At 39.2% G+C, this 72089-nt stretch overlaps 2 long non-coding RNA genes across 2 annotated transcripts; both read left to right on the forward strand.

The window, feature by feature from the left end:
• The first annotated feature begins 3270 nt into the window (after positions 1–3270).
• On the forward strand, positions 3271–41219 carry LOC140621215 (uncharacterized). The gene is made up of 3 exons (XR_012020959.1): positions 3271–3496; positions 19548–19654; positions 40020–41219. It is a non-coding gene; the product is annotated as an uncharacterized lncRNA (long non-coding RNA).
• A 29293-nt stretch (positions 41220–70512) lies between these two features.
• Positions 70513–71771, forward strand: LOC140621237 (uncharacterized). The gene is made up of 2 exons (XR_012020981.1): positions 70513–70787; positions 71597–71771. It is a non-coding gene; the product is annotated as an uncharacterized lncRNA (long non-coding RNA).
• Positions 71772–72089: the final 318 nt, after the last annotated feature.

Below are 72089 nucleotides of genomic sequence, written 5' to 3' on the forward strand. Positions count from 1 at the left end.
TTATGGTAATATGAGAGAAACATACAAAGGAATAATTCCAATATAATATTAAAAAGATAAAAACGTTGACCATTGGCATTCTTATGGGAGGTATCAGTGGCCTTCCAAATTTGCCATATAATTCCTTCCTCAAAATATGTCTGTAATTAAGAATGAAGAGTGAGAATTTTAGTGATATGTACAGTCTGAGCTATTATAATTTTTTTTTCATTAAATGACCTTCAATTTTGTTCTAATTTTGTTCTGTAAAATGATTGGCTCCATGTCATGAACCTTCTGGTCTGTCAAGAGTATTAAATTTATATCTACCAAAGGTTATTTGAAATTAAATTATTGTAGAACAGTGTTTTTTAAATTCAAGCAAGCTTGTTAAAACCCAGATTCCCAGGCCCTACCCTCAGATATAAGGACTCATTAGGTCAGAAGTGGAACCTGTGAATGCCCAGTGTCAATAATCTCCCGAGTGATGCTACTGCTTCTGGTCTAAAGACTACATTTTGAATAGCACCATTTTAGGAGACCTCTTGGTAGCATGCAGGACCTGGTAATTTGTATCTTAGATTGGAGAGTGAGAAAACATGATGTGGGGGAAGCTCTTCACAAAGGACCTGGGTGTTGGAGATTCAGTAGGGGTTCATAATGTGGGAGAGGGTGGATCATAGGTAAAGAGAAGATTTCCAGGCAGATGGCAGAGTAGGTGCAAAGACACAAAACAGCACAAAGTGTTCAGGGACCTGTCTACAGACAGATCTTCCTACAGTCTAAGAGCCCACATTGATGCTGGAGACAGTGGGAAAAACTAAGCTCCTACTTGAGCAGCAGAGGAAATGAAGACAATGGTATGTGAGCTTCAAGGAAGCAAATTGTGCCAAGAGATAGCAGGATGCACCGATGTGTGATGTTCCTTTGAGATATTTCTGAGAAAAGGGTGGGTGGTTTGCTTCCAGGAATGAGTTAAGTAGAATTTTGTCCGTGTGGCAGAGCTTGCTGGTGTTTAGAGCTTCCATCCAAATTTTTGATTCTGTGATATTAAACATGCATTTCAAATTTGGGGGCATGAAGAGGAAAAAATTCACATTTCTATTTGATCAGATTTGCAACATGCAAACAAGTAGAAAGTCAGCTTCTGCCAGAGAAGGAGAAAAACTCTCCAAAGGCCCCCCTCTCTCTCTTTTATAAAAATATTTATTTATCTGGGGGTGGGGGTAGGGGTGGGGGGAGAAAGTGCGGGGGGCAAGAGAGAATCTCAAGCAGATTCCCACTGAGCTGGGAGGCAGATGTGGGGCTCCATCTCACTACCCATGAGATCATGACCTTGAGCCGACATCACTAGTCTGATGCTTACCAGACTGAGCCACCCAAGCCCCCTCCAAAAATCTCTGTCTTTTTTTTTTTAAAGATTTATTTATTTATTCATGAGAGAACCAGAGAGAAAGGCAGAGACATAGGCAGAGGGAGAAGCAGGGTCCCTGTGGGGAGCCCAAGTGGAACTCAATCCCAGGACCCCAGAATCACGACCTGAGCCAAAGGCAGATGCTCAACTGCTGAGCCACCCAGGTGCCCCTCTCCAAAGATCTCTTAACTGTACCTCCGAATATATGCATTTGTGGTTGCAAATTCAATTTAGACTTTGACTTCTTGACTGTATTCAGGGGCAAATAATCCAGTTTCTCATTAGAATGAGCTGCCAGACAATGTTGTATTTACCGGGCAGCAAAGAGTACTGCCCCTGGTCAACAGATGTAATAATTGGGCACTCTCATTAGTGGTATCTGGAGTTTACAGGAAAGAAAACACCACACGAGAAAGAACATTTCTAATTGTGGCCCCAAAGGCTTTCACATCGCTGGGTCTTCATTTCTTCACCCAGGAGGACTGGCAAGCTTTTTGCAAGAGGAAATAATAAGACCAACCAGGCCAAACAGTTTCTGCATGTGTTTTTAAAGAGAAAAAGAATATCCGTTTTCACCACATTTTTTTCTGATGAAAGGCAAATTTTCTTCCCTACCCCTTCCCCTCACAGCTGCTGTGTAATTCTGCAGCCTGAAGTACTTCCACTCTAATACAAATTTTCATCTTATCTCTCAGCAGCAACTAACAGCAGACCCTAGGCATGTGTGAATAGCCTGGCACACGCTCTTCCTTCAATTTTAACTGTCCAGACCTACAGGCTAGCTAGAGGACAAAAAAGCCAGGGGCTCTTTATTTGTGGCTGATTGGCTTGGGAAATGGATTTGTCACAGAAATCCTCTCTGAAAGGAAGTGACCCAAGTTTTTTGGCTTTTATGTATTTATTTTATGCTGCTAAGGATTGGGTTTGACTCTAAGTTTTTAAAGAAAGGGCCTTTCTAGTTCATGGATTCAGTCATTTATTCCTTTGTTACCATGTATGGAACATCTGCTATGTGCCAACCACTGTACCACTACAGAGATACTGAGAACAGTTAAGACTTGGCTTTAGAACTTTCTAGTAGGAGAATGAGATAAGCAAGCAACTTTCCCCATTATTTTGAGGTACAAGGGGTATTTATGTCTACCTGGGTAAGCTCCAGAGACCAGGAAAAATGTAGTCTGACTCTTTGAAGATCTGGGAAGCTGAGGGAGGCATACAGGACAGCAGCAACAATAAATGCAACATCATAGGAACTCTGCGGTCTTTGGAAAACTGTAGGGAATTTGGATTGGGTTTGGGTTGAGACAGGTGGTGTTGGCAGTTGAACATGGAGATCCAGGAGAGGCCACACAGTGACAGACTTAATACAGAAACATGAAGAGAATCTGTGGGATTTCTTAAGGGTCTGGCTCTGGGTGTGTGTTATCTCTATACCACACACTTTATCTTTATAGTGGGATAATGGTTGTGCTTACTTCACAGGATTGTTGTAACTGTAAAGTGAGGTGACATGTGTCAAGCTCTTATCTTAGCCTGATTACTGGCAATTTTTTGTTTTTCATAAATCGTAGTAATTACAGTGACAGCAGTGAGAGTAGTTGTTCTTATTGGCTATGCCCATTATAATATTTCTGCAGTCCTTGCCATTTGGGTCTTTGAACAACTATGGGGAATCTGAAAAAGAACCCCAGTGAGTCTATTATCATCCGCCTGGGGATGGAATGGTAAGATGCCGATTGGAGGAAGCGAGAGAATTCTTGGTTCCCGGAGCTGAGAATGAACAAAATCTGGATCAAGCCAGTGAAGATGAAGATGCAGATCTGATAACAAATAGGTCTCCAACTGTCTGCCCTCAACTTTACTGAACTTGACACTGCTCCAATGGTGCTCTCTAGTGGCCCAGAGGAAAAGAACATTTCCTATCAATAGGAGCAGGACTGAATACAGTGGTCCCTGCTTACCCGAGGTTTTGCTTTCTTCCCTTTCAGTTACCGAAGGGTAACTGTGCCCAGAAGTGGACCATCCTCCTGACAAAATACATCATTCACCTCATCTGATCTTATCACGTACGCATTTTTATCGTCTCACATCATCACAGGAAGGGTGAGTACAGGATAGTAAGATATTTTGAGGGAGACCACATTCACATAACTTTCATTACAGCATATTGTTATAATCGTCCTAGTTGTTATTGTCAATCTCTTACCATGCTTACTTTATAAATTAAGTTTTATCGCAAGTATGTGTGTATAGGACAAAATGGTATATATGGGGTTGAGTACTTTGCACGGTTTCAGGCATCTCCTAGGAGTCTTGGAACATGTCTTGTATAGATAAGGGAGAGGGACTACTATAAATTACATATAGACCATGGAATATTATGCAGCCATTTAAGAAGAATTAGCTAGAGCAATCCTAGTCAACTTGGAAGAATTTTCATGAGGGTTTGAGGGAGAAAAGCTGGATGCAGAAAAGCATAGTTGATGTGAACTCCCTCTTGTAAAACAATGACCAAAAAGCTTGTCTCTGTAATATTAGATGTGTATGGATAAATATATATATAGGATTAAATAGAATTATGTGAGCATAAATAATACAGGAAAGGGTAAAGACTAGATTGTAAAAGTGAATTCTCATGGGGTGGGAGTAAGAGCTCATGGGAATAGAGGGAAGATTGAGAGATTGCAAAAGTCAAACAAACAAAGATCCACATTTATACATTCATTTAACATTATGTTTAAATACATATATTCATAAATAAGAGTTAATTTGCAAGTGAAATAGCCCAGATGATGGAATTTGTGAAAAAAAATTTTCCAGAAAAGTGAAATAATATGGAAGATAATTTACTCATCTATTTATAACTTCTTATTTGGTTACTTTTTTTCTTTTTTGCAAAAGCCTAAAATGGCTAGTGTTTTAAATCATGGTGTTATAGAAGTTCAGTGTGTATGGTAAGATCTGTTGAGCTATTTCTAAACCCCTCCTGCGAGTTTGTTTTCTGAAATCCTCCGTTTTGCTTTCTTACCACAAAAGTGTGAAAAAGTCTTAAGCCTGACTCTGATACTGCGTTTTCTTCCATTTAACAGCCTTTACATGTGATAAAACTGTTTGTGGTTGTTTGCTTGTCTTATAGTGACTTATTTTTTACTTTTATGTGATTGGCAATAAAAGTCTATTTGAAGATGCCATCGAAATATATACAGCGATGTAGTATAGTGGAGAGATACCAGACTTAGATCTCAACTCCAACACTCACTATGTATATGAGCCTAGGCAAGCTATTATATTTCTGCTCTTTAGCTGTTTTATTTGCAAAACAGGGACAAAAATAGGACATAGCCCATACGTTTGTTTTGAGGATTGAATGAAATAATTAAGGTAAAGTGTTTAGCAATCACCTCGGGACATGGTGTTCATTTATTCATTCATTTATTTGTTTGTTCATTCAGAACTACTTCCTGAGTGCCTCTATGTGCCAGGTTCTGTGCTGGGCGCTGGGAATAGGAAGCAACAGATCTATGTAGCATAAACATTAGCCAACCAGACAGACAAATCTAATGGCCACACAGTGAGTCGTTGAAAACTGTGATACAGGCTGAGAAAAAACAGCACAGGGAACAGTGAGACTACCTGAGCTGGCCAGGGAGTCAGGGATGGCTTTTCTGAGTAAGCAATGTTTAGGTTGAGAAATTAAGGATGAATAAATAATCATTAGTTGCATGAGTTGAAATTGTGCATGCAGAACATTCTAGGCAAAAGGAAGAGCCTGTACTATGCCTGTGGCTATGGGGAGAAGGAGCCACTTTAAGAATGGCGTTTCAATAAATGTCTGTTACCAGTTACTTAACCAAGCCCACTCCTCATTTTCTCATGATACCTATGTTAGTCAAGATGAAATAATACTCACTTTGTAGTGTTGTATGGATTAAGTAAGAAAATGGATTTGAAGCGTGCTACTTAATACATGGTAGATATACCATTAACACCCTCCCTTCCAAAATCTAGCCTTTGGCACTGAGATGTTCAGTGTAAATTAATTATTATTAGCTATCAATGTAAATTAATGATTTTACACACACGTGTGCACCTCCTCCCCCCACACACTAGCTGTCTTGCAGACATCTTGCGCTATCGGCCGGAGACCTGGTTTTGCTTGTAAAAGGTAAAGCTTTAACCCAATGAAATCTGTGTCTTCCATTTTTGAGCCTTTGTTTTAGAGTTCTTGTGTTATTAGTTTCCCTAGCCAAAGCCCCAGAGGTTGGCTGATATAGGAAAAAAGAAAAAAAAAAAAAAAAAAAAAAGGAAAAGAGAAAAGTGATATGACCACTACCAAATTCTCCAGACCTCAGGCAATGATCCTTTCTATTCTGAGTATTGACGAGGCTCTCATTTCAATTCACTACAATTTCATGTGTGCCAACTATGTATTAGGCATTATATTAGTTTCTGGGTAATAAAACATTATTAAAACGGAATCCTTATTCAGAAGAGGAGAGATTCATATAATAACAATTAGTTATTTTTAGTATTCAACTTTTTTGGAGGGCAGTAAACCAGCCTTGGATGCTCAGTTGGAAGCGGTGCAGCCTAAAGAAATCTCCTATCCTGCCAAAAACTCTTTTAGTGCATTTTCCCTCTGATGCTGCTTTCTGCTCTGCTCCAGTGGTTTTAGGGCTCGCACTGTAAAATCTCCACCATTTTAGCCCTAAGAGAACCAAACACTCTGAACATCTAATCTTCCTGAGTGCTTCTGTATTTCCTTTATTCATTTCTACTCTCAGGTCTTGAATGAATGCTTCTTTTTTGGTCACATGCATAGCCCCAGCTAAAATGGATTCTCAAAAGTGAAGTGTTAAGCTTCTCATTCTCTATTGTATAGGAAAACATGGTGAAAAGGGGTTGGGATTAGGAATCGAGTAAGCAAATTTGTAATACCTTCCCAGTCTAGCCTGGTCCACGAAGACTAATAATTAAATTTCAAAACAACAATGACAACAAAAACATTTTTCTGTAAAACAAAATGCAATGACTCCTTTCCCTCTTCCCAAAGAGGAGAATCAGTCTCACCAGTTACTGCAAATATCTTGATGCACACTTATCCTTTAATTGAGGATTTGGCAAACCAGTTTCCAGGTTAAATCCAGTCCATCGCTCATTTTGTTGTAAATACTTTTTGTTGTTGTTGTTGTTGTTGTTTTAGAAAATTTTATTTCTGAGTAATCCCTATACCTAATGTGAGGCTCAAAACTTAGAACCCTAAGATCAAGAGTCATGTACCCCACGGACTGAGCCAGCTAAGTGCCCCTGTTGTAAATAAAGTTTTATTGGAACATAGCCATACTCATTTGTTTATGGATTGTCTGTGGCTGCTTTTTTGCCCCAAAGGCAGAATTGAGCGATTGCTAGAGATTAGAGTATGACTAATGAAGTCTTAAATATTCACTGAAAATACTCACTAAAACTGGACCCTTTATCAGTAAAAGTTTGCTGATCCCTATCCTAGCTAGCTGTAACCCTGTCTTGGTATCCCATAACCAAATTTATGTTAATCACCATGAATGCACCATATGTAGAATAATAGGGGAAAGGGATTTTTCTTAAAAAGAAAAGAATAGTTAGTATATTTGAGCAAAGAAGAAACTATGAGTATATGTATGCCATGATCATCATGTCTACAACACATGTTAACCGTTTTCTTTTCTCACTCCCCAATCTACATTCCTTTAACCTTCGGTGAGCATGTAACCTGTACTTCTATTTCCCATGGGTCTGAGCCTTAGTGGTCCTGTCTTTATGAGGTTGCTATAGTTGCTCACTATTACTACTGAATATGGCAGTACTAGGAGAGGATCCAGAGGAATCATTTCAGACATGATTCTGAGAAGCTTCTCTGCTCACATTGTGGAGTAGCAATCGCTTTTCCTTTTGACTATTAGAATCTGTCACCTCAACTGACAAAATTTTCCCCCAGCCCTTTCACTCACACATTCAGTGGACTGAGGAGCTCAGAATAATCAGGTAGGATTCTTACTTTCTAGGTCAATTATTTTGTCAGCTAAAGTTGTTCTTTCACCCTTAGGTACTAAGATCTCTAAATAAGCTGAGCCCAAAGACAACCAGAATGGAAAACAAAAATTGTGTCAGGAGTTATTAGGGGTAACAATGAGAAGTGCCATTCCAAATCTTACTCCCTGGTCCCTGTTATGGGATGAACTGTGACCTCCTCAAAAGTTTGTATGTTGAGTCACAATCCCCCATATCTGAGATTGTGACCATATTTAGAAATGGGATCTTTACAGAGGAAATCAAGTTAAAATGAGGTCATTAAGTTGGGTCCAAATTGACTGGTATCCTTATATAAAAGAGGAAATTTGGACACAGATACATGTAGAAAAATGAAATGAGGACACAGGGAAAAGAAGGGCATCTACAAGTCAATGAGAGAAATCTGGAACAGATCTTTTCCTCATGGGTCTTTTTTTTTTTTTTTTAAGACTTTATATTTTATTCATTTATTCATGAGAGACAGAGAGAGAGAGAGAGGGAGAGAGAGAGGGTCAGAGACACAGGCAGAGGGAAAAGCAGGCTCCATGCAAGGAGCCCGATGTGGGACTCAATCCTGGGACTCCAGGATCACACCCTGGGCCAAAGGCAGGCACCAAACCGCTGAGCTACCCAGGGATCCCCCCGCCTCATGGGTCTTAATAGGAACCTGAACCTTGATCTCAGACTTCCAGCCTCCAGGATGTGAGAAAATAAATTTTGGTCATTTAAGCCACCTGGTCTGTGGTACTTTATGACGTCAGTGTAAGAAGATGAATATGATCCTGGGCCTGTATATTTTGGCTATGGGAGAAACAACACAATATATTATTTACTTATTTAGAGCAAACTATAGAAGAACAACCCAAACTCCCACCTAATGTTATGACTCTTCAACTGGCAGTTCCATGTTCAGTCGAGTCAACTGCTTTTGAGTGATGGGGAACACCATAAGGTCAGTGACTCCTGTAAGTGGTACTTATTGTTTTATTGGGCTGATCTCCCAGAGGTGTGGTGCAAGCAGTTGGTTTTTGTGGCTGGAAGTTTTAACAATCAGCAATGCTATTAGACCAGATAAAGCTTGATGCCATTATACCAACTTTATTCCTGCCACTATTGTTACTTGATAGATGAGACCATTGAGAAGAGTCTGGATAAAGATGTCAGTTGACATAGAATAAGTCATGTTGTCTACATGATTACTGTTAAATGGTGCTAAGGAGGCCACTTTGGATAGGTATTATTATTATTTTTAGAGGTTTTATTTATTTATTCATGAGAGACACAGAGAGAGGCAGAGACATAGGCAGAGGGAGAAGCAGGCTCCATACAAGAGCCTGATGCAGGACTTGATCCTAGAACTCCAGGATCATGACTTGAGCCAAAGGCAGATGCTCAACTGCTTGAGCCACCTAGGCATCCCTGGATAGGTATTAAATACAAATGTATTAATACTTGGTTTATTCTGAAAAGATCACACATATACTTCTTTCCAGATATCTTGTCATAAATCCAAGTCCATGACTATTTAGACAACCAATTGCCTCTACCTTCTGTGAATATCTGTGTCTTCAGTCATTTCTCCTCTATACATTTTCTTCCCATCTTTCTTTAAGGCCACTCCTAACTAAGGCTGTATTTATGCAGTAATCCATTTATAGCTGATGCCAGGATGCTGAACAAGACCATCTGTAAGTCCAGTTGATATTGTTTTCCCACTTTAATCAACTTCTAAAAGGTGACTTCCCACCAGTTCATAAATGTGGCAGTACAACAGGAATATATATATTAGACATATTAGGAATAGGTATATAAAATTAGGGATTTATATTAGGAATGTGTTTATATTAGGAATATGTATATAAAAATACACGCTCATGCAACTTATTTGTGCTTTCAGGACCTACTGGAGCCTGATAATAAATATAAAACCTCACTGAGGTCCTGCTGGGCACACTCAAGTTTATGGCTTGGTGGGTCAGTAGCCTCAGTTTATCATATGTATCTCAGATCTCATTACTTTGTGTCCCATTGTCCACCTTCTCAGGGCCAAGGACCAAGTCAGAAACTATTTATTAGAAGGAAAATAGTGATCTGCTAAATAGTTTGTGGTTATTTTCTAAATTCCAGATTGCTTACATTGTGATCATCCTTTTTAGACTTGCCACCGTTGTCACATTACACCCTGATGTGTGACAGATATTTTAAACACCTTTGAGTTTGTTGGTTCATAAGGGCCAGTTGGCAGGATTATTTGCCCTGCAACTAGTTGGCTGAGAGCCTCTCTTGCTATGTGCCCCTTTATTCAAAGCTGGCAACTTTGCTAATTACTCAATGAGGGAGTAGGAGCAACAAACCAAAACGGAGTATGTGTTACCACTAATTGTCTCAAAACATTAGTCCCTCCAGAACTTCCCTGAGAAGGCAGATATCTGAGTATTCATGAAATTTATCTCTGACCATCTACATGCATGTGTCTCAAAATGGCATCTAGTATACCTGCTCCCCTCTGTCTACAAGTTTCTGTCATCATCCTGTCATTCAAGTAGTGGGCCAGCATGATATCCTATGGAATGGTGAGACAAAGTCCCTGCAGAATAAATAATGGCACAGAACCAGAGGTTAGATAGAGCCCTGTGGGAAAAGAATGTAGGCAATCTGTGACCCCACTAGGTGAAAACAAACTGCTTTGGGGGTTTCATAATGGAATAGAAAGAAAGCATTTTTCAGATAAATAGTTGCAGATTTCATGCCAAATGCTGGGTTGACTTGCTCCAGTAAATTGTCTCAAATGGGAACAGCAGCAGCCATTGGAATTAACATCTGATTAAGTTTATGATAAGACACCTGTTATTCACCAAGAAACAGCTGTGCTCCACAGAAGTTAAACAGCTAAGTTAAACGGAGATAAAATGGTATTACCATCTTGTTTGCAGAATCTCTCGTATATGTGGTATTTTTAAAGCTATTATTTTGGAAGTTGTCTTAGCTCAGGCTGCTGTAATATAATACCATAGACTAGATGGCTTAAACAACGGACAATTTTTTCTTATAGTTCTGAGGGCTGGGATGTCTAGGATCAAGATGTTGACAGATTTTGTTCATAGGGAAGACCCTCTTCCTGGCTTGCAGATAGATGGTGGCCATCTTGCTGTGTACTCATATGACCTCTTTGTTGTTCATGTTCACGGGAGGAAAGAGATCAAGTGCTTTGTGTCTTTTCATCTCCTTCTAATGGCACTAAATTTTGTGATGAGGACACCATCCTTATGGGCCCCACCTCCAACTACCTCATATTGGAGGTTTGGGCTTCAACATATGAATTTTGGGGGTACACAAACATTCAGTTTGTAACAGAAGTCTTTACTCAATGGTCATGAAGCCATTGGGGGGATGGTTTATGTTAATTTCCAGAAGAAATGAAGATCCAATCAGAAACTCAGGGTTCGTGGAAATGACCAGAGAGGATTTAAAGATCCTCTGAACCCACTGTATTTGGTACAAAAGTAGTTTATTAGCTGATTCACATAGGCTCCTACTGTGGCAGGTAGATGGCAGTGGTGTTCAGGGCCCCAGAGATCAGTATTAGCTCCACTGAATCTTCAAGGGTTAATATGTCCCTTTCCCCTGATAAATAGCCACAGTGAAGGTTCCTTTGTTGGACATTCTTTAAGAGGACCTCTTGATTCAAGGGGTTCTGGGGCTGCAAACTGACTCAAGTCTGAAACTGATTCACAGAACATAACTATCCATTACCAGATGAAGAGTTTTTTGTTATACAGATCATGAAAGTGAGTATGCTACCAGTCTTCATCTAAGGGACTTCAAGATTTATAAGTCACTATAGAGATTTTTATAGGTCAAATCATTCTCATTACCACTTATGTCTTCTGTCATCACAGTAATTACTCTCACTTTGCCTTCTTTATTTTTAATTTTTTTTATTGGAGTTCAACTTACCAACATATAGCATAACACCCAGTTGCTCATCCTGCCAAGTGCCCCCCTCAGTGCCCGTCACCCAGTCACCCCAACCCCCCGCCCACCTCCCTTTCCACTACCCCTTGTTCGTTTCCCAGAGTTAGGAGTCTCTCATGTTCTGTCTCCCTCACTGATATTTTCACTCATTTTCTCTCCTTTTCCCTTTATTCCCTTTCACTATTTTTTATATTCCTCAAATGAATGAGACCATATAATGTTTGTCCTTCTCCAATTGACTTACTTCACTCAGCATAATACCCTCCAGTTCCATCCATGTCGAAGCAAATGGTGGGTATTTGTCGTTTCTAATGGCTGAGTAATATTCCATTGTATGCATAGACCATAGCTTCTATATCCATTCATCTTTCGATGGACACCGAGACTCCTTCCACAGTTTGGCTATTGTGGACATTGCTGCTAGAAACATCGGGGTGCAGGTGTCCCAGCGTTTCACTGCATCTGTATCTTTGGGGTAAATCCCCAGCAGTGTAATTGCTGAGTCGTAGGGCAGGTCTATTTTTAACTCTTTGAGGAACCTCTACACAGTTTTCCAGAGTGGCTGCACCAGTTCACATTCCCACCAACAGGGCAAGAGGGTTCCCCTTTCTCCACATCCTCTCCAACATTTGCTGTTTCCTTCTTGTTAATTTTCCCCATTCTCACTGGTGTGAGGTGGTATCTCACTGTGGTTTTGATTTGTATTTCCCTGATGACAAGTGATGCGGAGCATTTTCTCATGTGCTTTTTGGCCATGTCTAGGTCTTCCTCTGTGAAATTTCTGTTCATGTCTTTTGCCCATTTCATGATTGGATTGTTTGTTTCTTTGCTCTTGCGTTTAATAAGGTCTTTATAGATCTTGGATACTAGCCCTTCATCTGATGTCATTTGCAAATATCGTCTCCCGTTCTGTAGGTTGTCTTTTAGTTTTGTTGACTGTTTCTTTTGCTGTGCAGAAGATTTTTATCTTGATGAAGTCCCAATAATTCAGTTTTGCTTTTATTTCCCTTGTCTTCATAGATGTATCTTGCAAGAAGTTGGGGTGGCCAAGTTCAAAAAGGGTGTTGCCTGTGGTCTCCTCTAGGATTTTGATGGATTCTTGTCTCACATTTAGATCTTTCATCCATTTTGAGTTTATCTTTGTGTATGGTGCAAGAGAGTGGTCTAGTTTCATTCTTCTGCACGTGACTGTCCAATTTTCCCAGCACCATTTATTGAAGAGACTGTCCTTTTTCCGGTGGATAGTCTTTCCTGCTTTGTTGAATGTTAGCTGCCCATAGAGTTGAGGGCCCATTTTTGGATTCTCTATTCTGTTCCATTGATCTATGTGTCTATTTTTGTGCCAGTACCAAACTGTCTTGATGATCACAGCTTTGTAGTACAACCTGAAATCTGGCATTGTGATGCCCCCAGCTATGGTTTTCTTTGGTAATATTCCCCTGGCTATTCGGGGTCTTTTCTGATTCCACACAAATCTTAAGATGATTTGTTCCAACTCTCTGAAGAAAGTCCATGGGATTTTGATAGGGATTGCACTGAATGTGTAAATTGCCCTGGGTAGCATTGACATTTTCACAATATTAATTCTTCCAATCCATGAGCATGGAATATTTTTCCATCTCTTCGTGTCTTCTGCAATTTCTTTCAGAAGTGTTCTGTAGTTTTTAGAGTCTAGATCCTTTATCTCTTTAGTTAGGTTTATTCCTTGGTATCTTATGCTTTTGGGTAGAATTGTAAATGGGATTGACTCCTTAATTTCTCTTTCTTCAGTCTCATTGTGAGTGTGTAGAAATGCCACTGATTTCTGGGCATTGATTTTGTATCCTGCCATACTGCCGAATTGCTGTATGAGTTCTAAAAATCTTGGGGTGGAGTCTTTTGGATTTTCTTTTTTCTTTTTTTTTTTTTTAAGATTTAATTTATTTATTCATGAGAATACACAGAGAGGAGAGAGAGGAGAGAGACAGAGACACAGGCAGAGGGAGAAGCAGGCTCCATGCAGGGAGCCCGACATGGGACTCGATCCTGGGTCTCCAGGCCCTGGGCTCGGATCAGGCCCTGGGCTGCAGGCGGTGCTAAACTGCTGAGCCACCAGGGCTGCCCTCTTTTGGGTTTTCTATGTACAGTATCACATCATCTGCAAAGAGGGAGAGTCTGACTTCTTCTTTGCTAATTTGAATGCCTTTTATTTCTTTTTGTTGCCTGATTGCTGAGGCCAGGACTTGTAGTACTATGTTGAATAGCAATGGTGAGAGTGGACATCCCTGTCGTGTTCCTGATCTTAGGGGAAAGGCTCCCAGCATTTCCCCTAAGGAAATGCTGAGGATGATACTTGCTGTGGGCTTTTTGTAGATGCCTTTTAAAATACTGAGGAGTGTTCCCTCTATTCCTACACTCTGAAGAGTTTTGATCAGGAATGGATACTGTATTTTGTCAAATGCTTTCTCTGCATCTATTGAGAGGACCATATGGTTCTTGTTTTTTCTCTTGTTGATATGATTTCTTTATGAATGTTGAACCAGCCTTGCATCCCAGGGATAAATCCCACTTGGTCATGGTGAATAATCTTCTTAATGTGTTGTTGGATCCTATCGGCTAGTGTCTTGTTGAGAATTTTTGCATCTGTGTTCATCAGGGAGATTGGTCTGTAATTCTCCTTTTTGGTGGGGTCTTTGTCTGATTTTGGAATTAAGGTGATGCTGGCCTCATAGAATGAGTTTGGAAGTATTCCATCCCTTTCTATCTTTCAGAACAGCTTTAGTAGAATAAGTATTGTATCTTCCTTAAACGTTTGATAGAATTCCCCTGGGAAGCCATCTGGCCTTGGACTTTTGTGTCTTGGGAGGTTTTTGATGACTGCTTCAATTTCCTCCCTGGTTATTGGCCTGTTCAGGTTTTCTATTTATTCCTGTTCCAGTTTTGGTAGTTTGTGGTTTTCCAGAAATGTATCCATTTCTTCTAGATTGCCTAATTTATTGGTATACAGCTGCTCATAATATGTTTTTATATAAAGCTCTAGAACAAGGTTGGAATTGAACCTATGTTGTATTTTAACAACCCATAGGATCAGACCCTACAGGTTCGCTTTGGCTGTATCTGCATAGCGGCAGCAAGAGATAATGTCCGCATTAGTGAAGTCATGGTTCTCTCTCTGTGATTTTAGCCAAGAATTTAAAATCTCAAATTTAATATTTTCTTTATTAAAGCTCTCCAGCACAGTTGAAATAGCTAGCTCATATCCCACATAACCATTGCATGCCCCATACTGGTCAGAATAGCTTTTCACAGCCATGACTTGGGTCACCAAAGCCCACTAGTAGCCCCTTGCCTTCAAGACAACCATAGTGACAAGTTGACACTGTATTTCATGGAAATCCATTAGACATTAAGTGCCTCTACCTTTAATGCTAACCAGCATTAACCGACTTTATGCCTAACCAGAATAGATAATTGTTACAGATTAAGCCCCTACCCCCATTCATATGTTGAAGCCCTAATCCTAGTGCGGATGGTGTTTGGAGGTGGAATCTTTGGTATGAATTAGGTTTAGATGGGTCATGAAGGTGGAGTCCCCATGATGTGATTAGTGTTTTTATAAGAAGAGGAAGAGAGACCAGAGCTCTCACTCTTTGCCATGTGAGGACACAGTGAGAAGGAAACCGTCTGCAAACCAGGAAGAGGGCCTTTACCTAGGAACCAAATCAAGGTGGCACCTTTATCTTGGACTTTCCAGCTTCTAAAATGGGAGAAAATAAATTTCTGTTGTTTAAACACCCAGTCTTTGATATTTTGTTATGGTAGCCTGAGCAGACTTAAACAATAACTAACGTTAAGTTTCCATTTTCTTAACGGGTCCACTTATGGCAAACATTTCTGGTGCAAATTTCCATATGGGCCAATATTATTAGTCGCAGATAACAGAATCTACTCTAAGTAGTTTGAACAGAAAGTGATTAATTTTAGAGCATTAAGTAGCATATTAGATTTCCAAGAGGGCCAGGGAGCTAAGTTTAGATAATATACAATCTAACATGGTTTAGAGAAACTCTAAACCACTTTGACATTGTTTTAATGAAATTTTTTCTGTTGCTGTTACTTGCCTTGTGACATCTACGATGTTAGTGGCATGAAAGTAGAACTTTAGCTGTGGTTGGTCCAGGAGATCTAAGTGCTTCTTCTTGTGGGAAGATCTGATCTCCTACCTCTTATTGTGTGGTTATGCGTTACAAGCTCTCAAAGGAACTTTTCAAGAGAATCTGGGTCATGTAGATATATTAGCTTTCTAATACATGAAGGCATATACTAAAAAGATCCTGACATGGGTGTTGACAGAATTGATCCGTAGTATCTACTGCAACCTCCATGGAGTCTAATGAGAAATGCTTGTGAAACATAAACAAAGATTCTTGGTCTGGTCTTTTGTTATCTAGTTCGAATCTTCAAAGAGACCTCTATTTAGGGAATGTAATTTGTGATTATTTGCCGAGTCTCTATTGGGAAACAATCCATTATTCTAACCCCAGTTTAGGGGAGACAAAAAAGTATCATCCTTTTATTTTGATGAGCTGCCCATTAGTACTCTGTTATTGGACCTGGATGGCTCATTTCATGACTAGAAGGATAAGCCATCTTTTGTGAGGATGCTTTCAGGAAAACTGGCCATAAGGGAAAAAAAACTAGGTTGAAACTTTAGCTCTTTTTTCCTTTTTTTAAATGTTACTTACGATTCAAAGTCCAGCCTGTGTACCTTTCTCAGTTCTCTAAGATCTAGCTGGATAGTTCAGGGCTTTGTTACTGCTTTCACAGCAAGGAGGAAGTCATGGCACAAGTTGACAGCCTGTGTAGCCCACTGTTTCCCTCTGTGGTCCTCCTAGATTTTGTCCTTCCAATGGCATGTCAGTTCCTTTTTAACCATCCTAACAATGAAGTATGTTTAGCAGCGGATGCTGTTTTCTCATAATCTTTCATCTCCTGTGAAAAACCAATTTGTCTTCTCAAATAATAAACTGCAGGGACTCTTGTCCTCCCACATGCCATTTTCTCACATTCTTAGGTCTGAGTGTTGAAAAAGATCTACAATATTTCTACAAAAATATTATTAAGATGCATCTCTCAGAGCTTCGGTGTCTCTACTAGGAGCAGTGTAGTCTTTGGCTAAGGGCAAGAGCTAAGTGGAGCCTGGATGTTTCAATGCCTGAAAGACTTTTCTTTCTTTCTTTTTGGTAGGGAAAAGAAACATATAAAAAAGATACCCACTCAGGATCCTTGTTCAGTCAGTGAGAAAAACTATGGACCATATTTTAATGAGAAATGTATTCTGCTTAGAAGAGAAATGTTTGGACAAAAAACTATGAAGGGAGTGAGAATGGCCAGGCTATTGCTTTGTAAGAAATAGTAATATATTCTTTTCTGAAAGGTAAAGAAATGATCTTTAGAAAGAGGAATCTTAGAGCAGGGGTTTTTGAAGTACATCAAATTTGAATCCAAATCCTAACTATTCTACTTACTGTCTAAGTAAGTTTGGGCAAGTTATTGTCTCTTTGAAACACTTAAGTTTCCACATCAATTTAATGGGTATAAATATTAATAGCTATTAATAGTATGGTGAAGATTAAATGTAATATTGTATGAGGGTACCTGGCTGGCTTAGGCAGTAGAGCGTGTGATTCTTGATCTCAGAGTTATGAGTTTGAGCCCCACACTGGGGGCAGAGTTTACTTAAAATTTTTTTTACAAAATGTAATAATGTATAAAATATTTTAGTGCCTGGATATAGCCAGTAGCTATTATTAATATTGGTGATTTTATAAGCATCTTGAACAATGTAGGGTTGCATAGGAACTTTCAACTGGAAAGCTTCTAGACCACGTGTGTGTGTGAGTGTGTGTATGTGTGTGTGTGTACACACATATATACACAGACTTGTTAAAGGTATACATGATGGGTCTTTTTTTTTTTAAAGATTTTATTTATTTATTCATAGAGACAGAGAGAGAGGCAGAGACACAGGCAGAGGGAGAACAGGGATCATACAGAGAGCCTGATATGGGACTCGATCCAGGGTCGCCAGGATCACACCCTGGGCTGCAGGCGGTGCTAAACTGCTGCTCCACCGGGGCTGCCCTATGATGGGTCTTTTAGTTTTCTTTGTAAATAAAAATAATGAACTCAAGATATTGAGTCTTTAGATGGCAGCTAAAGCTTGTCAACTACACAATATTTTTTCCCCCATTTTCCTAAGAAAGTCATAATGTGCTCTGCTAAAAAACTAGCGTTCTTGCAGTTAGAAGTGGTTATGTGACACAGTTCTGATTAGAAAAAGAAAGCAGAAGTTTGCAGGTGATTTCTGGAAAAATCTTCCTTTCCTAATATTGCTACCCCCTCTTTCTTGTCACTGTCAGTGCTGCTTTTGGAAGGTTGAGATGAGGATAGAGGTAGAGTTTCCATCTCGAGGCAACAAGGAGACCATAGGATAAGGGCCACTCACTGAGGCTGGCAGAGCAGAGAGAAAGAGGGAAGTAACTCGAGACAACTGATGACGCTGAGGAGTTGCTTTCTTGCACCACCTCGATGTGAAATTCTTTGAGGAGACAATAAATTCCTATTTGGTAATCCCTGAAGTGGATCTTCTAATTCTGTGCAGCTGGAATTAATCCCTGACTGGTGATTCTTTCTGTTTTCTGGCAGTGTGCTAATTTGCTTTTCATGAATTATCCAATTTAACCCTAACACTATTCTGTGCTATTCTGTGAAGTACAAATATTTCCTTCATTTAAAAGATTAGGAAAGCTCAGAACTGACTTGTCTATGGTCACAGAGCCAATACGTGGAATAGCCAGGAGTTAACAAACCAAGGCAGTCAGACTTCAGAACCATTATTTATCTACTTATACCTTCATATGGTTCTACTATGGATTTCAGGCTCTCTCAAGAACTACCTAAAATAAAAGAGGGGCACCTGGGTGGCTCAGTGGTTGAGTGTCTGCCTTCAGCTCAGAACATGATCCCGGGGTCCTGGGATGGAGTCCCACGTCGGCTTCCCTGCAAAGAGCCTGCTTCTCCCTCTGCGTATGTTTATGCCTCTATGTCTGTGTCTCTGATGAATAAATAAATATAATTTTTAAAAATATAACATAAAATAAACAAATATAAGTAAAATACTAATGTAAAAAACCCCAAAGTGTTGCTGTATAGGAAAAAATACATTTCAATAGGAGGTAAAAACCAAGGGGTAGTGACCAGTGGGAACAGAACACAGGTGGATGGAACAGATAGTCACTCTAGGAAAGATCCACAAACTTAATGTCTGAGCTTTCTAGTAGCTAGGGAAAGATAGGATATGTTTTTGTGTGATGAGAAGACAAACCCATTGTTAATGGGAAAAAAGCTTTTCCATAGTAAGTTCTACAAGCAATTGCTAGCATAGGTTTTCATGTGGAACATAAATGTGATTAGAGGCCCTGCTAAGACACAGATTCCTGGAAGCTACCCTCAGAGATTCTGATTCAGTGGGTCTGTAGTAGGGCCTGGGAATCTGCATTTATTCCGCACTTCTAGGTATTACTGATTCTGTGGACTACATTTTGAATGGCATAGATACAGGACACAGGTCACAAGCTGATATGCCCAGAGGTACCAACTAAGTAATATAAATGATTGAAGTGAGCCTCATGGAAGACAACAGGGAGGGGTTGCTGCTACAGCCATTTAGGGGTTGAAAGCTTCATTTTAAAGGGGGAGCTGCTTCTTGACACCAGCCAGTTGTTGCTTTGTGGAAATTCAGGCAAACATTGCTAGATTTTCAAACATTTCAAGAGAAATTCAAATGTTTCAAGATATCCCAAATGTTATGACGAGAAATTTATGTGAAATTTCTATTTCTAAAAATACTGTTTGAGGGACGCCTGGATGGCTCAGTGGTTGAGTGTCTGCCTTTGGCTCAGGTCCTGATCCTGGAATCCAGGATAGAGTCCCACATCGGGCTCCTTGTGGGGGGCCTGTTTCTCCCTCTGCCTGTGTCTCTGTCTCTGTCTCTCTCTCTCTCTCTGTGTCTCTCATGAATAAATAAATAAAATCTTTTAAGAATAAAAATACTGTTTGGGCCAAATACATCTCTCTCTCTCTCTCGTAGACTCCATGTCCAGTGTGGAGCCCAACAGAGGACTTGAACTCACAACCTTAAGATCAAGACCTGAGCTGAAATCAAGAGTTGGATGCTTAACTGACTGAGCCACTCAGGTGCCCCTATTGATTTCTTAATAAAAGGACTGTAGGGGGTGAACATATCTTACTGCTTTTATTTTAATTTCTCTATATTTTTGTGAGTTTTGTAAAACATTTTTCTGCATGTTACTAATATAGCCATTCATGATTAAGGAATTCCTTCTGAGATAATGTGTGTTTATGGTTTTACTTATGTCAGTGACTTTCTATCCCTAATGGAGGTTCTTATATGAGGGGTAGGTGGCCAGATTGCAAAAACTTACTCCAGTATCTTAAAGCTGAGGGGTTTGCTTCCATTTCCTTGGAGATCAAGGATTAATGGGAAATATTTATAGGGGGTCCAAGATCTTGCAAATAAAAGTCTTCTAGTTTTTGGTCCAAATTCCATGCAAATACGAGCTAGAAGATTTCACATAATCTTTTATTCAAGGTAATTTTTTTTCTTCCAATAAATGGACAGAAGGGAAATCTCTTCGAAATTTCCAGAGTACTTTTTCTTTGTTGACTGATGACATGCTGAGATACTGTGATAGCATGTTTATTGTTTCTTTGATAATTTCTTCCTTTTTATTTCTTGTTCTCTTTTTCTAGAACTGCTAATATTCACATATTGACCTGTTAGACTGTCCTCTAAATGTTTGCTCTGTAGTTTTTATGTGGATACACATTATAAGATAAAGGAAATTCCTTCTCTTCCCATTTTGCTAACAGCTTTTTTGTTTTAAGTCATAAATGGGTTTTTAATTTTATCAAGTGATATTTTTGCATCTATTAAGATTTTCATGATTTTTCTCTTGTTAATATGAAAGATTTCTTAGATTGATTTTAGCACATTAAATCATCTTTGCGTTCCTGAAATAAACCTTATTTCACTAGGGCATATCATAATTTTTATGTATTGCTGATTTGATTTTCTAAAATTTCTCTTTATAAAGAACTTTAGCCTATGATTTTCTTTCTTTTAATGTATTGTCAGATTGTAGAAGCAAGTTATCCTGGCTTTATCAAAAGAGTTAGAAATGTTTTTTTCCTATTTATTCTCTGGATATAAGGAATATAAATTAAAGTTATTAATTTTTTCCTTAATTATTTGGAGGATCACTGATGAGGCTAGCTGAACCTACAGATTTCTTTGTGGAAATATTCTTTTAAAAATTATTATTATTATTATTATTTTAATTTAAATTTAATTTAGTTAACATATAGTATATTATTAGTTTCAGGAGTAGAGTTTAGTGATTCATCAGTTGCTTATAAGACCCAGTGCTCATTACATCAAATGCCCTTCTTTTTTTTTTAACAGAAATCTTTTTTTAAAAAATTTTAAAATTTATTTATGATAGTCACACAGATAGAGAAAGAGAGAAGAGAGAGGCAGAGACACAGGCAGAGGGAGAAGCAGGCTCCTCCATGCACCGGGAGCCCGACGTGGGTTTCGATCCCGGGTCTCCAGGATCGTGCCCTGGGCCAAAGGCAGGCGCTGAACCACTGCGCCACCCAGGGATCCCTCAAATGCCCTTCTTAATGCTCATCACCCAGTTATCTTATCCCCTACCCACCTTCCTTCCAGCAACCTTCAGTTTGTTCCCTAGAGTTAAGAGTCATTTATGGTTTGCCTCCTTCTCTGTTTTTATCTTGTTTTATTTTTCTTCCCTTTCCCTGTGTTCATCTGTTTTGTTTCTTAGATTCTTCATTTGAGCGAGATCATATAATAATTGTCTTTTTCTGATTGACTTATTTCACTTAGTATAATATTCTCTAGTTCCAAACACATTGTGGCAAATGGCAAGATTTCATTTGTTTGATGGCTGAGTAGTATTCCGTTGTATATATACTCACCACATCTTCTTTATCTAATCATCTGTTGATGGACATCTGGCTCTTTCCATAGTTTGACTACTGTGGAATTGCTGCTAAACACTGGGATGCAGGTGCCCCTTTGAATCACTATTTTTGTGTCCTTTGAATAAATACCTAGTAGTGCAATTGCTGGGTTGTAGGATAGTTCTATTTTTAACTTTTTTTTAAATTTATTTTTTATTTTTTATTTATTTTTTATTTTTAACTTTTTGAGGAACTTCCATACTGTTTTCCAGAGTGGCTGCACCAATTCACATTCCCACCAACAGTTTAAGAAGGTTAGCCTTTCTCTGCATCCCCACCAACACCTGTTGTTTCCTAAGTTGTTAATTTTAGTCTTTCTGCCTGGTGTGAGGTGGTATCTCATTGTGCTTTTCATTCCTATTTCCCTGATGCTGAAGGATGTTGAGCATTTTTTCATGTGCCTGTTAACCATTTTTATGTCTTCGGGGAAATGCCTGTTCATGTCCCAATGGCAGAAGCCCATTTCTTGACTAGATTATTTGGTTTTTAGATGTTGGGTTTGATAAGTTCTTTATAGATCTTAGATATTAGCCCTTTATCTGATATGTCATTTGTGAATATCTTCTCCCATTCTGTAGGTTGTCTTTTAGTTTTGTTGATTGTTTCCTTGCTGCACAAAAGCTTTTTATCCTGATGAAGTCCCAGTAGTTCATATTTACTTTTGTTTCCCTTGCTTTTGGAGATATATCTAGCAAGAAGTTGCTGAAGCTGAGGTCAAAGAGGTAGCTGCCTGTGTATTCCTCTAGGATTTTGATGGATTCCTATCGCATATTTAGGTCTCTAATTCATTGTGAGTTTATTTCTGGGTATGGTATAAGAAAGTGGTCTGGTTTCATTCTTCTGCATGTGGCTGTCCAATTTCCCAGCATCATTTGTTGAAGAGTCTGTCTTTTTTTTTCCACTGGATATTCTTTCCTGCTTTGTCAAAGATTAGTTGAGGGTTCATTTCTGGGTTCTCTATTCTGTTCCATTGATCTATGTGTCTGTTTTTGTGCCAGTATCATACTGCCTTCGTGATTACAGTTTTGTAATAGAGCTCGAAGTCTGGAATTGTGATGCAACTCGGTTCAGTTTTCTTTTTCAACATTCCTTTGGTTATTCAGGGTCTTTTCTTGGTTCCATACAAATTTTAGGATTTTATGTTCCAGCTCTGTGAAAAATGCTGGTGGTATTTTTAAAAATATTTATTTATTTGACAGATCAAGAGAGGGAGAGAGAGAACACAAATAGTGGGAGTGGCAAAGAGAGAGGGAGAAGCAGACTTCCTGCTGAGCATGGAGCAGAAGGACTTGATTCCAGGACCCTGAGCCAAAGGCAGTCGCTTAACTGACTGAACCACCCAGGCACCCCTGCTGGTGGTATTTTGATAGGGATTGCATTGAATGTGTAGATTGCTCTGGGTAGCATAGGTATTTTAACAATATTTATTTTTCCAATCCATGAGCATGGAATGTTTTTCCATCTCTTCCTGTCTTCCTCAGTTTCTTTCATAGTGTTCTATAGTTAACAGAATCCAGATCTTTTACTTCTTTGGTTAGGTTTATTCCTAGGTATCTTATGGTTTTTGTGCAATTATCAACGGGATCAATTCCTTGATTTCTCGTTCTTCAGTCTCATTGTTAATGTAGAGAAATGCAACTGACTTCTGTGTATTGATTTTATATCCTTCAACTTTGCTGAATTCCTGTATCAGTTCTAGCAATTTCTTGGTAGAGTCTTTTGGGTTTTCTACATAGAACACCATGCTGTCTGCGGAGAGTGAAAATTTGACTTCTTCTTTGCCAATTTGGATGCCTTTTATTTCTTTTTGTTGTCTGATTGCTGAGGCTAGGACTTCTAGTACATGTTGAACAACAGTGATGAGAGCTGGCATTCCTGTTGTGTTCCTGATCTTAGGGGAAAAGCTCTCATTTTTTTTCCCTTTTGAGGATGATATAACTGTGGGTCCTTCATATATGGCCTTTCTGATGGTGAGGTATGTTCCCTCTACCCCTATGTGCTAAAGGGTTTTTTTCAAGAAAAGATGCTGTATTTTGTCAAAAGCTTTTTTTTGTTATCTATTGAGAAGATCATGTGGTTCTTATCCTTTCTTTTATTCTTGTGGTGTATCAGATTGATTTGCAGATGTTGAACCATTTCTGTAGCTTTGGAACAAATCCTTGGTTGTGGTGCATAATCCTTTTAATGTACTGTTGGATCTGATTAGTTGGTATCTTATTGAGAATTTTTTGCATCTGCGTTCATCAGGGATATTGGTCTGTAATTCTTTCTAGTGGGGTCTTTGCCTGGTTTTGGGATGAAGGTAGTGCTGGACTCATAGAATGAGTTTGGCAGTTTTCCTTCCATTTCTTTTTTTTTTTTTTTTGGAACAGTTTCAGGAGAATAGGTGTTAATTCTTCCTTAAGCACTTGGTAGAATTCCCCTGGGAAGCTGTCTGGCCCTGGAGACCTGTTTGTTGGGAGATTTTTGATTACTGATTCTGTTTCTTTGCTAGTTAGAAGTCTCTTCACATTTTGTATTTCTTCCTGTTTCAGTTTTGATGGTTTATATATTTCTAGGAATTTTTTCCAGATTGCCTAATTTGTTGGCATATAATTGCTCATAGTATTCTCTTATAATTGTCTATATTTCTTTGGTGTTGGTTGTGATCCACTTTCATTCATGATTTTATTTATTTATTTTTTTGATTTTATTTATTTGAGTCCTTTCTCTTTTCTTTTTGATACATCTGGCTAGGAGTTTCTCAATGTTGTTTAATACTCTCAAGGAACTAGCTCCTAGTTTCTGTTGTTCTTTTGATTTTTATATCATTGATTTCTGCTCTAATCTTTATTATCTCTCTTCTCTTGCTGGATTTAGGCTTTATTTGCTGTTTTTTTTTTTTTTTTCCCCAGAACTTTTAGGTTTAAGGTTAGGTTGTGTATTTGAGACTTTTCTTGATTCTTAAGGAAGACCTGTATTGCTATATACTTTTCTCTGGACTACCTTTGCTTCATCCCGAAGATTTTGAACTGTCGTGTTTTCATTTTCATTTGCTTCCAAGTTTTAAAAAAAATTCTTCTTTAAGGGACTCCTGGGTGGCTCAGTGGCTGAGCATCTGCCTTTGGCTCAGATTGTGATCTTGGGATCCTGAGATCGAGTGCCACATCGGGCTCCCTGTGAGGAGCCTGCTTCTTCCTCTGCCTGTGTCTCTGCCTCTCTCTGTGTCTTTCATGAATAAATACATACAGTCTTAAAAAAAAATTCTTCTTTAATTTCCTGGTTGACCCATTCATTCTTTAGTAGGATGTTCTCTAACCTCCATGTATTTGTGGTCCTTTCAAAATTTTTTTTTCGAATTTTTTCTTGTGATTGAATTCAAGTTTCATAGTATTGTGATCTGAAAATATGCATGGTATGACCTCATTCTTTTTGTACCAATTGAGTCTTGATTTGTGACCCAGTAAGTGATCTATTCTGGAGGATGCTTCATATGCACTCAAAAAGAATAAATATTCTGAATATCTGAATGAAATGCTCTGACTATATCTGTGAAGTCCGTCTGGTCCAGTGTATCATTCAAAATCCTGTTTCCTTGTTGATCTCCTGCTTAGATGATCTGTCCATTGCTATGAGTGAGGTGTTAAAACCCCTTACTATCAAATTATTATCAGTGAATTTAAGTTTATTATTAATTAATTCATATGTTTGGAGGCTCCCAAGTTAAGGGGCATAAATATTTACAACTTTTAGATCTTTTTGTTGGATAGACCCTTTTATTGTGATATGGTATCCTTCTTCATCTCTTATTACAGACTTTGGTTTAAAATCTAGTTTATCTGGGAGTGTCTGGGTGGCTCAGTGAGTTGAGTGTCTGGCTCTTGGTTTTGGCTCAGGTCGTAATCTCATGGGTTGTGAGACTGAGCACCGCATCAAGCTCTGAGCTCAGTGGGGAGTCTGCTTGAAGATTCTTTCCCTCTGCCCCTTCCTGCACATGCATGCTGGTCACTCTCTCTCTCTCTCTCAAATGATGAAATAAATCTTAAAAAAATTATTTTGTCTGATATGAGGATGGCTACTCCAGCTTTCTTTTCATGTCCATTAGTGTGATAAATGATTCTCCTTCCCCACTCTTTCAATCTACAGGTGTTTTTGGATCTAAAATTAGTCTCCTTTAGGTAGCATATTTACGGGTCCTGTTTTTTTTTTAATCCATTCTGATACCCTATGTCATTTGATTGGCACATTTAGTCTATTTCCATTCAGAGTATTTATTTATTTATTTATTTTTAATAATAAATTTACTTTTTATTGGTGTTCAATTTGCCAACATACAGAATAATGCCCAGTGCTCATCCCGTCAAGTGCCCCCCTCAGTGCCCGTCACCCATTCACCCCCACCCCTCGCCCTCCTCCCCTTCCACCACCCCTAGTTCGTTTCCCAGAGTTAGGAGTCTTTATGTTCTGTCTCCCTTTCTGATATTTCCCACACATTTCTTCTCCCTTCCCTTATATTCCCTTTCACTATTATTTATATTCCCCAAATGAATGAGAACATATAATGTTTGTACATTCAGAGTATTTATTGAAAGGTATGAATTTAGTGCCATTGTATTGCCTGTAAAGTCAGTGTTTCTCTAGATTGTCTCTGTTCCTTTCTAGTCTTTGTTAATTTTGGTGTCTCTGATCAAAGGGTCTGCCGGGCTGGTTTAGTGTTCACGAATTATTTTATTTTATTTTATTTTATTTTATTTTATTTTATTTATTTTATTTTATTTTATTTTATTTTATTTTATTTATTTTATTTATTTTATTTTATTAAAGATTTTTATCTATTTATTCATGAGAGACCCAGAGAGAGAGGTGGAGACATGGGCAGAGGGAGAAGCAGGCTCCCTGCAGGGAGCCTGATGTGGGACTTGATCCTGAGACTCTAAGATCATACCCTGAGCCAAAGGCAGACGCTCAACCACTGAGCCACCCAGGCATCCCAATTCCTTTATTTTTTTGTTTGCTTGGAAACTCTTTATCTCTCCTTCTATTCTAAATGACAGTGTTGCTGGATAAAGTATTCCTGGCTGCATATTTTTCCCATTAGCACGTTGAATATATCATGCCAATCCTTTCTGGCCTGACAGGTCTCTGTGGGCAGGTCTGCTGCCAGTGTCATGTATCTACCTCATAGATTAAGGACTTTCTTGTCCTGAGCTGCTATCAGGATTTTCTCTTTATCTTTGTAATTTGTAAATTTCACCGTAATATGTCATTTTTGTTGATTTTGTTGATTTTGAGGGGAGTTCTTGGGGCTCTTGGACTTAAATGCTTATTTCCTTCCCTAGATTAGGGAAATTCTCAGCTATGATTTGTTCCAATAAACCTTCTGCCCCCTTTTCACACTCTTCTACTGGAACTCCTATAATATGGATCTATTTCACTTTATGGAATCACTGAGTTCCCTAAGTCTACCTTTGTGACCTAATAGTTTTCTTTCTTCTTCTCAGCTTCATTATTTTCCATAATTTATTCTTTTATACACTAATACAGTCTTCTACCTCATTCATCTCCATTGTTACGGCCTGCACTTGGAACTGCATCTTGGTTATAGCATTTTTAATTCTGGCCCGACTAGATTTTAGTTCTTTTATCTCTACAATAAGGAATTCTGTAGTGTCTTCTATGCTTTTTTTCAGGCCCAGATAGTATCCTTATAATCATTGTTTTAAATTCTAGTTCAGACATCTTATATCCGAGTTGATTAAATCCCTGGCTGTAAGTACTACCTCCTGTTCTTTTTTGGGGGGATGAATTTTTCCATCTCATTGTTTTGTCCAGACAAGAAAAGAAGAAAGAAGAAAGAAAGAAATAAAGAAAGAAAGAAAGGAAGGAAGGAAGAAAAGCAACAAAAATAATTATAACAACAACAACTACAAAAAAATTAAAAAACTAGATCCTGGGTGTGTTTTGGTCTGCTTGTTAAAAGAAATTAGATCCCCAAATAAGAAAGCACGGAAAAAAAATAAAACAAAATACAATTAAAGGAAACAAAAAAAAATAAAATATATATAAAAATTTAAAAAGAATAAAGAATTGGAAAAATAAAAAAAATAATTTAAAAATAACAAAAAGCTATAGAAGAAAAGTATAAAGGATGCTAGATACTGTTTTCCCCTGGAGGTGAAGCTTTGCAGCCTCTATGATCAGTAAACTTGGTGGGAGGGAGTTCTTCATGCTGGTCTTTTGGAGGAGGGACCTGTTGTGCTGGTTCTCAGGTGGACTTGCCCTGGTGGAAATGCACCTCCAGTGCACAGGATGGCAGGGTTGGGTAAGCAGCTCCAGACTCCACCAGGCAGTGCTGTTTTGCTCCCTGAAGGCTTTCAGGACTCATGGGTGGGATGAATGTGGCCGCACCCTACTCTCTAGCCCTGGAGTTGAAAGTTTGCACCCCTCCCCCCATTGTTCAGTGAGCCCTCACAGAAGAGCACAGTCATTCACTCTGGTCTCCCAGGTTTCTGTCAGAACTCTGTGTTCATCCTGCCTGTGCCTGCCATTTTAATCTCCTGCAGGTGACTGAGTTTCAAAACTCCAAATTTTAGGGACTACTGGGGGGAATCTTGCCATGCCTTTTGCTGGACCTGTCCCAGGAAAGCAGTCACATGACCCGGCAGCAGTTCATGGTTTATGGCAATACAGAGCAGAAAGCCTGCCCATAGACTCACTATTCTCCACTGGTCTCCCCACTCTTTTACCTGGAAACTGTGCTGCACTTAGGCGTCACCCATTCTTCTCACAGCCCAGGGGATCCTCAGATCATGGCGTCATACCTGGGATTCTGTTCTGCTTCACTGCCTGAGCACCTTTAAGCCAGGCCTGTCCCCCACTGTAGCAGACTTCTAAAAGTTCAAGTTTTATGCTCTGCTGCTTATACTACCTTGCAGTAGCCTCCTTAAGCAGGCTCCCTCCCTGCCACCGTATACTCAGCTATATCGCCCTGGGCTCAAGTCCCCACACCTTCTACCTCCCAAGAGGTGGTGGCTTTTCTACCTGTAGACTTGGAGTATTTGTTTTCTCAGACTTTTGATTGATTTCTCAGGTTTGCAGAATAATTTGATAACTATCTAGTTGTATTCAAGGAATGAGACAGACTCAGGGCCTCCCTACTTCTCTGCCATCTTGAGAGAAAGTGTGGAAAGGCTCTTAATTAAGCTTTAAATTTCCTTAATAGATAAAGGATTATTCAGATTTTCAGTTTTTTCTTATGTTAGTTTTGGTAAGTTGTATTTTTCCAGGAATTTGTCCATTTCACTCAAATTTTTCAAGTTAAGTAGCCTACGATAATTTATAATAGCATCTTTAAAAAAAATGTCATATCTGTGATGTCCTCTCTTTATTTCTGGCAAGAGTAAGTTGTAACTTTTTGTTTTTTTCTTGGTACGAATTACTAGGAATTTATTAATTATGAATCTTTTAAAAACAAAACTGGCTTCGCTAATTTTTTCTACTGAATAATTTGTTTCCACTTCATTAATTATTTTTTGTATCTCTGTCATTTCCTTGTTTCTTCACTCTTTGTGTGTAATTTGTTCTTGTTTTTTCTAACTTTTGGAGATGTATTTTTAGGTCACTGATTTTTAGCCTTTTCTAATAGACACATTTAAGGTGCTACAGTTCTCTGTATGGACTGGTTTAGAAGCAAATTATGTTTTGCTATATTTTTTGCTATCATTCAGTTAAAATACCTTTTTAAAAATATTTTATTTATTTATTCATGAGAGACACACAGAGAGAGAGAGATAGAGGCAGAGACACAGGCAGAAGCAGGCTCCATGCAGGGAGCCTGATGCGGGACTCTATCCCAGGGCTACAAGATTAGGCCCTGGGCTAAAGGCGGCACTAAACCGCTGAGCCACCTGGGCTGCCCAGTTAAAATACTTCTAATTTCCACTGTAATTTCCTCTTTGGTCCACAGGTTATTTATAAATATATTGCTTAATTTCCAAACATTTAGTTTTCTTGCTTTCTTTTCATATTGATTTAATCATCAATTCAACTGTGGTCCGAGACTGTTCTCTATATGACTTTAGTCATTTCAGAATTTGTTGAAATTGGCCTTATAGCCCAGCATATAGGGAATTTTTTTGTATATGTTTCCATGTACATTTGAAAAGAATAAATATACTGCAGTTATTTGCTGAGTGTTGCATAAATGTTAATCAGGTCAAGTTGGTTAATAGTGTTAAAATCTTCTACAATCTTATTGACTGTCTATCTTCTTGTTCTATTAATTACTGGGGAGGGTTGAAGTCTTCAACTGTAATTGTGGATTTGTCTGTTGCTCCTATTTCATTAATTTTTCTTGTTGAATACAAATTTAAAAATTTTCTATCTTTTATAAAAATTTTGTATCTTCTTAGTTGACCCATTCTTATTATGAAATATCTGTTTAGCAATTTTCTTACCTTAAAATTTACTTTATGTGATATAATTATAGCTAAGTAAGCTTTTATTGATTGGTATTTGTGTGGTATGTATATTTCCAGTATTTTGCTTTCTAAAAATATATGTTGCTTTTTTCCTCTCAGCTTTATTGAGATGTAACTGACATAATATTTTGTAAGTTTAAGATGTACAACATAATGATTTGCTATGTATATATTATAAAATGTCATCATGTACTTTTATTCATTTTATATCCTTATATTTAAAGAGTGTTGAATAGCATGTAGTTAGATCTTGGATTACATCCACCCTGACAACTCTGACATTTAATTGGGGTGTATAGTCCATTTACACTTAATTACAATTACTATACACTTACTTTATTTCTATAATCTTATTATTAGTTTTTAGTTTGTCCCACCTATTTTATATTTTATTTTCTCTCCTTTCTTGCATTTTCTTTGATTAATTAAACATTTTTCATTATTCTATTTTCTCTCCAATTGCTTGTTCTTAATGCATTCCTCTATTTGTCTTTTAATAGCTACCTAGAAATGATGATCTTTGTCATTGTTAGAGACTAATAGAAATTATTACTTTTTCTACTGAAAAGTAATATAAATTATTATTTTTAATACATCCAGGACAATGCAAGAAACTAGGAGAGTTTTTATCTCTTACTTTCACCTAGTGGTATGTTAGTGCTGGCTTATATCAGCTCCTAAAGGTTGATTGATAAGTTTTCAGAAATTTTACAAAGCAATTGGTAAAACATTGATAGTTTGCATTTGGCCATGGTGGGGACTGTTTATATCACAGCAACTGAAATAGTCAAAGTAAGATATTTTGTGTTTTCTTGAGAACTTGTTAAACATCTACTACCACATTACAGTCTCCATCCCCAGGTATGTTACTGTTTCCATATATTTTAAGCATATGTTTAATATATTATTTTGCACAGTTAGTATTAATATATAAATGGAATGATTAGAATCATAGATCCCTGACAAAACTTCCTATGTATTTTAAAATCAGCAATATTTTCCATAGCACAAAGAATTGAAGTATAATGAATAATTACCTAACTGGTTGTTTAACATGAGTTGTGGGCAGAAGCTTTGCCTGATTTTGACAACTTTTCATGTCAGCAACTTGAGGAATGTCAGCTATCTTCTTAGGCATTCAGTCCAGTGTTTGTTGCATGAAAGACAAAATTAATAAACACATAATCTATAACTTATTAGATGATATTATCTTTGATACTACTACTACGATAATAATAACATTAAGAAGGGAATCCCTTTTATTATATACCTGAAACATAGTGTGTGTTCAATCAATACTTGTGGAATTAGTGAATGAATAATTCAAGCCATAAACAAGCACCTGTCTTCACCAGCATAATCATCTCTAAAACCGGGAATATTCCTGTTTTGTCTTGAAAAGTCTATTTGTAGTTCAGTTTGCTCTCTTTAGAAAGCCTTTCTTGACTTTTCCAAGCTCATGGTAGGTGTCCATTTGTGCCTCCACACCATGCCAGACTATCTCTAGTGTGACACATTGTAATGACTTAATTATCTTTTTAATTTAATTTTATTTTTTTAAAGATTTTATTTATTCATGAGAGACAGAGAGAGAGGCAGAGACATAGGAAGATAGAGAAACAGGTTCCCTGAGGAGAGCATGATGCGGGACACCATCTGAGAACCCAGGGATCACCACCTGAGCCAAAGGGAGACGCTCAACAACTGAGCCACTCAGGTGCCCCTATTTTATTTTATTTTTAAAAAGATTTAATTTATTTGAGAGAAATAGAGAAAGAGAGAGAGAGAGAGACAGAGAGAGAACGTGTGTGAACACATGCAAAGGGAGGGAGAGGGACAAACAGACTCTGAGCTGAGCATGGAACCTTACTCAGGGCTCGATCTCACAACCCTGAGATCATGACCTGACCTGGAATCAAAGTTAGATGCTCAACCAACCCAGCCACCCAGGCACTCCATGTAATTGCTTAATTATCGATCATTCCACCATTCTGTGTGCTCTGTGAAGGCAGGGATCGTGCCTCTTCTGTCCTATAGTAGATGCTAAATACATTTAGCTTGAACAAATGAATGACAGATTCTCAAGGGCAGGTGCTAAATCTCATTTGCTTGTTTTTATTTTGCAGTGTAGTCATAGTACTACATTGCTACATGGTTTTCAGTTAATACTTCTTATTTGAAATTGCCTCACCGTTAGAACATGTGCTTAGAAAAAAGAAACTACTTTCAATATTGATTTGCAGAAAACAGAAAACTAAGCTTGGCTTAAATAGTCATGCAAGGATATTTGAAATACTTTCTCTTGTAGCTTTCCAGCTTTTGTTATTATTCAACTACATAGGTGACTGAGTCCTTTTGCCATTTCCAAGAAAAAAAAGGGAAAATTCAGTCATGGAACATATTAGTTAGAGGATTTCCAAACATTTAAGTGGTATTGGATGGTGATGTTTAGCAAAACTTGGGCAGAAGTGAATCAAATATAGTATCAGAATTAAAGTCAGGAGTTTTGACTCTTAGTTTCATGGTTCCTCAGCAGACAGAAGGCCTTGGAAGCTGTGCATTGTGCCCCATGTAGGACCTTGGTCCATGTCATACCTAAGAGGGCAGAATCTAAGTTTTTTTTTTTTTTAAAGACTTTATTTATCCATTCATGAGAGACAGAGAGAGAGGCACAGAGACACAGGCAGAGGGAGAAACAGGCTCCATGCAGGAAGCCCGACGTGGGACTCGATCCTGGGTCCCCAGGATCATGCCCTGGGCTGAACTGCTGAGCCACCCAGGCTGCCCTGAAGAATCTAAGTTTTTAAATGCAGTCATCACAGTTCCACAAGTCTGGGCTCCATTGAACAATTGTTTTAGCTGCAATAACAATTTTCCCTTTGTCTTGCCATTGTCAAAGCATATTGAGAAAGTTTAGAAACAAGGATTATGTATTTGGCATTATGCAAAATTTATAGAACTCCCTGGACATGGTCTTAGGCTCTGAACCAATTGGCAACTCCGGTTAGTTGGAAGGGTTAGTTACATTTGTAAAGGTTTTAGTTCTTAGAAAATCATACTCTGGGAATAATGAGAGGCAACAAAACAAAACAAAACACACCAAAACAAAAAAACCCACAACCCCCCCCCCCCCAAACAACAAAACGACAAAACAAAACAAAACAAAACAAAAAACCCCTAAACCCAAAAGTCTTGTCTATCTTGGCTGGGATGAGGCTAGTCATGTCATCTGTCTTAAATTTGTGGGCAATGGAAAGGCATTAAACCCTATTTTTAATGATTACAGGTCATGATTTCCATAGCCTGACTGCATTTGGCAACATGTGATTGTGTTACATGGCACGTAGAGTTTTGAAACCTACACCATGATATTTTCCTCATTTTTTTTTCTTTTTCTTTGCTAATCATAGCTGCTTTGTCTAGAACCTCTCTTTTGCTGTGCTGTTAGAGAATCTAGCAACATTTCCTTAGGGAAGATTCTTCTTCGGGTTGGTCACTGAACATATTCTTTCTACTTAACAGAGCACTTTTAATGACTAATTGAAACCAGTAGATGGTCTTTTGTCTAGTTTGGAGAACTGGTTCGGTTTCTGGTGGCCAAAAGTGGCCAGAGCTTTGAAGTGAGATGGAGCCTGTGTTTACGATGAGGGAGAAAGATTTGCTGCCAAATCAGGTTGGAAGAGTGCCTGCTCTAAGTCCCATGCCACATTATTTATCCAGCTCCAACTTCTGTTATCGCTACTGGGCAAATGATATTTTCCCCATCTCCACATAATTGTGTGTGTTTATTTTTGTGTGTACGATACTGGGATACAATGGGAACCATATATCCTCTTAATTTTCCAACAGTGTGTGGTGATTATTAAGTACAGAAAAAACTTAGCAGCAATTCAGTGTTACTTAAAGGAAGCAGGTGAAAGTCCCTTTGTCTTAGGCATTTTCCTCAACCTGTGCACTACATAGGCTCCCACCTTCTCACCTCTGAGCCGTCAGCCCCTGGAGAGAATGCCTGCACAAATCTGCATCCTTTATCTCCTTTACCTTATTCTTTCAGTAACCACTTTGGAAGGGGCTGTCTTAGGATAGATTTCTACTTTTGGAAGTAGTGTCCTCTCTACCCTAGGGTAGAACCTGAGGCCATCGACAGGGATCTCGATATTGGAGCCATAGGGTGACTTGGAACTATGGATTATTGAGAATGGAAACACATTGGCTTAATTCTTCCTCCTTGAAAACAATGCCCTGTTACATACATTTAAAAAATGGGGTTGCAATATCCATACTTCTAATCTACTTCAAAATATATATCATGGACAGCTTTCTGTGCCTTCAAATAATAGTTTACATTGTCACTCTTACTGAATCCATACTATTCCACTGTAGTTTACTTGACCTTTCGTTGATACAGAAAATGAAAGATTTCATTCATAGAGCTCTTTTGTAATTGAGTACATAGTAGTTGCTACGATTTATTTCAGGCTGAAAAGTTGCTACCCCTCTACTTTGGCATATTCTTTTTTTAAGACTTTAAAGAAATTCTGATCCTCTTAAGGTTTTCCAGGACATTCTAAGTAAAGATAATGCTTATACCAGCTATTCACAGTCAATTGCTGGTGAGGTTTAAGGTCCCATAGAGAAGATTACGGTGTATTTCAGGAAAATTCCCTAACTTTCAAGATATACTGATAAATACAGCACCTGGGTGGCTTAGTGGTTGAGCGTCTGCCTTGGGCTCAGGTCATGACCTCGGGGTCTTGGGATCGAGCCCTGCATCAGGCTCCCTGCAGGGAGCTTGCTTCTCCCTCTGCCTATGTTTCTGCCTCTTACTCTGTGTTTTTCATAAATAAATAAATAAATAAATAAATAAATAAATAAATAAATAAATAAATAAATAAATACCTTTTTTTAAAAAAAGATATACTGATAAATAATGTTTAAATACCCAAATCTGGCTAAATCTGGGCCTAGGTCCTCTGGTCAATGTTGTATGGCACCACCATTGTTAATATGATGTCAGAAACAGCTTCTCACCTCAAAATATTTTGCAAATAATTGAATACTCTGAGATCATACTTATAGTAACCTCACTATATATTACCTTAGATTTTTTTATCCTGTGGGTATGAAATGCCATTGATTTTGGCCTCATTTGTACTTTAGTATGAAGGAGTCTCAGAAGGCTTGTGTATTTTTTTCTCCAGTATCTTTTTGAAAAAATGTGAGAGGGAAAGAAGATAAGCATATTGGTACCTAATGTAGGAAAGTAGCCTGACAAGTATAATGGTGTGGATGGATGAGGTGAAGACTGGGATCTGGGATATAACTGCAGAGCAGTTTGCCCAATCCTAATTTTGGTCATCATGATTTCTGATGGGGTCATAGATAAGAGTGTAAATTTAAGCTCTTACTGGCAGGAAGGGGCAATTCTCACATCCCATGGACAGATCTGATACGGATCTTAAAGAACAAGACTGATTTCATAAAGTTGCAATGAGGAGCAGTTCTTTTTAACATTCAACAGATGGCAAGCAGTCCCTTTTATGCAATATATTACAATAGGCAAAAGAACCATAGGTAAAAGAGCCTAAAGGTGCTATATAGGTATTAACTTACTGATAGTTGAGTCCCCCCCAGGGGATGGCCAGTGGAGAAGATGGTCCAGGTTCCTGAATTTTGGCCCCCTTCCCATTTTTCCAGTCCAAGGGGCAATGCCTGATGCCACCTGTGGATAAAAAGAGCCTCTAGACTCATGCTCATTCCTAGTGGAGCAATGAGAGTTCCAGCTCTGTTTATGAATAGCAGTTATGAGAATTGAGGTAAGTGGCAGTACTTTTGCCATTTATGAGGTGCCACATGGATATTAGTAATCATTTTGGCTATGATCATTCCCTGTAAGGCTGTCTGTGATCTTATTTGGGAGAGAATGTAATTCTATTCTCATAACAATCCTGAGAATAAGGGAAAAACTATTTTAATTTTACAAAATGAAAATAGCTTTATTTTTTTTGTCCAACTGTGGAAATAATACCCATATAAAATATCCAGAAAAAATCATATAACCAAGAGAAGGGAATACATATTTAAAATTCTGATCATATCACTAAAGAGCTCTTTAAAAAGATCTGGTCAATCAATATACTTACCAGCTTCCACACCTGCAAATGTTGGGTTTTACCCATCTTTTTCATCATAGCCAATCTGTTGCTTTATTTATATTTCTTTGATTCCTAGTGAGGCTGAACATCTGTTCATATAGGTATTGGCTCCATATTTTTGAATTATGTATTCATATCCTTTGCCTGTTTTTTTCCTGTTTCATACTGATTTATAAGAATGTGATGCACTGTGCATATTTACCCTTTTCCTGGTACATACGTTGCAAATATTTTTCTTGAAGTGTCTTTTATTCTTGACTGAAATATTTTTGTTACTCAAAAAACTTTGTTTTATGTAAATATATTAATATTTTAATTTATGGTTTCTTGTTTTTCACCATGCATGGAAAGACTTTCCACATTTAAAGATGTAAAATTATTCATCTGTACTTTCTTTGAAAGAGCATTTATGGGGTGCCTACATGTCTTTGTCTCATTGCATGTATAATGTCATTAAATTTGCACCAAAATCTTATGAGGTGAGTATTGTCATCATCTCTATCTTACAAATAAAAAACTTGCAGCTCAGAAAACATGATTTACTCAAGGCCACCCAGCTGAGAAGTGGTAGATTCACCGCTGAAGTCAGATCTCTGACTTTATAGAATATAAACTCTTCGAGTATTTCATATTCCAGAGATGATCTTGCCTGCAGATATTTAATTTGAATAAATTCATAAGTTAAAAGGAAGCTGTTACAAATACTTTCCCCAGAAAAAATGCCCAATCTGAAAAGAATTACTTTAATAGCTTTATGCAGGCCAGATGATAAAAAGTAGGAATAATGGCTGAGAATGCCAAGAACCAAGTAAGATTTATTGATTTCTATAACTTGGCAAATGGAATATTTTGGCTCTTCAAATATTCCAGTTAAAATAAACTGCAGACAGTGTCCTTATGGGCCAGTGGATAAACATTCTGAGGTCCTTTCTGGGCAGAAATCATATTCTTCTCTAATAATCAGGGATAAATGAATGAATGTTAGTCTCCTTCTATAATAGCCCCTGACCAGGGGTGACATTTTATTTCTGCCCTGTCTAGGCATTTCATATGTTAATTTATTTTTGCAGTCAAGCCTTGGTTACATACCTGTTCTCTTTTGATTCAAGTGCTGTTTGATACCATAATTAATTATTTTCTTTGAATTCTTTGTCTTGTTATACATTTGTGACCCATTTCTAGCAAAACCAAGCCAGTGAACTATGAGATGTTCTGTAAGTGAATTATCTAGGTTCTTTGTAAGATGAGAACTGGTTGGCAACTTTTTAAAAACTATGGAGTATGATAAGATATTGGTGTTGAGATGGGTCTTTCATGTTGATATTTTGAGTCTTGGGTACTCTCAGAGAACTTGTACAGGAAATGAGATATTTTAAATTACACAGAAAAAGTTATTAACTTTCTTTTGAACATTTCATATCACAGAGAAAATAGTCCTTCTTCTTTTTTAAAGATTTTATTTATTTATTCATGAGAATACACAGAGAGGAGAGAGAGAGGCAGAGACACAGGCAGAGGGAGAAGCAGGCTTCATGCAGGGAGCCCGACGTGGGACTCGATCCTGGGTCTCCAGGATCAGGCCCTGGGCTGAAGGCGGTGCTAAACCGCTGAGCCACCTGGGCTGCCCAATAGTCCTTTTTCTTGAGTGGTAATTCAGGAGTTGAAGATGGTTTCCAAAATTTTAAAGCCAAGAAAAAAATTAGGTAAAATAATAAGACAATGGGAGATAGTTTTAACCACTATAATAAGAGTTGAAGAATAATTTTAATTTGCTTAAGAAATGTGTGTGTAAGATACAGTATCCAAGGAAGTTTCTTGTTTTTGTTTTCATTTGGGGTTGGGGTTAAAAATATCAAGATAATTTTATATATTTGAATTAATGACCTAAAATATAATTCATAAGGTATGAAAAGGGAAGTTTGCAGGATACTTATCCATCAAGTAAGGGAATACAGTGAAGGCAAGAGGATGTGAATCCAATCTTTGTTGTCTTCAAGGAATGTTTCCTAGACATCAAAAGTCTAGATAAATTTCTTTGAATAAGCAAAATTTTTTTGCTTGCCATCTTGCTAAAACCATAAAAGGGGAGTGAGGGAGGCTCTGACTACTGGGTAAGAAGTTAATTTCTCTTGGGGGTGATCCATCCTTGGTGGAGAGAGCTGAAAGATAATGACATGAATGATTGTATTGGTAGTGGTTCCATTTACTAAGATGAGATAGAAGAAGGAAGGCTTGGGGAAGGTGGACTGGAGTTCATGACAGGGGTCTGGACTGGACATACAACATACAGATTTGGGAGTCATTTCCTGATTAATTTAGTCAACAAATATCTCTGGAGTATCTACTATGTGCCAGGCAGTACTGGGGAGCAGTATTGGCTGTTCACAGTAGCTTTAGCCCATAGATAATTGGACTAACTGGGGGAGTGCCGGGAAGCGTGCTTTGTCTCATCTCACATCCCTCATTACTCCCTGCTAAGGGAGAGAAAAGGTTCATCAGTAGCTCAGAACCTGAAGTTAATGGGCTATATTTTTCTGAGGGCAGAGCCACTGTATTCATGGTGTTATTAATGGCATGCCTTCCTCTTTTCCTACTCTCTGGATCCATGCTGCTGGCAGGTTAGAGTCAAGGACTTGCCCCTTGTATGAAGAATAGCTATTCCTTTTTGTTGCTCTGTCTGCCTCCATGGGCCAGACCGGCCTGCCAAGTGGCAACTGCAAAGCCATATCAGGAGTTGAGCTTGCTCTGTCTGTGTCTGCCTCTCTGTTCCTCTGTGTTGGGGCTGGTGAGGCAGGCCTCTAGTTCTTGTCCACATGGGTAGATCTGTAAGTGGATTTGGGGTTGCCTCTGCAGTGCCGGTCTTTATTGCTTACTTATTCCTGGCATAGCTGAGTCTCGGGGCTCAAGTCTGGGAAGCAAGTGGGTCCCTTGAGCCTGAGCTGTGTTTCCCATTCCAGCTTTTGCTAGAGCTCTGCTCTGCTAATGCCATTAATAAACAGCATGTTTTATTTGGCTAGTGTTGTTTGTGTTCATGCTCTGTTGGCCAGGCCTTGAAGGGAAGGAGGACAGAGTAGCAATTCAATTCAATTCAACCCAATTCTTTTTTCTTTTTTTTAATTCAGCCCAATTCTAAGGGTATTTGAATAACATGTAGGGTACCCAAAGCCTTGATAGTACATAGATGAGCCAGGAACAGTACGTGAGAGAAGAGGGGAAAAGGTGATAGAATCTCAGGAAAAATGCCACAACATTCAAGGGGTAGATACTACATTAAAAAACTACAGTGAAAGGAGAACTAATGTGGGGAGTTAGATGGAAGCGTGTGGACACAGATACCAGGGGAGGTTTTCTATTCATCTTGTTTTTACTTTTTGTACCTTCTTCTTTTCCCCATCCTAACAATGAGCAGTAGCTACTTTTATGGTAATAAAAGAAACCTTATAGGTGCCTGGATGGTGCAGTCAGCTAAGCGTTGGACTCCTGGTTTCAGCTCAGGTCATGATCTCAGGGTCATGAGATCGAGCCTTGTGTCAGGCCCTGCACTCAGTGGGGAGTCTGCCTGAGTTTCTCTCTCCCTCTGCCCCTCCCTACAATGCTCTCTCTCTCTCTCAAATCAGTCAATCAATCAATCAATCAATCAGTCTATTAATCTTCAAAAGAAAAACTTAGAAAAAGTCATCTGAAGAAAGAGATTAGCAGCCTGACCTAGGCAGAGGAAAGACCCTTTGGAATAGTAAACACTTAAAATGTCATCTGATTCTAAAATACTGCTGTCTCCCTATGGTCTCAAGGAAAGAGGCATCTTCCTTCCACCTCGGGCTGCAATGAACAACTGCACTTTTCGACCGCAGGTACATTAATAGTAGTGTACTTCTTTTGCAGATAACACATGGTTGCAGCAAATACGGATTCTGAGAGAACTCATGTTGTGAAGAACCATCTGGGTACAATAAAATCTGAGGCCAGGAAGCATGTGCCACAGCTGGAGAAAGTGAGTGCAAAGGGAGAGAAGAAACCTGACCTAAGAGTAAAGGAATTTATTTTCCATTCAACAAATACTCACTAAATGCCTGTTATGTATCTAGTTCTGTGCGAAGTGGTGGGAATACAATAGTCAACAGGATCAATGTGATTTCTGCTGTCACTGACCTTCCATGCTAGCGAGGACTCACCTGTCAGGAGGGGGTTGAACAGAGTGAAAATGCTGTGATGCATCATCGCTACCTGGAAATATCTAGAATAGACTGTGGTGAGAAGTGAGGCAGCTGGTGGTGGTCGAGAAGAGCATCTAACAATGCTACGGACCTAACCCTTCCCTAGCTATGTATCTGGAGATTTCTCCGCAGCCAAGGAATGACATTTTCCCTAATAACTGTGTAGGCAAAGTTGTGATGCTTCTCCATGGTTGTGCTGCTGCTTCCGTGACTGATAAAGAAATGACTATTCTACTGATCAACAAGAGACCTAAAAATTATGAATCCTCAGCCTGGCATCTCAATATGCTTTTTAGTTCTGTTCCAGAAACCTCTTTCACTTTAGGAGCTGTCTGGTTTCCATACCTAAGCCCAGCTGAAAAGCTAATTTATGAACAGAGGATGTCCAATGCCAAGATAGACAGGCCTTTCCGTAGCAGCTGCAGCAGATTACAGCCTGTTAAGTTTGTAAAGACACATGTCACTGTGCCATTCTGCTTCGAGGAAGCCATATGCTCTATTCTCAAATGTTTTGGGTCTGAGTTCCCCCAAGGTTTCAGCTCCGCGGTGGCGTGCCTTGTTGACATGTAGGGAGCCAAGAACATCAGTGCTGTGTCTCCCAAGCTTGAAGAAAGGGGGAAAGGCATGAGCAGGGGATTGAAACAAAGACCGGGATTAAAACATGTAGGCCTATGGTTTTACTCTCATTGCCATATGCCTCTGAGCCTATGATCTGCCTAACGTGTTAATCCAATTTCTGGTAAGCTTTTCATTAGTTAAGTGTGGGGATTGGTGCATGAAAAATGTCCAGGCTAGGTATACAAGGGGCTTGCCTCTGTTTTTTGGATTTAGAGATGCAGGGAGAGCATGATGGTGGACCCTAACCTCCCTGGGCCAGGTGGTGCAAGCAGGAGGGACACTCGGAGAAGACTATGGCATGGTAAAGCTGTGAGGATTTAATGAGAGAATTGTCATGAGGCACTTATAACAGATAATAAATATACAATAAGCACTCAGTAAATGTTCTTCTTTCCTTTCCAAATATAGTTTCTCTCCTCACCCTGGGCCTCAGATCGCAGCTCTTCTGCCAACTTGTTTGGGTACATAGAACAGGTTTAGTGGGAGCAGAACTATGGTGACAGGGTCACTTATTTCTGCTTTGGCTTTCAGGGCAAGGACATAGTTTTCTCAAACTAAATGATGGTTCTGGGGCATCCTTGACCTTGAACAGAAATGCCTCCCAGGTTGATTCAGGGCCCACAGCACATCCGGTTACCGGGTCAGGATGTGAGGACAAATGATTGGAATGTTGGGTGGCTCAGTTGGTTACGTATCTGACTCTTGATTTCAGCTCAAGTCATGAGATTGAGCCCTCTGCACTCATGGGTCATGAGAGGGAGCCCTCTGTGCTCAGCAGGGAGTCTGCCTGAAGATCCTTTCCCTCTGCCCCTCCCCCTACTCTCATGCATGTGTACAAGCACCCATGCACATGCTCTCTCTCTCTTCCTCTCAAATAAATACATCTTTAACAAAACAAAGCAAAATGTCAAAGCTCTCATGTATAACAATGTTCCCTCTTTCCCTCTTTGCTTTCTCTTTCCCTTTCTCTCTCTCTCCCTCCTTCCTTCTATCTTTTTCCACCAGAAAACGGAAGCAAAGCAGAAACAGTTTAGAAGGACTAGAAAGATACTTGAATTAGAGATCTTAGTTCAGCCATGTACTAAAGCTAAGTACCAAATGTAGCCCCAAATTTCCTAGAAGCAAAGTGAAACGACTCCAGCATCCAAAAGCTGAAAATAGCTATCTTGGCAACTTGGAAATAATACATTTTTGAATAATCCTAACCCTTGCTGGCCCAAGTAGGCCACATTGTTTATGCAACTAGAGGCAAGAAGAGGTAAAAAGAGTGTTTCAATTCTCATTCTCTTCATTGTTCAGTTTCTTCTTTGCCCTGATGACTATTTACACTGATATAAAATTGCCTATTTACTGGTTTCTCTGATTAGACTGTAATCTTACTGAGGGCCAGCACCGTGCCTGTATGGTTTACTCTTGGATACCTATTGCTTAACATGGTGATTTTTACACAGTAAAATTTGGGTGCACACATGCATGAATGAATGATTTTTGAAAAGATGCAAACAGGACATATGCAGATGAGTAAATGAAGTCAAAAGGAGCCCACCAAGAATGACCAAAGATGAGATTATCTCAGATGTTAAGATTATCTCAGATGAGATTATCTCAGATGTTAAGATCTAAGACTAATAGTAGTTTATGCTTAGTAGCCTATAGTTTGGCATATTGATCTGGTTCCAATGGATCCAAGATACTGAAGAGGAAATAATTAGGAGGGCATTGCCAAATTATATCTCTCCTGCATACATAACTCATAGAACCAAGTATCACATTTGTGTTGTCTTTCCATCAGAGTATTTCATAGAGAAGCCCCGTAGTATTTCTTCCCCTTAGGTGGAAAGACAGGAATGATCCTATAAATGAAAAAAAAAAAAGAGAAAGGGATGACTTGTCCAAATCGAAATGATGAGTCAGTCACAGATACCAGAAATGACTAATGACCTACGGGAACCTTCCTGAGTCACTGAATTCTTTTGAGCCTCATCTGGCAGGTGGGTGTAATAATAGATGCCCTATTACTTGTCTCATAGGGTTTTTGAGAGAATTAATTCTCCTACTAGATGTGAAAGCCTTTAAGAGACATATTACATAAATGTATGATAAGAGAATGTTGTGTTTTGTTTTGCCTGCCGGCATGCAGCTCTGTATTACTTGAGGAAGGCTAAATTGCTGAGTCAATAGACCTAAAAGAAATAGTTCAAACAAGAGAGAGATTTCTTTCCTCCCCATGTAATAGTCTGGGCTGGTTTTGCTGGTGACGGTGGTGGGGGTCTGGGGGTGGAAGTGGATTATTTCCACGTAATCATTCAGGAACTTAGGCTGACCGAGGCTGTCACTCTCAATGCTCGATTTGTAGTTGCTCTTGGCCATGCCATTATCACTCATGGGAGTGATGAGTTTAATGGTCCAGGCCTAGAAATGGTAACTGATTGACTTGTACTCGTTGGAGAGAACTTTGCCGCATGGCCACCCTAAAGGGTGCAAAAATCTGGGAAATGCTGTGCAGTTGGACAGAATATGAGAATGGATTTTGGTGGGTAGTCAGTAGTCTGTGCCCTGGATGAGGTCAAGTTCTCCCTTTATAGGATCTCACATCCTTTACAGTGGTCCAAGGCACAATTACATTTTATGATTATCAGATTCATTTTGCCCCACCAGACAAGGGTAGGGATCATGCTTTTTGTTCATCATGATCTCTAGCACTTGACATAGTGCTAAACTCATAATAGACCTTAAATGAAGATTCATTCCTTGAAAAAGGACACATGAATGTATTAAAGACATTAGTTGATACTAAAGAACCTCGGATGAGACCGTCTGGATCTGTCTGGTGAAGTTAGAGCCTAGGACTTATCAGGCTCTAACTTTTGTTAAGAATGCCTTATCTAGGCATCTTTTGTGACCTTTGGTACACTTTGGGAAAGGCGGTGTGGTAGGCAGAGTTCTGAGGTGACCTGCGTTGACCCTCACCCTTGTATAATCTCCTCTTCTTGAGAGTGGCTGAAACAATCAAATATGATGATGATTAAAGTTATGTTATTTGGCACAGGTGACTTTAAGAAAAGGAAATTATCCTGAGTGGACTCAACCTACTCAGGTGAGCACTTGAAAGGGACAAGTGCTCACCTCTGTCCTTGAAGAGGTTGGAAGTGTGAGAGGTATTTGATGCCGGGGAGATTCCCTGTTGGTGGCTATGAAGCTGGAGGGGACCACATGACAAGGAACATAAGTGGCTTCTAGGAGCTAAGAGTGGCCCCAGCTGACACAGAGAGATAATGAAGGCCTCAGTCCTACACCACAGAGAACTGAATTTGGTGAACCATCCTCAGTGAGCCCACGAGTGGATGTTCCCCCCTAGCCTTCAGATGAAAACTCAGGCTAGTTGGTACCTTGGTTTCTACCACAGAAGACCCCGAGCAGAGATCTTACCTGAGATGCATTCAGACTTCTGGTCTACAGAAACCATGAGATAATGAATGGGTGTTATTTTAAACCACTGACCTCAAGGAAATCTGTTAGGCAGTACTAGGAAGCTGATTCAGTCTTATGTTTGTTTCTTGGGATGTGGTGGGAGTTAGAGGAGAGAGAATGACATCTGTTCCCTTGAGGGCTTTGTAGGTCTGGTGCCTGAATTTAGGTAGAATAACTGGTTGCCTGGGACAGAGGGTTCTCAAGTGTGTGGGATTTTCAAAACTAACACCAGGACAGTCCTGAGAAACGAGTGTAGTTGATCCCTCTACACACTGTAGGAGTTGAAGATGAGGTCCAGTGAAACATGGTGATTAGCTTTCTTCTGTTGAGCAGACACCAGGAATGTGATGCAGACTTTAGCCCACAACAGCATGTTATTTTAGAAACACTGATACCAGTATGATCATGGTGGAATCTGCAGTAGAGACTATGGTGAGGTCTGGCCCTCGAGAGACTCTAAGTAGCGGATTTAACTGAGGAATCCCTGAGATAAATTATATGAACATCAAATGCAATCACAGGGGCATCTCCTGGACCTTCTAGAATTAACCATATATATCTCTGAAATGGATCTGCAGCTCTTGCACAATGCAGATTTGGCATGTACTAGGAAGATTGCATTCTTATTGTCAGCGTGACCTCATGATAACCACAGGCTCATGAGGCTAAGGTGTACACACATTCACTGTGCCAGGTGCCGGGCTAGCTGTTCTCATATGTGCTAGGTCACAACATCTTACGTGGTGGATATTATAAGCTCCATTTTGATTATGAGCAATCCGAGGCTTTGTGAATTTACATAATTTGCTTAGGAATGCCACGTGGGGCTATTTTACATGCATGCTAAATCTCCAGGAGGTATTAAAAACAGCTTTAAGAATCGGTACATATAGCATCTTCAAAACTCTGGAAGGACTACTTGGGTGAGCACAGTGGTACTTTATTTTCTTTATTTGCCTTTGCTTAGCTTAGGAGCTAGGAGCTCTGTGGGGAGAGGTAAGGGATACATCGAGTCTGAATGGCATTACAGGTTTTGGTGGCCAAAGCAGATGCATTTATCAAGGATGACTTAACTCCAGTACTTGACCAGGAATGCCATTATTCTATATATACACACACACATATATAAAACATTTTATATATATTTATATAATATAAATTAAAAATAAATAAATTTATTTATTTATTTTAGAGAGGGCAGGGAGGGCAGAGGGAGAGAGGTCATTTTAAGCAGGTTCCCTGCTCACAACCCTGAGATCATGACCTGAGCCCAAATCAAAAGTCGGACTCTCACCTGACTGAGCCACCAGCCATGCCATTATTTTAAAGGCATTTGGAGATGGATTAATTGAATTAAATAAAGAAACAAGCATTAGTGCATATTCTACTAAGAGGTTACTTCATAAAATATAGAATATTTGACCAAAAGGCAGAGAAACATCATGTTTCCTCTGCATTTGCTTCCTTACTTAAGGGCAGGGCTAATAGAACCAGAAACTGAGCACCCCTCATTCTAGCTCTTTTTGTGAAGAGAATAGATTAAGTTTCTCATTTTCCAGCCAAGGGCCACTGCGTACATTTGGGCAGGCTGTTTACTGCACAAGAGTGCCTGGCATAACAGGCATCTTTTTCTGATTTGCAAAGAATAAGGTCTGGGTGAGCTAGAAGCAGCCCTTCTCCCCCCACGTGGTGCCAGGCCTCTCTCCCTGTCTTTAGGCAGAGTCTAACTAGGCTCTGGAGAGGTCCAGTGCATGCTGGCAAGGATAGTATGTCTGTCTGTCTGTTTGCTGGGATGGATGTGGGACAGATGGAAAGAACCCAGTTAGCCCCGGGTGTTGGGAGTTACAGTTTTCATGTCCTATTTCTGGTTAATAGATAGAGAACATAATATGGGGATAACAGGAAGATCTCCCTGCACCACAGAGGGCTGGACCTGCCCCCCAATTAATGCAGGGATCTGAGTTTTTACCTAGATGTGCAAATGATAACTCTCCTCAGTTCCTTATGATGCAGCTTGTCTTTATTATAAGTGCCTAATGACAGAACTCTTCATGTCAGTCCATTTTTGCTCATTTCAATTATTTCAGGTTTCAATTTAGACCATTTGGGTCTTCCTAGGTCCCCCCCCTCCTTTTCTCTCTTCTTTGCTCAGTTCTGCAGGCTTAAATCTCACGATGGGACTATAGGGAGGGGGACTGTCCCTGTGACTGGCAGCTGTCCCTGTGCCAGGTAGAAGGTGTTGACATCATCCCACGTGGACTTTGGTATTTCACTTCTGTGCCCTCGACCTTGAGTCCTGCATTAATGGCAAGGTCCTCGAGGTGCACTTGTTCCCGTCTGCAAGGAGCTCTCAGTGCGCAAGCCTTTCTCAGCCCCTTGGCTTTCTGCAGCCTCTTGGGAACACAGGAAAGTTTTAGCTGTTCTCTCATACCTCCACAGACTTGTGCAGGAGCCTTAGCCCCTCCTGGAAGGTAAGTTCAGGTCCTTTGTGCTTCCCAGGCCCTACTGCAGTGTGGAGTTTATTGTCTCTCCCTTGAGATCTGTCCCAAGAGGGTGGGTACTTGTTGGAGACACTTTGCAGGGTCTGACTTTGTTCCTTTTCCTTTGCTCTTATAATTAAATTTGGGCCAGAGAACTGACTTTTTAAGTCCTCTGTTATGAATAAGATAAAATTTTCCTCTTGGTACTTAAAACTGAGTTTTTGAGACTCAGAAACATCTTTCTCAACTTATTGCCTGCGCTGAGAATTTCAGAATTCTCCATGAAGAGAGCTGAGACATAACTTTTCTCTGCTGTTCTCCTGAGGCCTTCCATCCCCCAAGTCATAAACCTGGAGGGCCTCCATGCATTTGAAAAGAGGGAGTAGGAAGCCCAGAGCAGTTAATAGGAAAAGATTCCTCCCTTATGCTTGTTAGCATGAAATGCGGGATCTTGACTGAGGCTGGGCTGGTGGAGATAGGGAGCAGGACACAGGTCATAATCACAGCTTGCTCACTGACAACACCAAGCCCAGGTAGATCATCCTTGGATTGAGGATGAGTAGAGATAATCAACCTGCAAAAGGTCTAGAAAGAAGCCTTGCAGAATAAGACAGAGGTGATTGCAGCTGACAGACCCAGAGGAAATATGGAGCTTTGAAAAATCACCTATCTTTGGGGGCACCTGGTGGGCTCAGTCCGTGCAGCATGTGACTCTTGATCTCAGGGCTGTGAGTTCAAGCTCCACATTGGGCATAGAAATTACTGTAAAAATAAGTATTTAAAAAATCAATACGATAGCATCCAGAGAAAAAAATGCCATTGTCCTCAAAAGAGTGCTTTGTGAATAAATTTAAAAAGAAGACCCCATAATATGTGTTCCCTACTTAATTATACTTGAAGGAGGAGAAAATGCAGATGACCTTGGCTTGATTCTGTTCACTTAAGTATCATTTTCATCTCTTTTGGTGCCACCGTTGAATCTCAGATGAACTAACGTGTTTAGTTCTACCTCCCCAATCCCCAAGATTTCCTCTGCTTCTAGATATTGATATGATTGTTTTTTAAGTAGGCTCTACACCCAGCATGGAGCCCAACACGAAGCTCGATCTCACAACCCTGAGATCAAGACCTGAGCTGATGGGGCAGCCCTGGTGGCTCAGCGGTTTAGCGCCACCTTCAGCCCAGGGGCCTGATCCTGGAGACCCGGGATCGAGTCCCATGTCGGGCTCCAGTCCCATGTCGGGCTCCCTGCATGGAGCCTGCTTCTGTCTCTGCCTGTGTCTCTGTCTCTCATGAATAAATACATAAAAAAAAAAGACCTGAGCTGAGATCAAGAGTCAGACACTTAACTGGCTCAGCCACCCAGGCACTCCCCTCATCTGATTTTTAAATCTCTTCTATTACCTATGTGGAGAATGCAAATACCTCCTAGACTTGGTGGTATATCAGCCTTAGATTTTGAAAATGAATTATGTTTTCATCTTTTTCTATTTCTGATGATATTTTGTTGAAAAAATTGGAGAGGTTACATTGGGGCCACCATCCTAAACTGGATGTCCCATTGTAAGTTATTTTTAATAACATTTAATAACAGTGCAAATAAATGTTTTCATTTGGTAATTATTAAAGGCATTGAAAATAGTGAAAAACCAATTAGTTCTTTTTACATGTAAGTTATTAACATTTTTGGAATCAAAGATATCCTAACAAAAGTAACTTTTCTGAAAACAGTTAAAAGTGATTTAAAAAATGAGTAATAATGCCTTTAATAATGAATACTGTGAGTCTGTATAGGCTTTGCATTGTACAACTTAGGGGATGGATGATGCCCTTGAAGTTGATGAATTCAACATCTCAGAGTAAAATCAATCACTAAATCTACCCTTTAGTAAATGCCATAAAAATATTTAAAACTTGGGGTGCCTGGGTGGCTCAGTTAGTTGAGCATCTGCTTTCGGCTCAGGTCATGATCCCAGGGTCCTGGGATGGTGCCCTATTGGGCTCCTTGCTCAGAGGGGAGCCTGCTTCTCCCTCTCCCTCTGCTGCTCCCTCTGCTTGTGCTCTCTCTCTGTCAAATAAATAAATAAAATTTTTTAAAAATTTAGAACTGGAAATTCCTGTCACATACTGAGATCTAAAACTGTATCTTATGAAAAAAAGACATGAAAGAGGTGGCAAATGATTTTCCTTTTACATAACTGAAGATGGACAGTGGCTGCCTGAAGAACTCTGTTAAGAAGGATTCTGAAGCCACATCTAAACCCAGAGGGAAATGGGATCAGGATCAATCGCTCATGGTTGTCACAGGCACTGACAGTGAAGTGGCAATCAAAACCTGTGTCAAGCTTTTGCTATCCTTGGTGTGAGAGAAAAACACGAGTAAAGAAAAAAGAAACCAGGATGAGCAATATGTAAGACTGCATGGATTAGTTTCAAAAAGTCCAAGGATGTCTTTCCCTAATTTAACATGTGTGTACCAAGTTCTGTGCTGTGAGCTCTGGGGAGAGAGAGCTGTTGGATGAAGCTGAGATCCCTTCAGATTCACAGGCATCCATCCTTCAAGCCTGAATGCCAAAAGCTTTTACTTTTATGTAGGCAGAAGAATATTGACAGCCCTTACAAAGTGATCTTACTGAGTCTTTTGTAATGTATCATATTTAGGTGGCTTCACAACGATAAAGAGGAAATATCCTTCATTGTGTTCATTTTAAAAATGTTTTTCAGGCCTATCTGTTCCATGGTGTTATTAGTTTCCTTGGGCTTCCATGTCAAAATACCACAAGGTGGATGGCTTACGCAACAGAAATTTATTTCCCTCAAAGTTCTGGAGGTTAGATGTCCAAGGTTAGCAAGGTTGGTTTTTAGGGGAGCCTCTCCCTAAGGGCTGCTGATGACCTCCCAGCTGTACACACACACACACACCCCTCTGGTGTCTCATCCTCTTGCAAGGACACCAGTTTTATTCAATTAGGGCCCCACCTTTTGATCTCATTAAGTTTAATTACCTTCTTACAGGCTCTATCTTAAATACAGTTGCATTGCATGTTAAGGCTTCAACATACGAATTTTGGAGGAACTCAGTTCAGCCCCTATCGAAAATCTTGTGCCTTGGGCTGCACACAATCTCCTGGAAGGCTGGGCATGCTCACCTTGCTGTAAGGCAGGGAGGTCGGACTGAACACCTGGGATAAGGATACAAGAAGTGTGGAGGGACTTAAGAGAGAGAGGTTGCCATTAGCAACGACCACAGCCTTCTGCAAGTTTCCTTATCTCTCTAGCTACTTGTTTCTCCCTAAACTTCAATCACATCTGCTTCCACGGCATTCTCAGACTGTGCTCTGCAGAGCCCTGGTGGTCCACGGCCCTGTTTTAATGATTCCTTGAATGTGTGATTCAGATTTCGTTAAAAAATATATTTCAACTATTAAAACTATAATAAAATAACAGGCACACAAGCTTATGAAATAATTCATTGTGTGTTATATACCAAATTTTCACACATTATGGATCACTCACACAACGACTCGGGAGTTCCTGTAGGCTTTGGAATAAAATCTCTGCTGTTGTTGCATGCTAATTGAAGAATATCTTGAGACAATAGGACGAGCTGTAAGAATTGGCTTAACTGGGAGAAGAAACAAAACAAATTATGCAAATAAATTTAATGTTGAGGTTAATATACAGTTTTCATTTAAACCATGGTTTCTGGGCACCTGGTGGCTCAGTTGGTTAAGTGTCTGCCTTCAGCTCTGGTCATGATTTCGGGGTCCTGGGATCGAGCCCCATGTCAGGCTCCCTACTCAGCAGGGAGCCTGCTTATCCCTCTCCCTCTGCCGTTCCCCCTTGCTTGTGCTCTCCCTCTCTCTCTCTCAAATAAATAAATAAAATCTTTAAAAAAATCACAATCTGCTTTTTCAAAATAAATTTACTGACTTAAAATTGTTGCATAGAGCTTATAAATTACATTCATGCTAATGAATTGATGTTAATAAATAATGACTTTATGCTTACTTCGTGTAAGATTTCATTTGAAGGTAGGGTTGCCTCTAAAGCAAGTTTGAAAACCATTGTTCTATTTGTCTATATGTCTTCTATGCTGCATGTGCTATTAAACTACTAAAAATTGCTGGAGCCTATCATATGATGTCAACTGAGCAGTTAATATCAGGCACATGCAAGTCTAGGTGGATAGACATACATGTCACTTATGTGCTCTTGAGTTATTGTTTTACAGCCTGGCAGTGAGCAGTCATTCATTATAAATCATTAGAATTTTAATTTAAAAAATTAGTGTAAGGAGCTGAGTTGTGGGGAGCATTAATATGAGTATTTGGTATTAAGATGAGAGCAGCTCTGTAGGAAACTTCCTAATGGAAATGTCACTGATAGTAATTACCCCTTTCCAGTCAAGCAGTTCTTTGATTTTCCTTCAGCATTAGGGGACTGGGCGGTCTGACAGATACAGTGGAACAAGAAGGGTGATTTTAGAAAGCTAGAGAATCTGGAAAGCTGGCAGAATTTGGAGACAGTGGTGTGGTTTGCTATTTGCACCATCTGAAAAGTATGTTGGGTCATGATTTTTTATCACTAGACAGAAACTCAATGGGGGCCACTGGTGTGGGATACTGAGAAGTGGAGTGGAAAAGTAAGAATTTCAGGACCCGAATGTTCATGCTGATGGGCAGTAGGTGGGTGGGGGAGGGCAGGAGAACCAGGTGAGGGGAACACCTGGAGGTGGCCATTCTTGCACTTCTCCCATGAGGGGTATCTTTTTAAATTAAATTAAATTTTTATTTATTTATTCATGAGAGACACACAGAGAGAGGCAGAGACATAGGCAGATGGAGAAGCAGGCCTAATGTGGGACTCAATCCCAGGACCCCAGGATCACGACCTGAGCCGAAGGCAAGATGCTCAACCACTGAGCCACCCAGGTACCCCCCATGAGGGGTGTCTTGCTCTCAGAGGGCCCAACGGTAGTGTGCCAGTGACCCTGGGAGGAGTTTTAGGACGATGTCTAGCATCATTGTTCTTTCAGGCAGCAGGTGAGGTGTTTATCATTTACTCAAATCTTATGAAATCTTACGTTAATTAAACTGAATGTAAGAAAAGCTCTAACTAGAGTCCCCAAACCAAAGTAGCTTTTTTTTCAAAAGAATTAATTCTTGGAATCCTTAAGCCAAGTACCAGTAGCATTCTACTTTTAAAGAAAATGCTTCTAAGTTGAAGGGTGAAATTTCTGATGATTACACAGCGTCTTGCCAATGGATAAATATGTGTGCCTTCCATTCTTTGGTTTTCCGTATTATTATCCTATGTGTTTCTATCATTTCCTCCCTCATAGAAATAGCCTTGTAATCTCAAAATGAGGAAAGTGAATGAGAGCACTGGTCCTGATTTTTTTCCTTTCTTCAAAGATTAAAATTTTCTTTATTAAGAACATTAAGAGAAACATGTCAGAGGGCTTAAATTATCTATATTTGAGTGTGACAAGTTAATAATAAGATTGAGTTCTTCTGCCTGCCTCTGGAATAAGTCTCATTTCTCTGGGAATACGTAACACACACAGAGAAATACACATTTGTAAGACAGCGTGCAAATATGGCCAAATACGCTTAAGAATATCCACTGGTGAAATTAGACAAATACTTTCAGTATATAAATTTTTGTTTCTCAAGAAAGGAAATACTGCAGCCACCTCTCTGTAAAGCTGTGCTGACTGCCTGTATTCACTGGCTGATATAATGTTCAGGGCATTTTTTGGTTGATTTCCTAGCAATCAGAGATAACATGACGATTCGCAGTATTTGATTTTTGTGGGTAAAGGTTCAAACACAAGGGAGTAATTCAAAAACTTTGCTTTTGCGGGTTCAATAATTCCATCTCCACTTAGAAATGAAATGATAGGTTGTTTTTTTTTTTAAAAAAAGCAAGTAAATAATGCATGGTGTGATGGGATGAGGAGAGTATTGCTAAAATTCACATCAAAAAGCATCCTCTACCATACTGCTCAGTTCTCAGAGCTGTTCCATTAGTGCCCCTTTAACATGTAATATTTTCCAATTAAATGTGTTGGTAAGAATTATTCATTTTAATAATTAAAGAGCTTCCCCAGCTCCCTGAAGAGCGTTACCATGGAGGCCCAGCTCCACTGCTGGGAATAATCACAGCATGCTAATGTAAGGAGAGGGTGATAGTTGAATGCTAGTGTTGCCATCGGGTGAAACTAACTTGGGGCTCATTTCAATGACTGGGCCCTGGGACGCCCATGAAGTGACTTTTTGCTGTAGCAGGCTGTGATATGTTTTGGTTTTGTGGCTATAATGGAGCGTAAAATTTTTCTGTTATTATGTATTTAGACTATGCTTTGAGACATTCTAGGATGATTTGAGGAGGCTTTTTGACTGCCTTTATACTACTTAACTATTACACAGTGATTTTCCCGAATTGGGTTTTGTGATGCCTTGGGGCTGCCATGAAATTCTGCAAACAAAATTTTCTTTCATTTTAATTAAAGAGAAATATATGGCCTTGGGGCTTTTAGGAGAGGCTGATGTAAAAGCAAACTTTGAGGAGTCATAATTAAACGTATTGGAGATCCTCGGTCTGTTGGTGGCAGCTATGTTGAATCTGGGTCTCTGGGCTGTCGTGAGACAGACGATGCCTTCTTGGGTATAAAATGCTGGTCAATGTAACCCCAGCTGCTAATATTAGGAGAGTGATAGTTCCCAAATACTTGAGTTCCTATTATAAGAAAGTTATATAGTATACTAAAGCCCCAAACCCCATCCCATTACTGAAAATAGTGATGAGAATCATGGTAACCACTACTATTACTAATCATCATCCTAGGGGTGCCTGGGTGGCTCAATGCTGCTTTCAGCTCAGGTCATGATCTCAGGGTCCTCGAATGGAGCCCCATGTTGAGCTCCCTGCTCAGTAGGGAGTCTGCTTCTCCCCTTGCCCCTCTCTTCCCACCCGCTTATGCTCTTTCTCTCTCTCTCTTTCTCAAAATAAATAAATAAATAAACAAACAAATAAATAAATAAATAAATAATCTTAAAAAAAATCATCCTAATAAAAAACTCATGCTTCTAGGATGTTGATCATGGAACTTTAATCTGAGTGCATTGCCAAAACAGACTCATTTAACTATCATCTACAAAGATTAGGTCCTAGATTCTGATAACTTGCTCGAGATATCAATGGTGATAAGCAGGTCTACAAACATTAGCACTTCCCTTATGATGATAATGCTTTGTGACTATTTAGTACCACACAGCTTTCAAACCACTCTTATATTTTTTGTGTGATTCTTGCAACAAGCCATTGAGGTAAATAGAGCTACTTTTATGTTAATTGTACAGAGAAATTATGAGATTTTTCAAAAAATTTAACAGTTAATCTGGGATTCCCAGAAGTTTCAAACTGGAGGTATTCTATAAATTTTTATCGGTGAGAAAACTGTCTTCTAGAGACTTGTGGTCTGCTCAAGCTTTAGGCCTTGTCCTTGTCATTCTTATGAATTTCCCATGACATCAGTGTTTTTGCTCTTATTATCAGAATTGGAATGATCATCCCTTAGCTTTCCTTGATAAGAAACAGTTTTGTATAAGTCATTCAGGAGCACCCCAATAATAAGAACAGAGGCAAAGTAGTTCCTATAAAGGGTTCTCGTTTTTTTCCCCAACTTGGTTATCGTGAAAAGTGAAAAAGAAAAAAAGAAAAAAAGAAAAAAAGAAAAAAGAAATATGACCTTAAAGTATCAGAAGACAGAGGGGGAGAGCAGATTACCCGTCTGGTTTCTGACCCCCTCCGTGCCACAGGAGGCAACTGAGCACTTCCTGGTTTCTCAGACAATGAGTGGACTGTGGTACCACCCCCCACAGGATTCCAAGCTGCAACCAGCCATCTCGGGGTGGCTTGCTCTGATTGTTTTGTCTACATTTGGGAGCAGTCATGATGTAGTTGTGAAGTATGAAGGGATGGCCAGAAGCCTGGGCTATTGGAGCCAGCTGTCTACGTTCCTCCCAGGGTGGATCCAATTCTCCATCTGTCAGCAGGTCTCACCACCATCTTCTCTGTAATCCAGGGCCTATCTTGACAGATGGTTCTTATGTGATATTAGAGCTGTTTTCATTTTGGGGCGGGAGGGTGGTTGTGTGTGAAGATTTCTCAGCCCTCAAACTTACAGTTAACAATTTGGGTAAATCTTTCTCTGTTATCTCTGGGCAGTATATAGACATGACCTAGTGATTTTCATCTGCACTGGGTAGTATAAATAACTTGCTAATTCATAAGTTTCAATACAACAATACATGCATATTATGCTTGTAGCACCGTTGAACTGAAGGTAGAGTCATCACTCTCTGTTGTGAGAAGAAAGGGAGTGAAAGTTCTCTCACGGTTTGTCCCCTAAATCCCTGTGGGTCCCAGGTGTCATGTGTTGCATATCCCCAGATTATTATGATTTGTTATTTCACTGGCTGACTTAATCAGGACATATTTGGTTGCAAGAAATAAAACTCTTTTTTTTTTTTTTTTTTTTTTTTTAAATGAGGGATTCATTTCAAGGATACAACGAGGAATTTCAAGCTAATCCACAGGTAGGAAATGAAGTCTGGCCCGTTTTTTTATGTGACTGGGACTTGGAAATAGGGTGCAAACTGTGTCTCTTTTTCTCTTCTTTTTATTTTTCCAGAGCCTCCTTGTATTTGGTGGCTGCTTTTCTTGGTGATCTATAGACTGTCTTCTGCTCTCACACGGCTTATCGTGGCTGTCTCCAACAGCAGTGTCACATCTCACATTTGCCCTATCTTATGGTCTCAAGCTGGCAGCAGACTGGTCTGGACTCTGTGTTATCAGTGCCTCTTTATTGTAAGCAACAGAAACCATCGTGGCTAATTTAAACAGAAAAGGAACTTACTGGAGGATATTATGTAGTACACAGAATTGTTTGAAAGGGCTGGAAAATGGGCAAAACCCCCAGAAGACTCCACAGCTGCCGAATGTGCCCCAGAACTGGTCCGGTGGGTCTCCACAGCTGCTGAACACTGACCTTACTAATCCTTGACTCACTGATGCTGGATGGTCTTGGATTTTGCTAGTGTTGCCTTCATGGCTGCTCATCTTGTTCCTTCTGGAATAAGATTCACTAGTGTCCCTGCATCTGAGCATCACTAGTTTAAATTCAAAGTCCAGGGCAGGTACTTCTGATTGGTCAAGCTTAGGTCATGTGCCAGTTCCTTGCCTGCAAAGGAGGCTGGGAAAGCAACTGTCAGGTGCTTCTAGGCTCTGTAGTAGAAAGAAGGCTGTTCCTCCTACCATGTCTCATAGGTGGGAAACTTCTCTAACCTAAGAAGGGAATTTAGATTCTGGGAAGCCCCCCCAAACCAAAGCCAAATGGCCACTGTACTCAGAGTCCCTATTCTTTACATCTGAATGAATATGAACATTCTATTTTGGGTCAGATATCCATGCCTAGACCAATGGCCTATGACTGGTGAAGCAAGATGCCTTTATACAGAAGGCTACACTTTCCAAAACTGGTTGGGTATATTCTTCTCTAAGAAACAGGGGTGTGTGTGAAATCATGGCTGGGAAGTCATGGCTACCTCTCTTTTTGATGATGGTTCGTGATTAATATCCTGAGTTACTTGCTAATTTTCTGTCAGTTGCATTAATACGTTCAGATGATTTTTAGCTTCTCTAGAATAGAAATGGTTACTGTGGGGCAGTTGGTGGCCTAGTCTCTTCTAGAAAGTCCAATTTCTTTTCCTGCTTAGGTAATGAACAAATTCAAGCCTACTCCTTGGCTGGAAATTTGGAGTTGTAGCTTTCTAATATTGATCAGATTGCGTCTAATGAAACAACTTTTTGGGGCTTTGATGAAGGTCTTACAGGTATTATCTTTAAGAACACCTACCTGTGTATCTCTCAGAGATAGGCTAAGTGTGAAAATGGAAATATGCTTTGGGAAGATAAAATACCACTAAATAATAATTTCTTACAATTACTTTTGTTCACTCAAAAAATACATATTGAGTGCCTTTTGTATGCTAGGCACTGTGTCAAACTTTATTAAAGTTAAGTTTTCTTAAATGGGAAGATGACCCCAATAGATATTTTTCCAATATTTTTCCAACAAAAACATACAGATGACCAACAGACACATGGAAAGATGCTTAACATAACTAATTATCAAGAAAATGCAAATCAAACCACAATGAGATATCACCTTATACCTGTCAGAATGGCTAAAATAAAAAAGACAAGAAATAACACATGCTGGTGAGGATGTGGACAAAAAAGGAACCCTTGTGCATTGCTGGTACAATGGTGAACTGGTAAACTGGTACAGCTACTGTGGAAAACAGTATGGAGGTTCCTCAAAAAAGTTAAAAATAGAAATACCATAAGATTCAATAATTCTACTACTGCGTATTTATACTGAGAAAACAAAAACACTTGAAATATTTGAAAAAATATATGCACTCCTATGTTTATTGCAGCATTATTTATAACAGTCAAGGTATGGAAGCAAACTACGTGTCCATTGATAGATGAATGGACAAGGAATATGTGGACACTGATACAAACAGAGGAATATTATGCAGCCTTAAAAAGGATGAGATTATGCCGTTTGCTACAACATGGATGGACCTAGAGGCTATTATGCTAAGTGAAATATGTCAGAGTGAGAAAGATCAATACCATATGATTTCACTTATATATGGAATCTAAAAAAATAAGTGAATAAACAAACAAAAGCAGAATTTATTAACCTATAAATACAGAGAACAATTGATAGTTGCTAGAGGGGAGGTAGTTGGGGATGAGCAAAATGGGTGAAGGGGAGTGAGAGATACAGCCATCTGGTTATGAAATGAATAAACCATGGGAATAAAAGGGACAACATAGGGAATATAGTGAAAGATATTCTGATAACGTTGCATGGTGACAGATGGTAGTTGTAATTGTGGTGAGCATATTATAATGTATAGAGAAGTTGAATCACTATGTTGTACACCTGAAACTAATGTACCAGGTGTGTCTACTCAAATTAAAAAAAATTAAAGTTAGTTTTCTTAGCAGTGCTCATGGTAAATTGAAATAAAAGAAATCTCTTTCAACTGTAGCCAAATAAATAACCAGTAAGAGCCATCTATAGCTTTGCACAATATAAGCCATATATAGCTTTTCATCTCTATATTTTAATAATTTGGATATTTGGGATTCAGGTGTGGGGAGACAGGACACCTAGCTCAATATTACAGTCCCCCCCTCAAGAGAGTTTTAAACTTTTTTTTCATCTAATAAAGAATTCTGAAACTCTGGAGTTTTTGTTTGGGGGCCTGAGTTTTACGAAGTACAACTGGGTATTTGTTTTGAACGAGGTAAATGGTGCCAGGAGAAACAATTATCATTAATGTTTGCTGTTATTTGAGCTTTACAGAGGAAAAAAAGAAAGCTTATGGAAAATACCAAAGTTGATAAGTAATAAAAGGAGTCTATAGGAAGCAAAACACAACCGAGAAAGAATATTACATGAAAACTCCATCATATTGAAAGGGCAAGAGTAGTAGAAAGAGTTTCTTGATTATATACAGTCAGATTTTAAAAGCATAAGGCTGTTATGTTACATTTAGTAAAAATATTTGGGCTTTGGAAGGAAAATGTGGATATTGAAACACAGGCAAATATTAAAAGAGTATCAGTGATTTACTGCATCGTCAACTTATTTTATGAATCCACCTTACAATCCACACCCGTGTCTAATCTCTTGTTTTGAAGGTCTGTTGCGTCCCATAAAGATGTAGTTTTATTTCCAAAGTAATGACACAATTACGTCGTAAAACAGAGTGGTGGAGCAGGCTTGCTTGACAGCATGGTTGTATGTGAGATGTAGTGAAGTAAACCGTGTTCTTTGATGGCATTTAAAAAAAAGAAGAAACATGATGACATATGAAATAGTAATTTGTATACCCAGTAGGATTAAAACAAATCACCATAAAATAATCTCCTTAGGCTTTAGGGGGATTGAGTGTTCAAGGGGCAAATACACATAGAGCAGCAGGCATGCTGTAACGTAGCCTCACATGCTACGGAGCAATTCAGTGGAATAAGACTCCTCTGCAACCACTCCACTCCTATTCAACAAAAATATGGATGGATTAAACCCTCTTTATGCTAAAGATTAAAAGCAAGCAAACTTACCATCCAAATGAATTCTCTAACTTAAGAGTAGGCCAACTCTCTATGAAGGGCCAGCTAGCGAATATTTTTGGCTTTGTGAATACTACGGTCTCTTGTCACAAGTACTCAAGTCTGCGGTCAGAGCACAAATACATGCATAGGCAATATGTAAGTGAAAGTGTGTCCCTGAGGAATGTTATTTATGGGCACTGTAATTTGAACTTCACAGAACATCATGTGTCATGAAACCTTTTTCTTCTTTTGATGTTTTTTCCCCTAGCCATTAAAAAAATGTAAAAACTGTTCCCAGGTTTGTGGGCCATACAGAAACAGGTGGCAGACCAAATTGGGCCTGTGAGCTGTAATTTACCAGCCCTGCATTAAGCTGTGCTAGCATTTTCTTTTTCTCAAAGCTTCCAAACTAAATAGGATTAAGTGCATTTTCAGGAGGCATTGCACATTCCATACTGTGTCACAAGTCTGTTTTAAAATATTGTGGTCTGGGGGCACCAGGGTGGGTCAGTGGTTGAGCATCTGCCTTTGGCTCAGGGCGTGATCCCGGGGTCCTGGGATCAAGTCCTGCATCGGTCTCCCCGCAGGGAGCCTGCCTCTCCCTCTGCCTGTGTCTCTGCCTCTCTCTCTCTCTCTCTGTGTCTCTCATGAATAAATAAACAAAAAATCTTTAACAAAAATATTGTGGTCTGGCCTGTCACTCTGCCTTCCCCATCCAGGTGTTGGTATCTTTCAATTTATAATCTCAAGAATGTGAAATGTAGGTAGGACTGAGCAGGATTTATAGGTTCGATATTTACTCTCTTCCACGTTATTTAATCCATCTTTTCTTTCCCCAATTTCATAACATAATTCCTGATCCCCTGCCCTTCACTTTTCCCTTCAAATCTAATTTGTATGTGACATATGTAATCTTCTTTAGAAAAGATATTTGCTGTGACTCAAACAATCCCTCCATTCGCTCTTGGTTTCTTACTCTTGAAATGAGAGAACACACATCTTAGTCTGGGTGAATAAGAGAGAGAGAAAAAAAAAAAAACGTAAATGGAATTGAACACCAGCCAAAATACAGGCTTTGCATAAGATGCCCGGCTAATTTCCCTCAGCTTTGTCCGCTCTATTAATTTTCTGCCAGTTGCTTATTTTCTCCCAAATCTTACACATCCTCTGCATGCAAAAGCGATATCAGTGAAAGCTCATATTTGAGCCAGATAAGCAGGGAGAACTTAGCCATTCTTACTATTATCATAAAGAAGAATTTCTTAATTCAATTTAACCAATGATAAGGTTGTGAGCATGTGTTTTTCCATAGACAGTACTGTATGGAATGGAGGATGCTAAGAGCCCATACAGTAGGGTATATACCCTCAGAGAACTTGCAGTTAAAGAATGTTCTTAACATATATATGTAAATAAAAATACAGAAGAATAAAAATGCCGATCCAAGCTGGCTAAGAAGATGCAGCATTGGAAAAAAAAATACTCTATATGGCTTCTTTACCTTTCTTTTTCCAGTGCTGCTCTTTTGAAGAAGTTTTAGTTCCTCTGGCATTCCTTTTAGCCTCTTGGGTTGCTGAAGGATTTCTCACACAGGCTCTCTGTTGTCATTCCGTCTTTACATCATGACAGCTTGGTGCTACACCTTGTTGAGTGCATGTTAGATCATAGTACGGAAGATTTCTGCTAGTCTGAGTTCTCCACTTGGACAGTATCCCACCTCTGGGGGTGCCCGGCTGTCTATCCTCTGTTGTTTCTAGCTGGGCACCCTGAATGACATGTTCCTGGTCTGGAGGAAATGTCTTTTGTCCATTTTTGTTACTCTCTGCTGCAATGTGCTACCCTCTCACTCAAAGTTTTTCTTATCAGGTGGAGAATGGAGCGCTAATATTTTAATATCATGTTAATGGCAGTCCCATTTCCCACCTCAGGACTCAGGAGCTTTAAAGACTATATGCTGGAAATAATTTGAGAGTCAGACACCAAAATACAGTCATCTCTTCTCTATGATTACCCAATGACCTTGAAACAAATGTATGCACCTCAATTCTCTCTTCTCTTAGCATGGATTTCTTCCCCTAAACTTCCTTGGCCACTCATTCATCTAGATCCCAGGCCAGGCAAATCCCATAAGCCCCATTAAAATACTTCATGGCCACAGACAGCTTGGATTTTCATCCCGGGGTCTCCACAAACATCATAGCCAAAGTAAGACACACAAAAGAAATTGTAGGTAAGTGTTTGAAGAGAATAAAGATTATGTTTGAGCTTGAGTTGTCAGAGGAAGAGTCCATGAGGAACTAAAATTTAAGCTAGATTTTGAAAGAACAAAAATTTAAAAGAAAGAACAAAATTTTAAAGATTGAAATTTGAAAGAACAAAAATGAGAAAGTGGGAGAGGCATTCCTTATATGTTGTTAGTCATTGCTTTTGGGGGGCACACCTCAGAGTACATACTTTGCCCTGTAGCATGTTTCAATTATATGTGCACAGGATAGGAGCAGATTTGTGTGCAAGAAAGGCTTTATGGAAGAGATGGGATTTCAGAAGTTTCTGATCACTTCCCTGAAGGTTTAAGAGGCTCTGGCTAATATTAATTCATAAGATCTGTAGGATAAAATTCCTTGGAATACCACTAAGATGAAACCCTGCGTAAAATAGCTTATTTTTATTTTTTTTTCATTTGCTTTAACAGCTTTCCCCTTGAATAGAGTTTTTTAATCTCTTAGAGGTTGATTTTTGATTGAAAAGTAACATTCATTTCTGTGATAAACCACTGAAAATGACAACAACAACAAAAAAGCATAGCTAGTTGAATTCTCTGGTTCTGGTTTTCATGGTTGTGTTTGTGTTGAGCCAAAAAGACAGTGAAGGGAGAATGATGAAGTGTGGCATAGGAGAATTACTAGGATTGAAAACTGTAAGTTAGTTGTGAGGTTGTAATAGCTCTTAAGAACACCTGCCTTAAAGTCTTCTTTCTCTTTATGGATTATTGTTGTTTAGTGGTAGAGAGTACTCATCACACACAGTTTCTAGAGCTGATGGACCCAGTAACGGTAGACTGGTGTCTTGTATGATCTGTGTATTGTTCTTCTCTTCCCCTCTATGCTAGCATTTTCACCACAAACGAGGTCAAGGACAAGGAATATTTGTTATCAAATCCTTCAAAAGTCCAATCATGGATATAGTTAAAGGGAGGTTTGAAATGAAATCTGGCAATACGTCTATGGATTTCTTTTTTTCAAGTCATCCAAGAGAAGCAATGGAGAATAGTTAAAAGGCTCCAAGGTTTGGCGTCACAGTGCTGGTTTTGTAAGCCCAGTTTGGCCACTTAGTCACCGTTGAGCTGAGTCAAATGTTTCTGGAGGGCAGAGACTTTGTTTTTTTTTTCTTTCTTGTTAACACTAAACACCTAGAACGATGTCCAGCACATAGTAGGTGCTTAGTTAATATTAATTAAAGGATGAATTAATGAATTTTAAGGTGAAAGTGCCTTTCACATAGAAAGTGCCTTTATTCTTCAAATTATCCAGAGAGAAAAAGATTTTAAAGAATTGGCTAATATGATTGTGGAGGTCAGCAAATACAGAATTTGCAGTGTAGGCCAGCAGGCTAGAGACCCAGAAAATAGCCGATATTGCAGTTCAAATCTGAAGGGGCTGTATGCTGTCAGAATTCACTTTTGCTCAGGGGAGATCAGTCTTTTACTCAATTTAGGCCTTCAACTGATTGGATGAAGCCCACTCAGTATGCAAGGCAATCTGCTTTGCTCAAAGTCCACTGATTTATTTACTTATTTAATTTTATTAAAATTTTTTTTTATTGGAGTTCAATTTGCCAACATTTAGCATAACACCCAGAAGTCCACTGATTTAAATGTTAAATCTCATCTACAAATACCCTCACAGAAATATTTAGAATATTATTTGACTAAATATCCAGGCACTGTGGCTCATCCAAGTTGACACATAGAATGAACCATCTTAGTGTCCAATACATGTGGAATCACAGAGTCATCTTATCCCTACGAGGCAGTGGATTATTATAGAATCATCTATTACCAAAACATAAACTCAGACTCAATTTGTCATCAGTAACCAATTTTTTTGTAGAAGAAAATAGGGAAACAAGAATAGAGATGTACTAATGTCTTATTTCTTATAGATTTTTTTCCCTCAGTAGTGAAGATATACAGTTGGACTACATTTGGGGGGCTTTGCTTGCTCTCTTGCCACAAGTAAATTTCTTCTATCATCTCTGGAGCCACCTCCATCTTAATACTTTCTGTTTTTAATAGGGTACTAATCATGGAAGTTATGATTGTTGGCGCTGCTCATGTTGGAAATACAGGCTCATTTCTTATGTTGCCATTTATGTTTCCTTTAGTTTCTTTTGGCTGCAAGAAGCAGAAGCCTACTTGTATTTATTCATGTGAAAGCATATTATAGGGATTCAGAAATATATCATAGGAATCCAAGGGCACATGGCTTCAGTCAATTTGCAGGGGACCTGGAAAATGTTAGAAACTAGAAGTTGCTGTATTTCTGAAACATTACCTGGCATTTTAGTTTTCTAGGGATGCTGTAACAAAGTACTACAAATATAGTGGCTTAAAAAAAACCCAGGATTTTGTCTTCTTAAATTCTGGAGACTAGAAGTCTGAAATCAAAGTGTTGGTAGAGCCATTCTTCCTCTCAAAGATTTAGGAGAGGTTTTTTGTTTTTGTTTTTGTTTTTTTTATTTTTCTGCTTCTAGCTTCTTTATTTATTTATTTATTTATTTATTTATTTATTTATTTATTTATGATAGTCACAGAGAGAGAGAGAGAGAGAGGCAGAGACACAGGCAGAGGGAGAAGCAGGCTCCATGCACCGGGAGCCTGATGTGGGATTCGATCCCGGGTCTCCAGGATCGCGCCCTGGGCCAAAGGCAGGCGCCAAACCGCTGCGCCACCCAGGGATCCCCTGCTTCTAGCTTCTTGTGGCAAACTTTGGTGTTCCTTGGCTTGTGGCAACAGAGCTCCAATCCCTGCCACTGCTTTCATATGAGCTTCCTTTCTGTGTGTCCAACTTTACCTCTTCTTTTTTTAAAAAAGATTTTATTTATTTATTCATGAGAGACAGAGAGAGACAGAGACAGAGGCAGAGGGAGAAGCAGACTCCCTACAAGGAGCCCAATGCAGGACTCAAGGGATTATGCCCTGAACCAAAGGCTGATGCTCAACCACTGAGCCACCCAGGCATCCCTGACTTTACCTCTTCTTATAAGAACACCAGGTGTTGGATTAGGACTCATCCTACTCCAGTATGATTTCATCCTAATTTGATTACTTCTATAAAGACCCTATTTCCAAATAAGGTCACATTTGGAGGTCCTAGAGGTCAAGATTTAATCAGATCTTGTACGGGTGCACCATTTAAATTACAACATTTGATATCTCATCTTTGTTCAGGGTGAGTCTTGTATACACTTGATGAATGAGTAGCTCCTGAAACTACTAACCAGTAACATATTTTTAAAAAAAGATTTTTACAAAACATTTTATTTATTTATTTATTCATAGAGACACACAGAGAGAGAGAGATGCAGAGACACAGGCAGAGGGAGAAGCAGGCTCCATGCAGGGAGCCTGATGTGGGACTGGATCCCAGGTCCCCGGGATCAAGCCCCGGACTGAAGATGGCGCTAAACCCGCTGAGCCACCAGGGCTGCCCTAAAAAAGGATTTTATTTATTTATTAGAGAGAGAGAGAGAGAGAGAGAGAGAGAGCACGTATATGAGTGAGGGGAGGAGCTCAGGGGAGGGGGCAGTACAAGCAGACTCCATGCTTTGTGCAGAGCCTGAAGTAGGGCTCCATCACAGGACCCCAATATCATGACCTGAGCCAAAACTGAGAGTCAGACACTCAACTAAATGAGGCACCCAGGGACCCCAACCAGCAAGATGTTTTATAGAAATAGACAAGATCATTCTAAAATTCACATGGAAAGACAAAGGAACTAGAACAGTAAAAAGTTTCTTGAAAGATAAGAATGAAGTGAGAATAATCTCTATATTATGTCAAGACTTATTATAAATCTATGATGATCAAAATTGCATTGTATAGGCAGAGGGATAGAGTCATAAAGCAATGGAAAGAAACAGAGAGCCCAAAAATATACTGAAATAAAAATGCCCAGGGGCAGCCTGGGTGGCTCAGCAGTTTAGTGCCTGCCTTCAGCTCAGGGCCTGATCCTGGAGACCTGGGATCAAGTCCCATGTCAGGCTCCCTGCATGGAGCCTGCTTCTCTCTCTCTCTCTATCTCTCTGGGTCTCTCATGAATAAATAAATAAAATCTTTAAAAAAAATGCCCAGCTGATTTTTGACAAGTGTGTAGAAGCAATTCAATGGAGAAATGATAGGCATTTAAAAAAATATTTTATTTATTTACGAGAGAGAGCACACAGGAGAGGAGAGGGAGAAGCAGACTCCCCTCTGAGAAAGGTCCCCCACTTCCTCCAATGTGGAGCTCCATCCCAGGACCTGGAGACCATGACCTGAGCCAAAGGCAGCGGCTTAACTGACAGATCATGACCTGAGTTGAAATAAAGAGTCAGACACTTATCTGACTGAGTCACCCTGGCACCCTAGAAATGATACTCTTTTGAACAAATGGTGTTAGAACAATTGGTTGTCCATTGGTAAGAAGAAGAAGAAGAAGAAGAAGAAGAAGAAGAAGAAGCAGCAGCAGCAGCAGCAGGAGGAGGAGGAGGAGGAGGAGGAAAGAAACTCAAGCTAAACCTTACATGTTATAATAAAATTAACTCAAAATGTATCATACATTTAAATGTATACCATTCAACCCACAGCACTTGAGATCTTTTTTTTTTTTAATATTTTATTTATTTATTCATAGGGACACAGCTAGAGAGAGAGGCAGAGACACAGGCAGAGGGAGAAGCAGGCTCCATGCAGGGAGCCTGATGTGGGACTCGATCCTGGGATTCCAGACTCACGCCCTGGGCCGAAGGAAGGTGCTAAGCCACTGAGCCACCCAGGCGTCCCACTAGCATTTGTTTTAGAGTGGGAGACATGTGACTCTTCCTTTCACTTGAACACTGAAAGGCCATTAGTAGGTTACTAATTGGCCTAATTTCAATATTATTGGGTCTCAGGGAATAAGAAGGCATGAAGAGAGGGAGAAAGATGGGGAAATGGCCAGTGAGTGGAGCAGTCAGAAAACACACAGCATTTATTGGTTAAGTTTGCTGTCTTATAGGAATGTGGCTTGTAGTACCCCTAAACAATTGCAATAGTAACATTAGAAATCACTGATCACATATCATCATAACAGATATAATAATGATGAAAAAAATTGGAAATATTTTGAGAATTACCAAAATGTGACACAAAGTCAGCAAATGCTGTTGGAAACATGGTGCTAATTGACTTGCCTGACATAGGGTTGTCATAAAGTTCCAATTTATAAAAAACACACTATCTGTGATGTACAGTAAATCAAAGCTCAGTAAAACCAAGGATGCCCAGAAGCACTTGGGTGGTACAGTCAGTTGAGTGTCTGACTCTTGGTTTTGGTTCAGGTGGTTGTGGGATTGAGCCCTTCATGGAGCCCCTCATTGGGCTCTGCACTCAGTATGGAGTCTGCTTCAGATTCTCTCTCCTTCTCCCCTGCCCTGTGCTTCTCCCTGCTCATGCACTCTCTTTTTCTCTAAGATGAATAAATAAATCTTTAAAAACCTCAAAAAACCAGGGATGTCTGTATTTGTTTTTTGAGGGGAGGAGTTTTTTTTTTAAGATTTTATTTATTCATGAGAGACACAGAGAGAGAAGCAGAGACATAGGCAGAGGGAGAAGCAGGCTCCATGCAGGGAGCCTGACGTAGGACTCGATCCCGGTTCTCCAGGATCACACCCTGGGCTGAGGGCAGCGCCAAACCACTGAGCCACCTGGGCTGCCCCGAGGGGAGGAGTTTTGATGTCTTTCTGTCCCATAACCAATTTTATGTTTCTAAAGCATGAGAGATACAGATGTCTTATTTTATTTATAAATCTAGTTTATGGCCATAACAGGGAAGACACGCTTCCTCAGCCTGATATTCCCCCCCTTTCAGAAGCATCACATTAGAAGTGTTATTTGATGGTGCAAAAACAATCTATTTAGAAATGGCAGTGCCTTATCAATTAAATTAATTTTTTTTCTTATCATGTGTCAGTAACCTGTGTCAATACTGTGACACTATTTGTGTAGATAGGGTGACTTGGTTGTTATCTACATAAAACTAATGATGAGTTGGATGCACATCATTAAGTTTCTTATTTCAATGAGGATCTTAAAATCATGCATTTGCAATTAATAAACTTTAAATTTAATTCTTAATTATCAGTGTTAAAGGAGATGATCCAAAGTGTGACAATTGGACAATTGGACAATTACTGGGCAATATGATAATTACATATGCTGCTGCATGTGTTTCTATGCCGTATATGAAGAGAGAGAGAGAGAGAGACCCCCTTGTTCCAACTCTGTCTTCCAGGAAACCCAAGCTCTTTGTAGTCTCCTTTGTGCCAGGAATCAGTTCTCACTTCCAGGTTATTTGAACTGAGTCTTAAAAAGCAATAGAATAAAATGAGTAAAATATATTAGCTGTCATTCTGAGCTGGAATTGGACAGAAATGGGAAATTTCTGTACAGTGTGTGAAAATTTCACCATGCAGGGAAATGATTTCCTCTGTAATCTCTTTTCCTATAAAAATTATTCAAAAAATGTACGGTTACTGTAAAATGTAAAATTATTCAAAATATTGTTGCTATGAAATTATTCAGAATTGTGTTATTATCAAATTATACAAATCATGCCAATAAACTGCATCAATTTGTAGAAGATTAAAGTGTTCTCCAACACTAAAAATATATACATACATTTATATTAGAAAATAGTAAAAAAAAAAAAAAAAAAAAGAAGATACAAATGACCAAAAAAAAAAATATATATATAGTTTTACGTATCACACAACTGTTTTTAGCTACCAGGGCTAAATGCTGTATATGTTTTCTTTGAGTTAGTCTTGACATTTCTTTGAGGGGGATTATTATATTATCATCATGTTGCCAACATGGAAACTGTGGCTAAGAGAAGTTAAGTAACTTGCTTAGGAAGGACATATAAAATTTGGTGTAACGCAGGGGCACCTGGCTGGCTCATTTGGTAGAGCATGTAACTCTTGATCTTTGAGTTCTGAATTCAAGCCCCATATAAGATGTGGAGCCTACTAAAAAAATAATACAAAACCAAAACCACAAAACCCGTGGTGTCATGCAAATTAGAAACCCAGTTGGTCTGACTCTCAAGAGCTTGTTTGTACAGAATGTGGTCATGTGATGTGAAAATTCACAGTATTATTTTCAACTGGAGGTGATATGAATTTTAGAAGTGAGATTTTTCATTTCGTTAACTTCCTTTTCTGCTGAACTTTTAGCCTTGCTTGTGAGACTGATAAAAAAGTCTACTTACAGCAATTCTAGCCTCTGCTACTTTGCTGGCCTTTAACTTCCCTGGGGCTGAGTGGTAATTGCTTTTATATACTTCATCTTACCGTCTTGCTTTGCTTGAGACAACAGAATTTATAAGCATAACTGGTTTACAGTCATTTAAATACAGGTAATCTTCTCTTTGCCTCTAAGTATTAGAAAAACTTGGGTTTTTCTTAAAATTCGTGTCTTGGAAATTCACAGCTTTCACCCCGGTTGCATCAAACAGAATGGTGCTCTCAATTTATGCCTTCTATTTCATTTATTATATGCAGACTACATAATGATGACAGAAAGAATGTGTAAGCCAAGATTATTTTTGTCCCTAGTAAGAAGCTTTGAGATAAACACAGGCATTATACACTACCCTTGAGTTTCATTCATCTATTCCCAACATATGATTCTCCCTTAAAGACATCATGAGCTCTATATTTGGAAGACCTATGTTAGATGTGGATGGTATCACAGATACGCAAGAGGCTACTTATTTGATAATTTCACTTCTTGTTTGTTTGTAAGTGTGCAGGAAGAGTGACCAAAGCGTTTCCCCAGTATCCCTGGGAACCAGTCTGAGATGGACAGATGGCCAAATAGACTGAGTATGCTAATGTTTATCTTTTGAGAATGAATGTGGCCCAAATTATTTCAATGTCTTTGATGCTCACAAAGGAGGTGAAAAAAGGTCTCATGAATAGGTTACATAAACTGGTAGTCTTCACCTTTGCTGAGGTGCAGCTGCTCGCTCTGGGCTTTTCCAGAGTGTTGAGGGTGATTTTGAATCCCGAGGGGGCAAAGGTTCACAAATAGCACCAGAAGCCGCTGTCAGTGAAAAATGAGCAAAAATGAAGGCATAAGAGGTGCTCATTTTCCCAAGATTTAAATAATGCTCATCTTTTTACTAAATGCTGTTTGGCCCGTAGCTTATTTTATTCTTAGGTGCCTTAGCATTTGAGTGTGTCAGAGCATCACTTTGCATTCTGTGTGGTTCACTGAGCAGATACTTTTTATGAAAAAGAGGAGCTAGTAGGAGATTCTTTGCTCCAGAGGTTTTTTTTTTTTTACAAATATCCTGCATCTGAAGATATTCTCAAGCCCCTGGATGTGTTAATTGTCCTTAAAAATTACCACCACAGCCATTACTTGCTGGTCAGAGTCCTTCAATTCTATCTGCCCTCCCCAAACACACAGTTTAAACCAGCTACTACATATAATGCTACAGAATCAAGAATGTGGTGTGGTGGCTTCCAATAATAAAATGCAAATAGGCAATCATAGAAGAGTTAAGTTCTAATGCAAAGATTATATCTTAATGTACTGAATGCTGCTGTAACTTTTGGGGCAAAGCATAATTTTTTCAGGCTGCTTTTCCTGGGAAATGGGGTTTCCAAACAAGCTACTTTACAAAAGGAAATCAGTTAAGAACCAGCAGAAATTTAAGTACTCTGTAATAGGAAGGAAAAACGTAGCCCCTGTATGTGTAATGCAATATTCTGGCTTGTAATTAGAATTCCCCAGGAATTGAAGCACATGGGTTGGATGTCTCAGAAAATGAACAGGAGTGATTATAGGCAGATGAATGGTCCAGAAATAGTTCAGAAAGCAGTACATTGATGTACAGTCCCAGAGTCCCCAAGAAAACTCCCAGACATGAGGATTTTGAAGTGGAGATAAATGCCCCTCAATATATTTTTAGGTAAATAAGAAGAAGAAAACAAAATCTTTTCCCTTTTTTTTTCTTCAAATTGGTGTGAAACTTGCTAAATTGAAACTACTGGTCTAGGAAATAAAGAAATTAGAGTTGACACCAAGATGTAATTTTTCCATGCAGCTCTTCGGAATTCAGAATCGTCACAGTGGAATGTCAGCTATTGTTTATGACGGGACACGGCTGTGACGGTCCATAAATAATAAATGCTCGCTTCATCTTCTATCCAGGAGCCTGGGATGCATGGATGACCTTAAAAACATTGCCTCTTTCTCACTGGGAGTGATTTGAGGACTTTTCTGACCAATCAAGGTGGAAACCAGGCATTGCTCCCGTGAAACACTGTTCATGTCATTGACTACAAGAAAACAAACTAGATCAGCTGTGTTCTGATGTCTTTGGAAGTTTCACTAACATTCTCAAATGAGAGTAAGATAAAATAAATAGGGATACTATTTACCAGCTGTATTGTCCTGACACCTCAGAATATGTAACTGTGTGTATCAGCCAGGTTCCTAAGAGAAATTTTCAACAGAGGAGATTTTCAACAGAGGAGATTTAGTGTTAGGTTGAGAAGGGGTCTAACCTTGGGTGGTATAAGTGCCATTTATAATGAGGAGGGGGCATCTGCTCTGAGGTTATCATTTGACCCCTGGCATGCACTGCAGTGAATGCAGCTTGTCCTGCTTGTCCATGGGCATCTTGTTTGGTACCTGCCAGGCTATTGGGCATCAGCTGGCACCTTTGATGATGTCTAGGTCCCGTTACACCTGTGAGTTGAGGGTCTTACATTTTGCATCTCTCTCATCTCAACTCAAACTTATCTCAAAAGAGATTATATCTCTTCTGGTTCACACTTTGGCCTTTCAAAAGCCCGAGAAACTTCGGCTGCTTTCTTTATACCACCCCAGAGTATATAGGTCTCTCAGTCTCCCATGGGTCCACCTTGAAGTTCTATTTTGATCACCATCTCCCTGTACTGGCAGGCTCCCTCGAGGCAGCTTACACTCTTTCCAGGATATTCCCTGGAAAGGCAGGCCCAGCTGACTTTTCCTGTTACTCTGCCAAACCTCCTTGGGGGTCCTATTATTCTACTTTGTGCAACCAAGGCCTGGGGAAATAGGGTATTGGGCACTGTCTCAGTGACCCACGTAGCATCTGAAACCTGGTCTTGTGTCCTCCAAATCCTTTCATTTCTTCTCTATTTTATGACTTCCCTTTCTTCTCTCCTCCTTCAGGACAACACAACATACTCTTAAGAAGATCACACTTTAGGAACAAAAAGTGGAAGGGGGATTGATGTCAAAACATTTCTACTTCTGAGGGGTACCTCCTGTGTTTAAGCAAGGGGTGCTGCAGCAAAAACAAAGCATATGTTAACATCTCAATAAATTATCCTGATATGAAAAAAAATTATCCTGATATGTGTTGAAGTCTTAGAAGCAATTATTATAGTTATTCCATGATATGATGGAAAGATAAAGAACTTTGAATTATACTTTCATCACTTAACTTATATCCAGGGAAGGAGTTTTAGGAATAAATATTTTGATAATATTGAAGATGAGGATAAGGCATCAGACTTAATTGTCAGATTTATATCAGGCTTGTAGAAAGAAGAAAAAGGGATCAGTCCAATATGGAATATTTAAATGATTTTAGGATTTTGTCCTAGTAATTGGAATGAACTTAGAAATCTATAACTCATTGTCTGTGATAATTAAAGGTGGA

This window comes from Canis lupus, chromosome 1 (assembly GCF_048164855.1).
Source record: "Canis lupus baileyi chromosome 1, mCanLup2.hap1, whole genome shotgun sequence".
Classification (NCBI taxonomy): domain Eukaryota; kingdom Metazoa; phylum Chordata; class Mammalia; order Carnivora; family Canidae; genus Canis; species Canis lupus.